Source organism: Mauremys mutica, chromosome 3, assembly GCF_020497125.1.
Source record: "Mauremys mutica isolate MM-2020 ecotype Southern chromosome 3, ASM2049712v1, whole genome shotgun sequence".
NCBI classification, from domain to species: domain Eukaryota; kingdom Metazoa; phylum Chordata; order Testudines; family Geoemydidae; genus Mauremys; species Mauremys mutica.
This window is the reverse complement of record NC_059074.1, coordinates 66,514,315-66,586,403: the sequence shown is the minus strand read 5'-3', so window position 1 is coordinate 66,586,403 and position 72,089 is coordinate 66,514,315.

The following is a 72,089-nucleotide window of genomic DNA, read 5'->3' as shown; positions in this document are numbered from 1 at the left end:
GCTCACCCTTTAGTGACAACTTTGACAGCTCAGAGGACTGGCTTTGTCACCTGTCAAGACAATCACCTACCAGCTGACTGCAGGCCTTAGAGCACCATATTAAAAGAATGTTAGTAATAGCACAATAGAAAATGCACCTGCGTTGGGTACCCTTTTGTTTATTTAGCTGTCAAATTCTGAGCCATGATCTGCATACTCTTGTTCCGCTATTAAATTGTGTGATCATACAGAGAGCAGCATGCCCACTACCTACTTGTTTTAATGAGGTTTTTTTTAAAATCACCAGTGAAAAACATAGATAAAACTACACTATGGCTTGAAAGTCAAGCACTCAAAAGTCATGAATGCCTGGGCAACCTTAATTCTAGCAAATTTAATTTAAGTCCTTTGTGCATTTGCCTTAGGATGCAAATTCTGTGGCAGAATTTCCATTTCCTCTATTAAAGAGCCCCTCAAACTCTCAGGTCATGTTTCTGCTGGGCATTTTACCCTAGCACTTGTGCAATCGGGAATGGGCTAAATTGGCATTTTTTCCAGGGGACTGTAACTACACCTAATGTTCTCTATTTTTATTCAAGATCTAGGTAATTCTGCCCTGATTTCTATCAGTCCACAGTATCTGATTGCCCCTCTTTATCAGCAGTTCCAACCCATAGCATGTAGAACCCCTATAATACCTTTCAAGGACCTGATGTTTCAGTGGGTACTGTATGTCATGCTTATTCTCTTGTCCATGCATGCAGATGAGATAGTCCATGATTTTATAGAGTATTTATAACACTGCAGATGATTCTAGTCTAATACCAGGGGAATAAATCATTGAGCACTTAAGAGGAACTATGTGAAAGATCATTACAGTATTTTTATGAATATCAACTTCCTTATTTCTTTCCAGCATATTTTTGTTTTGTATTGATTCAAAACTGAAGGGGGTTAATATCCAGAAAAGTGCACACTTCTGGGTTAGCTATGGTGCTACTGATTTTATTTTCTGTACTGTTGGTCTGTTTTATAGACCACTGATAAAGGGTCAGGAAAACCATAACTAAAATGCTAGTAAACAAGCAGATTTTGTCCATATGTTCTTAAGATCATGTTGTGCTCAGGTTAGCTGTTTCCATGCACCAGGTGTCAAAATCAAACTGTTAATTACAATTAACTAACTACAATTAGCAGTGTGGCTGCAGCAGAATGGGAGATGGCTCAGGCTAGCTGTCCAACTATGTTCTCAGTAGGTAAGGCAGGATTGTACTCAGGTGGCTAGCCATGCTGCTAACTTTCATGCACTCAAGCAGAGCTAGTACATCTGCTTACCTGCACTGGGAAGCAGCCTCCCAGCTGCTGTGTAGGCATAACCTTAGTGAGAGGAGTATCAGGCCCATATGTGTTTTTCCTGGTTTTGTTCCCACCAGTGCACAAAAGTCACTGTTTTGTTTTTTTAGGGTTTCTCTAAGGTAAAGCAAATATGGTATATACAAAAGGTAGCCATGAACATTTCTTCCAGTAAAATCTGTCAGTTCACTTTGGTGCTATTCCACCACTCTTATTGTGAGAGCACATTTGTGTTTGTGAGAATGATTGCAGAAAACGAAATATCTAGGGCTGTCAAGCAATTAAAAATGAATCATGATTAATTGTGTGTTTAATCGCACTGTTAAACAATAGAATACCATTTATTAAAATATTTTTGGATGTTTTCTACATTGTCAAATATATTGATTTCAATTATAACAGAATACAAAGTGTACAGTGCTCACTATTTTTTATTACAAATATTTGCACTGAAAAAAGACAAAAGAAATAATATTTTTCAATTCACTTAATACAACTACTGTAGTGCAATCTCCTTATGAAAGTTGAACTTACAAAAGTAGAATTATGTACAAAAAATGCATTCAAAAATAAAAATAAAATTTTAGAGCCTGCAGATCCACTCAGTCCTACTTCTTGTTCAGCCAATTATTCACACAAACATTTGCAGGAGGTAATGCTACCCACTTCTTGTTTACAATGTCACCTGAAAGTGAGAACAGGCATTCTCATGGCACTGTTGTAGCCTGCATCACAAGATATTTACATGCCAGATGTGCTAAAGCTTCGTATGTACCTTCATGCTTTAACCACAATTCCAGGGAACAGGCATCCATGCTGATGACAGGTTCTGCTCAATAACCATGCAAAGTAGTGCAGACTGACACATGTTCATTTTCATTATCTGAGTCAGATGCCATCAGCAAAAACTTGATTTTCTTTTTTGGTGGTTTGGGTTCTGTAGTTTCCACATTGGAGTGTTGCTCTTTTAAAACTTCTGAAAGCATGTTCCACACCTTGCCCCTCAGATTTTGGAAGGCACTTCAGATTCTTAAATCTTAGGTCAAGTGCTGTAGCTATCTTTAGAAATCTCACATGGTACCTTCTTTGCATTTTGTGAAATCTGCAGTGAAAGTGTTCTTAATGAACATGTGCTGGGTCATCATCCGAGACTGCTGTAACATGAAATATATGGTAGAATGTGAGCAAAAGAGAGCAGGGGACATACAATTCTCCCCCAAGGAGTTCAGTCACAAATTTAATTAACGCATGTTTTTTTTAACAAGCATCATCAGCATGGAAGCATGTCCTCTGGAATGGTAGCCGAAGCATGAAGGGACATACAAATGTTTAGCATATCTGGCACGTAAATACCTTGCAATGCTGGCTACAAAAGTGCCATACGAATGCCTGTTCTCACTTTCAGGTGACATTGTAAATAAGAAGAGGGCAGCATTATCTCCCGTAAATGTAAACAAACTTGTTTGTTGAGTGATTGGCTGAACAAGAAGTAGGACTGAGTTAGAGTGACCAGATGAGAGACATGAAATATTGGGACATGGGCGGGGGGAGGTCGCCGGTGCATAGGAAAAATTGATGGGGGCTGAGCACCCACTGGCAGCTCCCCACCCTGCCTCCACCGCACCAGCTCACCTCTGCCTCCCCTGAGCGAGCTGCCGCATCCTGCTTCTCCCCCGTCCCTCCCAGCGTTCGTGCCGCAATACAGCTGATTTGTGCAAGCCTGGGAGGGAAGGGGGAGGAGGAGGAATGCGGTGTGCTTGGGGAAGAGGTAGGTCCAGGGCGGGGATTTGGGGAGGGATCCAATGGGACAGGGAGGGGGCTGAGTCAGGGCGGGGCTAGGGCTGAGTTGGGGGCACGAGCCCCCTCCGCCTGTGCGCCAGAATGCAAAATATTGGGACAATTCGTGTCCCAACTGAACATTGGCCAGGACACAGGACAAACAAGTAAATATTGGGACAGTCTCGATAAAATCGGGACATCTGGTCACCCTAGACCAGGGGTCGGCAACTGGTGGCTCGTGGCTCGCCAGGGTAAGCACCCTGGCGGGCCGGCCCGGTTTGTTTATCTGCCGCGTCGGCAAGTTCGGCCGATCGCGGCTCCCACTGGCCGCGGTTCGCGGTCCCAGGCCAATGCGGGAGGCAGGAAGCCGCGGCCAGAACATCCCTCGGCTCGCGCCGCTTCCTGCCTCCCACATTGGCCTGGGACCGCGAACCGCGGCCAGTGGGAGCCGCGATCGGCCGAACTTGCCGACGCGGCAGATAAACAAACCGGGCCGGCCCGCCAGGGTGCTTACCCTGGCGAGCCGTGAGCCACCGGTTGCCGACCCCTGCCCTAGACTGAATGGACTTATAGGCTACGAAGTTTTACATTATTTTGTTTTGGAGTGCAATTATGTAACAAAAAAAAATCTACATTTCTAAGTTGAGCTTTCAGGACAAAGATTTCACTACAATACTTGTATGAGGTGAATTGAAAAATACTGTTTCTTTTATCATTCTTACAGTGCAAATATTTGTAATAAAAATAATATACACTTTGATTTCAATTACAACACAGAATACAATATATATGAAAATGTAGAAAAAACATCCAAAATATTTAATAAATTTCTATTGGTATTCTATTGTTTAACAGAATGATTAAAACTGTGATTAGGCGCAATTAATAAATTAATCACGTGAGTTAACTGTGATCAATCAACAGCCCTAGAAATATTGTAAATACGTCTTCACACCAGAAGTAGTTATGTTGCCATCTAAGGGTATGTCTACACTACAGGAGTAGTTCGATTTCACTTAGGTGGAATTTGTGGATTCGACCTGATGAATTCGAATTTGTGTATCCACACCAAGGAGACTAATTCGACTTTGTGAGTCCACACTAACGGGGCAAGCGTCGACATTGGAAGCGGTGCATTCTGGGCAGCTATCCCACAGTTCCCGCAGTCCCCGCTTCCCATTGGAATGCTGGGTAGAGCCCCCAATGCCTTCTGGGAGAAAAATGTGTCGAGAGTGGTTTTGGGTAACTGTCATCATTCAACCATCACTCCCGCCCTCTCTCCTTGAAAGCGCCGGCGGGAACTCTGTTCACGCACTTTTCTGGTCAGTGACAGCGCGGACGCCACAGCACTGCGAGCATGGAGCCCGCTGCGATCATCGCTGCACTTATGGCCGTTGTCAACTCCTCGCACCTTATTGAACACCTCTTCCACAGTCAGCTGCTGAGAAATCGGGCGAGGAGGCTCCGGCAGCGCGGTGAGGACGTGAAGTGTCAGAGTGGCACAGACCTCTCACAAAGCACGGTACGCCGCGCCGTGGAGATTATGGTGGCAATGGGTCACGTTCATGCTATGGGACGGCAATTCTGGGCCCGGGAAACAAGCATGGACTGGTGGGACCGCATAGTGCTGCAGGTCTGGGATGAATCACAGTGGCTGCGAAACTTCAGGATGCGTAAGGGCACTTTCCTTGAACTGTGTGACTTGCTGGCCCCTGCCCTGAAGCGCCAGGACACCCGTATGCGAGCAGCCCTGAGTGTGCAGAAGCGAGTGGCCATAGCCCTCTGGAAACTTGCAACGCCAGACAGCTACCGGTCAGTAGCGAACCACTTTGGCGTGGGCAAATCTACCGTGGGGGTTGCTGTGATGCAAGTAGCCCACGCAATCATTGACCTACTGCTCTCAAAGGTGGTGACCCTGGGAAACGTCCAGGTCGTCATAGATGGCTTCGCCGCGATGGGATTCCCAAACTGCGGTGGGGCTATAGATGGCACTCACATCCCTATCCTGGGACCGGCCCACCAGGCCAGCCAGTATATTAACCGAAAGGGCTACTTTTCAATGGTGCTGCAAGCACTGGTGGACCATAAGGGACCTTTTACCAACATCTACGTCGGGTGGCCGGGCAAGGTTCATGACGCGCGTGTGTTCAGGAACTCTGGTCTGTTTAGACGCCTGCAGGAAGGTAGTTTCTTCCCGGAACACAAAGTAAGTGTTGGGGATGTGGAGATGCCTACAGTGATCCTCGGGGACCCAGCCTACCCGCTAATGCCCTGGCTCATGAAGCCCTATACAGGTGCCCTGGACAGTGACAAGGAGCTCTTCAACTACCGGCTGAGCAAGTGCAGAATGGTGGTGGAGTGTGCTTTCGGACGTCTCAAGGGGAGATGGAGGAGCTTACTCACTCGCTCAGATCTCAGCGAAACCAATATCCCCATTGTTATTGCAGCTTGCTGTGGGCTCCACAATCTCTGTGAGAGCAAGGGGGAGACCTTTATGGCGGGATGGGAGGTTGAGGCAAATCGCCTGGCTGCTGATTACGCTCAGCCAGACACCCGTGCGATTAGAAGAGCCCAGCGGGAAGCGCTGTGCATCCGGGAGGCTTTGAAAGCTAGGTTCCTCAGAGAGCAGGGTAACCTATGACTGTCCAGTCTCTTTACAGAGAAGCTGAACCTGCCCCTGTTTCAGTTACTATTGACTTTTTTCAGCGGTTACATACCCCGTTCACCAGGTTTCCCCCCTTCCAACAGACGTTTAAAAATAAAGTTATTGGAACATTTTTAATTAACAAAGTTTTCTTTACTAACGAATTCTCGTTCAAGGGTTCCAACAGGGACGCAGACTGTGGTGGGTACGGTGTGCAGTGATGTACAGACCGCTTCTACACTCGAGGACTGACAGGCTCCTGCTCCTACAGCGGTCTCTGGGGGGAGGACGGTTACCGGAGGGTGTGCAGGAAGGGGTGGGTTTGCAGGAAGGGGTGAGGGGTGTGTGGGAAGGGTGAGTAGGTGTGGGTGGATGATGGCTTTGGCTGGGGCTCAGGACATCGGAGAGGTTCATGGCTAGGGTGGAAGGGCATGGTAAGGGCAGCCTGCCTTGCCATTTGTGGATGCCAGGCGCTCAGACCCTGGGGCAACATACACCTCCCAAACTGACCTGGGGCAGCAGACACCTCGCAGAGTGACCCGGGTGCCTAGTGACTGCACTCTGTGTGTGACCTGCTGTTGATCCTGCCCCCATGTCTGTACCCTGTTAATGGTGGCTGTCCTATGCAATTAACAAACCCCTCCCCCACCCTTCACACAAAGTCTTCTGCAAAGAAACATGACGGAAACAGTAATGAACAGCAAACTATTTTTAATACTCAACTACACAGTTGGGGGATGAAACTGGGATTTGGGATCGGGTGAGCCAGGAAGGCAAGCAATTCTCATACTTTAGGGAATGAGAGCTGTTTGGTACATGAGCGCTCTGCTGGGGTGGAGTGACAGTTTTCACGGCCCCTAGCGCCCCTCCTTCTTGTGATTTTGGGTGAGGGGGGGACAGGACTTTGTGGCGGGGGAGGGCGGTTGCAGATACAGTTCAGGGGGGCTCTCTGCTCCTGCCTGCGGTCCTGCAGAACATCCACAAGGCGCCGGAGCGTGTCCGTTTGCTCCCTCATTAGTCCAAGCAGCGTTTGAGTCGCCTGCTGGTCTTCCTGCCGCCACCTGTCCTCCCGTTCGCTGTGTGAGCGCTGCTGCTGAGAGAGGGTCTCCCTCCACTGGCTCTGCTGGGCCGCCTCGGCTCTGGAGCTGGCCATCAGTTCAGAGAACATCTCGTCCCGAGTCTTTTTCTTTCGCCGCCTAATCTGCGCTAGCCTCTGTGAGGGGGATGCTGGGGCAGTTCGGGAAAGAGCCGCAGCTGTGTGATGGGAAAAAGGAAGTGATTTCCTTCCAAAGATACATGTTTGCGAACACTGAACACAGTCTACTCAGTTTCTGTGAACAAGACCATACAGGGCACCTAATCTCATGTGCTCTCAGGACAAGTTCGAATTTTTGGCATTCGCTTTCATTGCCTGGGGTCTTGCACTGGAAATCGGACAAGCGGGGCAGGACAGCAGAATCCGTGTAGCAGCCAGGCCTGGTAAGCCGGAAACTTTAGGCTGCTTAACAGTTAATGGATAGCAGGGCCCTCCTGGTGCAGGCAATCTGGAAAGCATAAAGTCTGACCCTGTTCCAGCCCCTCGCGGCTGTCCCCGGGAAAGATCCCTGTATGCTTTTCCTCTGCAGCCTACAACACGTGGCTGTTAAACGACGGTCATTGTTATGCAAAGGAAAAGTCAAGCATTCACAATAGTAACATTAAAGTAATTCCCCTAATTAGATGCAGCAGTCGCCGAGCGAGATCACCCTGAGGCGGGTCTCCAGGACAAACAGAGAGCGAATGCTGCGTGAATCCCTGCACAGACCAGGGCCCTATGCTGCCATGCTGGTCGAGGCGATGCTACCATTATACCTCCTGATGGCCTGGCGCGGAAGAGTGTGCTTCCACGGAGCACCCAACAAGGCACCTCTCCCCAGGAACCTCCTAAGGAGGCTTTTCGAGTACCTCTCAGAGAGCTTCGTTGAACTGTCCCAAGAGGATTTCTGTTCTATACCTATATGCATTGACCTTCTTTTCATATAGTTTTTATTCCTGTTTTAAAAAAAATAAATGTTTACATGTTTATAGCACTTACCGACTGATCCTTCCCCTGATTCGGAGTCCGGGTTAACGGCCGGGGAGGGTTGGTAGGGGATCTCTGTGAGGGTGATGAAGAGATCCTGGCTGTCGGGGAAAGCAGTATTGTAACCGCTGTCGCCTGCCTCGTCCTCCACAAACCCTTCCTCATCTTCCCCATCGGCGAACATCGCCTAGAAACTGCCCCTTGACACTATCCCAGAAGAGTCCACGGTCACTGGTGGGGCAGTGGTGGCAGACCCACCGAGAATGGCATGCAGTGCCTCGTAGAAGCGGCATGTCTGGGTCTGGGCTCCGGAGTGTCCGTTTGCCGCTTTGATTTTTTGGTAGCCTTGTCTCAGGTCCTTGATTTTCACGCGGCACTGCGTTGCATCCCGGCTGTCTCCTCTGAGTGCCATGGCTTTGGAGACCTTCTCGTAGGTCTTTGCATTCCGTTTTTTGGAGCGCAGCTCCGAAAGCACAGACTCAGCGATCAGATCCAAGACTTCCCGGTCAGTCCATGCTGGGGCCCTCTTTCTACTCTGAGATTGCATGGACTCCTCTGCTGGAGAGCTCTGCATCGCTGCCAGTGCTGCTGAGCTCGCCACGACGTCCACACAGGAAATGAGATTCAAACTGGCCAGATAGGAAAAGGAATTCAAATTTTCCCGGGGCTTTTCCTGTATGGCTGATCAGAACATCCGAGCTTGGACTGCTGTCCAGAGCGTCAACACAGTGGTGCACTGTGGGATAGCTCCCGGAGCTAGTAGGTTCGATTTGCATCCACACCTAGCCTAATTCGACATAGCCATGTCGAATTTAGCGCTACTCCCCTCGTCGGGGTGGAGTACCGAATTCGAACTAAAGAGCCCTCTAGGTCGAATTAAATGGCTTCCTGGTGTGGACGGGTGCACGGTTAATTCGAATTAACGCTGCTAAATTCGAATTAAAGTCCTAGTGTGGACCAGGCCTTAGAAGGACTTTGTGGGGTTTAGGAGTGTAAACGAGCGGACTCACCCCTGCGGCGCCTCCTGTTGGTGACTCCTGGGAATTAGCTCATTCCAGCTCTGGAGCACCCTCTGCAGGCCAGTGATCTGCCTGTCCTCTGGCCCCATGACTGTCCCAGGACCCAGTGCCCTTTTACCTGGGGTGCTGCCCCCCTGGCAGTACTCCCTCAGTCTTAGGGTCTCCTCTCCCTGGGGAACCCCAATCCACTATTCCCACCTTGCCTCAGTGTATGGCCACTGCCAGTCATTGTCTAGCCCCACGCTCTGGGGCAGACTGCAGGATCAGCCTACTCATCACTGGCAAGGTTGGGTTTGGACCTGCTGCCTTGGCCTACCCCTGGGCTGCCCTCTGCAACCCCTAGTACCTCTTGGCCTCATGCTAGGCCACAGCCTGGGGCTTTCCAGACTGGAGCTCCCCAGCCTTTCCCCCAGCCCTGCTTCACTCAGGTACCCTGTGTCTAGCTCCTTGCAGCCAGGCCCTTCTCGCTCTACAAACAGAGAGAGATTTCTGTCTGCCCTTGGCTTCTCTGCCTTTATAGGGCCAGACGGAGTCTGTTTGGGGCATGGCCCCAGTTTCAGCCACTTCCCCCAATCAGCCAGGCTTTTACCTTGCCCTCTCCAGGGCTTTTCCAACCCCTTCCAGGCTGGAGCGGGTGGTCACCCTGCTACAAGAAGTCATCTGGTCAGGGAGCAGAAACAATGCCCTGTAATTTACCTAATCACACAGCACGAAGAGTGAATTATGAATAGCAAATACTTGTAGCAATAGTCATGGCAAATCGGCTGGGGGAACCCCAAGAATGAAATATTTTCACATAAACCATTTGCTGATGGATTAATTTTGAGTAACAACCCAGTTCATAAAATAAGTCTATTCCTGGATAATTTGCAAACAGAAATAGAGGCATCAAATAAATACTTCTCTGTTAATAGCTCCCCGCAGCTCTTCTCACCAGTGCTGTGCTAGTAGCGGTGATTTGTTTTTTAAAGAAAAGATGACACCTCTAGGCATTAAAATACATAAATACTGTGTACTTTGCAGACAGACATTTTAAGGAAGGGAAAGAGGGGAAGACTGGGTCAGCTTGTGGCCTTACTAACCTTGACAACGTCCCTGTAATGAAAAATTGCTTCAAAATAGTCACGACACTAGAATGAGATCCTAATGTCTCTGATGCTGTTAAACAGCCTGGGCAGAACTCTTTTTCTTCATAATAGTATTGTAAAAAATATGTATTGCAAAATTTGTCACCTGCAAAACTCCCTCATCTGTCTGTAAAGGAAATGTTGCTTTCCTGCAGAAACATTTTTGAATCCTTTTATAGAGGAAGGAGAGAGCTTAATAGTGTGTTAATATGTTTTTTTAATCTAAGTACTTGTTCAAACAAAGTTATAAGGCTGAAGCCCCAAAAACTGAAACTTGGGCCTGGAGGTGGCATGCTACACTGAGGGGAAACAAAGAACACCTAGAGAAGTTCTTTCCTTTGAGACTATTGATACATGATTCACAAGCCCCCTGAGTCTATTGCAGTTTTTCTGGCCAGTGGGGAAAAAAACAGATGACACTTAGGAAAAGCATGTTTTGATTGCCAAAACTGTCAGGCATACCAGTTTGGGCATCCCAGTAGAACTGCTGAAAATCCAAATATTTGTGAACTTTGCTTCAGATGCAAACATTTTGTACAGCTTTAATCCCAAACGGAGGTCTCAGTGGGATTTTGATTACCCTTCCTCCCAATATTCATAGTTCAGTGTTTCACTCAGTTCAAATAATATCATGTTACATCTCGTTAATAATTTTCTAAGTGGATTAAAAATATTCATAGCTTAGTTAAGGTTAGTAAAGTGCAATGTGTTTTAGAAAGCAGATTTCAGAGGATGTTACACGGAGTGTATTTTATGGCCAAAATAACAAGGAGAAATAATTACTATTTGCCAGGAGGCATCACTTACATATCCAAACCAGACACTTGCTGGCCTTGAGGCAATTTTGCCTGTTGATTGCCTTATACAACACTCCAGCCTAGAATGAAAAATTCCAGAGCCTAAAATGACAGACAAGTTCATGATACCACTAAAACCCATCCAGATAGCTGAAAGGATACTGTCAAGTATGATCTATGCCATTGTCTGCGGTAATGGAGAAACTTGTATTATGCTCTTTCCTACAGCTGTTTAAACTAAAACCAGGGCTGGTCATTGGATAGTGAACCAATCCTAATTTTCTTTGACTGTGTCAATTGTTCATAAATCTGCATATGAAGTCAAATGAAAACAAAAATGATAGATTATTCACTGTTCATGAGCTGTGTCAAGTGGTTGGTCACCTGGGTGACACGTTTTTGTTTGAGCCCTCTGACTGGTTGACTGAAACATTTCAAATAGGAAAACAGCAAATAATGAGTTAATGGATAATGCATTTCTGGTACAAGTGTCCAAATGAATAATTGTTCATGCTACAGATAGTGAAACTTTTGAGAGTCACAAGCATTCCTGAATGTTCAAGGGTTGTCTGAAGGCTCACGACTCAGTAATGAGTACTGTGAATCCCTCCCCTAATCATAGCAAATCTGACTTATGTATGTTCATGCAAATATACACCAAATTATTTGCTCCAATTCCCAGTGAAGTAATTGGGAATCTTTCCATCAGTTACAGTGAAAATTGGATCCAACCATTCATTACCGTTCAACTGGCTTTACTCAAATAAAATAGACCCATGGGTTTATAATACTGGCTTGGATCACACTGTTACATTACATCACACAGAGCTGCATTAAAAAATTAATTAGGCAATATTCCCAGTCCTCCTACCCAATTCTGCCCCAGATTGTAGGTGCCTGACCTGGTAATTGTGGAGCAAACAGGAATAGCTTACCACTGGAGAGCATACACCAAACAGGAATAGCATAAGAACATGAAAATGGCTATAATGGGTCAGACCAATGGTCCATCTAGCCCAGTATCCTGTCTTCCAACAGTGGCCAGTGCTAGATGAAATGCAGATGAATAGCAGCACTGCCATCAATCCTAACAGAAGTAAGAAATACAGAGTCGTTGAAATGACAGATAAGATCTGTATTCTAGTTAAAGAGATAACAATGCTACTGATTGGGTAGGAGAGCAGTAAAAAAAAAAAGAACAGCTGTTGTTAGACATAAAGGGATCTTTGACAGGAAATGATAAGGAGTTCTCAGCTGGCAGACAGATAGAAAACATTCACGTGGCACATCTCTAGTCAGTGGATTCCTGTGAAATGAAGAAACTGAAAAAAGAATGAGCATGAGGCTAAACAGAATTTGGAGACTGAATGCATGTGGAATAAAACATTTCCAGAGGAGGAAACTTTAAAAGGAGAGCCAGTGTGACCCCACTCTTTCAATATCTGCACCTTTCTTAAATAAAGTTGCTTGCTATTGAAAAATATACTATCAACATTCTGATGCTTCATTTTTGTATGGAAGTTAGCACTCACAACAAGAGAAACACTTTAAAAATATTTAGCAACTTATGGGGTGTGATTTTCCACTCCATGACACTGTTATGCTAGTATAGCTCCACTGGCATCAGTGGAAGCTGCAGGTGCTCTGGTCCACTGAAAATCAGGCCATTTTTTTGCTGAAACTGTTTTGTTGGAAAATACTGATTAGTCAAAACGGAAACTGTTCATGGGAAAGGATCAGTTTGGACAAAGCTCCTAATCTGAAATTTTTTTTTAAAAGAAAACATTTTGAAATTGTTGGTGTCCCATTTTGATATTTTCAAAACAAAAAGTTTCAATGTTTTGGTTCAAAATGACTTTTCGTTTAGAAATTTTAGTTAATTTTTATACTAAAAGTTTTTAAAAACTCAAACTTGTAACAAAGTTATTTGAAATTATCAAAATGAAATATTTCAGTGAACTGATCCAAAATTTGTTTCAGAACTCAGATGATCAGGTCATGAAACTTTCTGAGACTTTGACTTTTCATCCAGATTTGAGACAGGAAAAAAATTCAAAATCTCAATGCTCTTGTGGGACAGAAGAACCGTTTCCTACAATTTCTAATAAGAATGATTAAAGGACTGGAAAACATGCCTTATAGTAGGAGACTCGGAACTCCACCTATGTAGCTTATCAAAGAAAAGGTTAAGGGGTTATTTGATCATAATCTATAAGTACCTATCTTGGGAACAAAATTTGATAATAAAAGGCTCATCAGTCTAACAGACAAAGATATAACAAGATCCAATGGCTGGAATTTGAAACTAGATAAATTTAGATTAGAAATAATGTGCAATTTTTTAACAGTGCGAGTAACTAACCATTGGAACAATTTACTAATCATTGCAGAGGATTCTCTATCACTGGCAATTTTAAAATTGATATTGGCTGTTTTTTTAAAAGATATTCTCTGGTTCATCTACAGCTATTGGACTTGATGCAGGATATTAATTCAGGTAAATCCTATGTCCTTTGTTACGCAGATCAGACTAGATAATCACAATGATCCCTTCTGGCCTTAAACTCAATGAATTTATATCAGATGGATTCTGTCAAGGTTGCTCAAAATAGGGGCCATCATGGGCTAGCACAGGAACTGTGCAGAGGTGGCTTGTGCCTCTTCTATTCAAGAACCACTGAGAGCCAGTTCAGATCCTGCTGCAAAGTAGGGAAGCTCTGAGCCTTCCTGTTCAATTTACTATTTTGAAGAATCAGCCAAATCTGTTCTATGCTCAGGGGCAGTGGCAGCATCTTCTCGGTGTGTGGAGTGGAGCTGAGGTGGGCTAGACAGAAAATTGGGGCGAGGCTCTGCTACATATCTTGTGGGCACGTGCCACCCTTACTTCCGCAGTTCTTCGCTGCTTCTGGCAGCTGTGCTGCTGCTGGCGGTGGGGTTGCCATGAGAGTTGGGCACTGGGCCAGCAGCCACTGCTCTCTCTGTTCTGCCTTCAGAGCTGGGCAGCTAGAAAGCGGTGGCTGCTGGTCAGGCACCCAACTCTGAAGGCAGTGTTGCTGCCAGCAGCAGTTCAGAAGTAAGGGTGGCAATGCCATACCATGCCAACCTTACTTCTGCATAATATTTGACCTTTGGGCTAGGAGGGATGGCTATGGGGGGAAAGGCAATTTTTGGGGTGGCTATAGTCTCTGCAAACCCCCACCCCCAGCACCACCCCTGTCTATGCTGCCTTTTCCAGTAAGAAGGTGAACCTGTATCAGGGACCTGCTGTCTGCTCTGTCTAAGGGAAACAGAGAACCTTCTAATAATGGGAGAAAGGGAGCACTTCTCCACCTAACATAACATCCTGGACAACAAGATAAGCTTAACAAACATTGGCTTGTCCTTGAGATCTTTTCCTCCTCCCCACTGACAGCTTGTCCTATCGCAAACTAAAAGGTGTATTCTTCTTCCTCAAACTTTTTGATATTAGTAGTCAGCTCCTGGCCTACCACAGAAATGTATAAAGGACAGTCAGCAGGAGACCAGGAAAAAAACACACCTTTTCATTTTTTTGTCAGTTAGAATCTGACTTGTGATTTGCAGCCAGTTAATGTAGCTTTTGAAGAGACTTGCTGTGAAATGGGGTGATGCGTAATGGGTTGCAAGAAAAAACATCGCACAGATGAGGCCCACTGATGACTTTATTTCCTGTGTTAGTTGATGGCTATGTTATAACTGAAATGTTGTCATGAGGGTTTGGGTGACAGTGCAGAACCTTTGACCTCTATGTCACAAGTTCAAGCATAGCCCAGGATGGTAGTGATTCAAAGTTTTTCCCATATGTTGGCTGTTTTGCTGGGTGGTCTGTGTAGATGAGTTTGCTGGGCTCGGTCCATTTTGCAATGGAAAGGTGCTCACAAAGCACAAGATGGTACTTATAGGCACCCTAGTTGGCAGGCTCAGGAGAGAAGCCATGAAGGGAGATGAATTTATTTTGCTAAAATGGAGTGGATTTGTGTGAACCTCTTTCCTCCAAGAACAAACCAGACACAGAAAAAAATCAGACTGAAGAGGCTGTTGGTGGTACCAATAAGCTCTTGCAGTATAAGTATTCTGGTGTCATATTTGCAACACCATAGTTAAGCATTTGTCAGCATCTGACTCCTCTGTATTCTTCTGACACTTGAGCTCCAGTTCACATATATAAACTCTCCCTCTCACATTAAAAACTATGTTCAGAATGAGATTACGATCCAGTGTTCCAGCCCTGAATGTTATTTGATAGCTTCAGTAGGGCTGTAGGCTGCTGCACATGAAGTATTTTGACATTTGCTGATACCTCTATGAATAGCTGGCGTGATTTGTGACTTGCTCTTTAGCAAGGCGAATGGCAAGGAGTTCACTAGCTGGGAGGGGCTTGTCCCCACAGTTAGAATCCCTGACAGGCAGCCAATTTACTGCACTCTCTGCTTTCCTTCCCTCCCATATGATTCAGCAGTTATTTGTTTTTTTAATTAGGACTGGGGACAAAATGGCAACATGTTTTTCAAGATGCTTCGCACACAATTCGTCACAAGTTTGTTTCATGTGGTTTGAGTCCTCCTTTTCAGTTTTGAATTACCATGTTAAAACATTTTTTACTATATACACAAAAAATTGAAAGCTGAAGCAGTACTGTGAAAAATGTTTCACATATTAAATGGAAATACCAAATCTGACCTTTTAGATCCAGTGCCTGTTTCTCCACACATTTACACTGGTATAAATAGGAAGTAAGTCTATTGAGGTCAGTGGAGTTATGTTGGCAAAAAAAAATGGTTTTCAGCAGTGCCATTTTGCCTGCATTTGCCAAGCATGGCCAGACATTTTCATGGGGGTTGGGGAAGGGGAAAGAGAGAGAGAGTTGTGAACATTTATCTTTAAGGGCTGTGGTCTGTGCCCAGCAGTTTTAATGTAAGCTCTTACTGAGAGGAATAGAAGATCTGAGAGTTGAACAATGATAAGTCACATCCCCAAAATTTTCAAAATGCTGGTAAACTGACACTGTGTAAAACTTTTCAGTTGCAAAATGTATCAAGAAATATGTGAAATTCAAAAACTTTAGCTAAATTTCAGTTTTTCTAAGAGTGTCACAAAGTGAAATTTGGAAGTTGGCCTGTTCTGTTTAGAAATGAAAGCAAAAGGGGCAATGTGGCCTCTTCCTGAGAGCTCAAATAGTCATCAAAGCATACTCATGTGTTGAAGGTAAGTCATATCCACTACTGTCTCCTTTTCATTTATATGGAATGAGCTGATCTAGCATTAAGAGTATCCTTGATTATGCAATTTCTTTATTTCACACGTTTACTGTGATTTTTTAATAAGTATAAAAACTTTTCTTATTGAAATATTTTCTCTTAAACTAATTGTCTATGAGATTATTATGATATTGTAGTGAGAAGCATTTTTATATTTCTAAAGGTTAGTAAAGAAGGTTAGTAATGAGTTAAGCACATCAAATTTCTTATACTGTGCATGAGCACGTTAATCATGAGTTGTGCTTTATGAGTTGCATAATATTATTAAAATAAAATGTGATTGACTGTTGCTAAATTATTATTTTATAAAGATGTTTTCAATATAAAATTGTTTTGCATAAAGCAAGAATACAATACATAGAACTACTGTGTTTCACTCAATGGAAATTAAAACAAAAGTCCCAAACTAAATTGTTCTGAAATATACAACCACCTGTAAATAAAGTTGCATACTGGGAATTTAACATCTTTATGTCATCAGTTCTCATTCCAACATGAAACACGCAAGTAGTTTGCTAATATACTTTTCTGTGGGAAAGTCAATATTTCTCCACACTAATCTTTTCCAGAATCAGTTTATAACCAGCACAATAACTGCATAACACCTATAATTCTATCTACATGATAACATAATTATTTTGCATATACACAAAATCTGACACACATTGTGTGTGTATATAAAATATAAACAGTGGGATCATTTTCATGTGTAGTTGTTTGCTAGAGTTCTAAGTGTGGGTTTAGTTCATTTACCAGTGTTGCAACTTTGCAAAAGGAAATACAGGCAAGAATCGCTGTCATTGCTAGTGGTTCAGTTTGTCCTACCCCATAAAACCCTTTGATACACATAGATATGCTTTCACATGCATGCATAGAATTCTTTTCAAAGTACAGCATGTTTCGATAGAAAAGGAAAACTGTTTGAACACCGTGGACCAAATTCAGAGCTGATGAACTGATTGATACTCTAGTCAAGTCAATAAAGTTTTATCCACTTACACCAGGTCTGACTGTAGCCCTATATTTGATTAAACTGAACAAACCCCAACAAAAAGCCAGGTTTGAATTATGAAATTGTTTGTTTTTTAAAATGTTACACTATGGCAGGGTGGGCAAACTACGGCCTGCAGACCGTTTTAAGCCGGACTGCGAGCTCCCAGTGGAGAGCAGGGTCTGAGGCTTGCACGGCTCCAGCACTCCAGCCGGGGTGCAGGGTTGGGGGCTGCACCATGCAGCTCTTGGAAGCCGCAGCCTCGCCCCACGCCAGCTCCTACGCACTCCAATGGCCCCCGCTGGTGCTCCAGTGGGAGCTGCAAGGGTGGTGCCTGCAGATGGGGCAGCGTGCAGAGACGCCTTGCCGCGCCTCCACATAGGAGCTAGAGAAGGGACATGCCGCTGCTTCAGGGAGCCGCTTGAGGTAAGCACCGCTTGGAGCCTGCAGCCCGAGCCTCTCCCCATGCCCCAACCCCCTGCCCCAGCCATGATCCCCCTCCCAACCTCCAAACACCTTGATCCCAGCCTGGAGCACCCTCCTGCACCCCAAACTTCTCATCCCTAGCCCCACCCCAGAGCCCACCCCCACCCCCAGTGGGAGTCTGGACCCCTTCCCACACCTCAACTGCCTGCCCCAATCCAGAGCCCCCTCCCGCACCCTGAGCTCCTCATTTCTGGCCTCTCCCCGGAGCCCGCACCCCCAGCCAGAGCCCTCACCCCCTCCCACACCCCAACCCCAATTTTGTGAGCATTCATGGCCCACCATACAATTTCTGTTCCTAGATGTGGCCCTTGGGCCAATACATTTGCCCACCTCTGCCATGGGCTAGCTTTTGTGTCTGTTGAGAGTAGGGCCATCCCCACCCTATAATCAACAGGACTCTAAAAAGGGAAAAGGTGGGGGCATAGCCCTACCCCTTTATCCATGCCAGCCTGGGAAGCACATCATGCACCTTTGCGATGGAGCAGATTGTTCACCCCATGTGCACAAGGAGCAGCACTAGGACAGACTGTGCTACCCTGTCAGCCCTTCCCTGAAGACCCTTAAAATCAAAGTGGGCGGGAAGGCATTGGTAGTTATTGCCTGTTGGAAAGACCCTGATGCTGGAAGTGATAAGTGACTGAATCACTCCTTAAGGTCAAGAAGAGAGATTACCGAAGAAAAGGCAAAGCATGTGGGGGACCATGTGAAGTTACAAGGTTAGATGAGAAGCTTAAAGGTTCAGGTAATTCTCTGACACCCCTGTGCTTTTTACCCTGCTGCATCCTATGCAGCTTTCCTTACTTTTTTTTAAGTAATGGAAAACTAACTATCAGAAGTACAGGAAAGGCCTCCTCCTGCAAACACTTAAACTGGACTTTGTTGCGACACAATTCTACACAGGAGGCAGTGTGAATCCTCCCCATCCCAATAGAAGCTCCACAAGGCTTTCCTTTGGGTTCCGTTGATATTTCTCTCCTTCACCTCACACAGGGCTACATGACTGCCTGAGCTGATGATGAAAATGTATCGTCTAACTAGGACCAGGATAGTGCAAAGCTATTTGATCACATGACCTCATCTCAGCCATCTTGAATTATGTTTGGCAATGGAAGGACACACTTTAAAAATAAAATAAAATTATAGGTTAAATTGCGGCCCACACTCATACCTCCTTGGGGTCATGATGAACTGTCCATTCTGGTAGGCGGTCATATCCCCTAAAGCACTACCACATGTGCTCTGAAGTGATCCTGTACTGAGGTTTATGCATGAGGCACAGGCTCCTTATGTCCTCTTTGCCTCCATGCACACCCTCTGTTATAGCTATGTAAGTGTGTGTGTGTATTTGGCATTGCAACTAGACCTTGAAATGGTAAAGAAGGATTTTGGCCACCTACATTCTTGGATACAGAAGCAAAATTAGAATGCTATATTAGCAAATGAAGATAACTAGCTCTTTCTTAAAACTTGGCAACCTGTTTTTTAATATAAACAATGACAAGAAGAGTACAAATTCTTAGTGAGTGGTGCTTCAAATGTAAATGTGATTAAAGTGATGCCTCTTTAGGGATGTAGACTGTATTTATATATTTTGGATGGAATACTTATATTTTTTGGCAGGACCATACATAGAATTTGCATGTTAATGTGCTCTTAGGGAACATCTTTTTTTTTTTACATACCAGAGACTAGAGCATCAAGTTTTTCTTTTTAGTTCTTACCAAAACATAACAGAATATAGTAGTTAGATTACTTTTGATGATGGCACCTAAGAATGAAGCACTGTGGAGCTTCAAGTTTTCTTAAACTCACTAAACTCCAGACTGTGTGAAATTTCATGATATTTCTAGCATTTTACAATTGTACCCAGCAGAGAGAACTTGAGAAAGGATAAGGAGCAAAAACACACACAAGTGCATTAGTCAACTTAGTCTATAAATGATAAACATACAGTATATTTAATTTTTGCAGTGTTGTAGCCATGTTGGTCCCTGGATATTAGAGGTGGGTGGGCAAGGTAATATCTTTTATTGGACCAGCTTCTGTTGGTGAAAGAGACAAGCTTTCAGGCTTAAACTGAAGAAGAGCTCTGTGTAAGCTTGAAAGCTTGTCTCTTTTACCAACACAAGTTGGTGCAATAAAAGATATTACCTCACCTACCTTATTTCTCTAATACATTTAATTCTCATTCATGAGACTGGCCAAGAAAATGAAAAAGCATACAACAATTTTTTTTCCATGGCTTACTTATCAAGAATCACTTTTCCCTTTAACTTTGCCTTTTGGATTTCACAGTTCTGTGCTTAACATGTTTGTTCACTTTTCTGCTGTACAGAAAATACAAGAAATTGAAAGATACAACATGGAGATTTATTATAGCAGTCCCCAGTATCCCCCTCTTACTGTAAATCTCACTTCTGTTGTAAATCCTTTTCTTCATTTGCTTATATCTTTGTCAAATTAATTCTTTATGAGCTGAAATATTTGTGCATGGTTTCAGCCCGAAGAGCATTTTTACTGTCTCACTTATTAATTTTTGATTGTGCCATTTTTGGGTAACTATTCAAGCCTGGCAAATTTTGTCCCCATATGTTCCACACTGGAATTTTGTGGGCAGATAACTTTTAAAATGGCTGAACAAGTCACCTCACACTTGGATTGCTTTGTAGATCCCAGTAAGATTTAAATATCAAGACAAGTTTGAAGAAATTTAGCAAAGTATTTTTAAAGTTATAAAACATAATTCAGCAATGCTATGCATGTGAATTAGAACTTTTCTCTACAGTAAAAAAGCCCATGTTTTTGTGAGCAGCTGCTTATATCATTATAATATAGTTGTGTTACACAGAAATGCTGACAAGAGATTGATCTTCTTTTCCTAATTCCAGTTATCTAACATGAGTCAAGGTTACACACATCTGTCATGCAGCAGGGGTCAGTGGTCATTGTTACAGCTATATCAGTCTCTTCAATTATACCAGCTCACTGGGAGAATTGTCTGGATGACAATATGTTTAAACCATCAACAACATGGGTTCCTTAAAAAAAAAGATAGAGGAAGGAAAGGAAGTTCTGGATGTATCCTAAGGGATAAATAGGGACAGAGTCTGCTAGCCAAAATGTGTATGCAGTTTCCAGTGACTCCAGCCAGATTATTGTCTAAGTCCCCAATTCAGCAAGGTACTAAGCACATGTCTATCTTTAAGCACAGGAATATTCCCCTAATGGCAAGCACATAAGTAGCCTCCTTGGCTATTGGGGGAGGGTGGTGGTGGTGGTGGTCAGAATGGGGGTGTGTGGGGGGAGGCAAGGCTTGGAACAAAAGGTGAAGGTACTCTTCCTAGCTCCACTCACAAAATAAACTCCACCCATGTGAGAAGCCAGAATGAGTTACCACTCACGGTAGAGAATACAGCTGTTCAAAATATGATCATGCTGCTATCTGGGCACCTTGAGCTTGGCTGTCTTTCAGTGGGGCTTGATTGAATACGGGCTCCTTGCTTTGGAGGTGGAGGTGGAGGTGGAGGGGGGAAATAAGTGATGGAGCTTGCCCACATGTAGCATCAAAATGTGATGTCACTCTCAGTAAATTGTGCAGACCTGTGACTCTCCACAGGAGGAATGAATTAGTTAAAACAATATTGATATTTAAAGTATCATCACTGTGCTGCTGAGTTAATAGCTGGCTGAGATGAATGAGGCAGTTTACACTTCTCCCAGCAATTGTTCTAGATCTCTGCAGACTCATATAGACTTCCCAGCATTAATTACACTCAGTTCACAATTTTGGAGATTTTTGCCTCAACCATAACAGCCAGACACTTTCATTAACAAAAAAAGTAAGTTGAGATTCTGGAGAACTGAATAGTGACTTCAGAGAGGGGCAGTTATACTATATGAGCATATAATGACTGTTCCAAGCCCTGGGGACCACTCACATGCTTGAAGTTAGGCAAGTACTAAGTAGCTTGCTGAATCAAGGCTTAAAACTGGAGTTTCATGCACTCTGACCTATTCTGTTATTACCTCCTGCCTTTCTATCTCATGCAAGCAGAGGAGAAAAGGCCTCTGAACAAGAAATTCCCATAATGACTTAGATAACAGGCCAATGGGGATAATTAATACTATTTTTTTTATGTTTTGTCCCTCTTCCCTGCCCTGCCTCTGCTACTTATCTTAGACAGAGCTCTTTGGGTGAAGGCCTGCATCTCATTATGTTTAGAAAACACCTAGCACACTGTAGACCTACTGCAAGCCAATTTGCAGTATGTGTAAAGACTGTGAGAGTAACAGTAGAGGAAAAACTAGCCCCCTGAGCTGAGGAAAGTTATTGTTTTACTTCTATACCATACAACTATCCCAGAGCATTTGTCTGCCCCTATCTTCTTAAAGGTTTGAAAAAAAGCGATGTATAGATTACTGCGTAGGCTTCTTTGTTACCTCAGTGTCTTGGTACTGCAAATTATTCACCCATGTTCCCTTTAGTTGGTCTCAGCTGGGCCTGCCTCTAGTTAATCACACTGATCATTAGAAATTGGCTGTTCATTTTACAAATTCAGCTTCCTTCTGAATTTTCCTAACAGTAAGGAAACTCTTTTTCCCTCCTTAGGCAAACTAACTTTAGGCTGAGCCAATACCACTTCAAGCTAGCTAAATGGAGTGTTTCACTAAGTGATATTTAGGACATCTCCTGAGAAGCCTCTAAGATACAAATCTCTGAGCCTTCATGATACAGAAGAGTATCATTAGAGGCGATTCCTCCACTCACTCTCGTGCAGGGTATTTCCCAGTTAGGGTTGCCACCCTTCAGGGGTGTCCTGGAGTCTCTAGGAATTTAAGATTAATCTTTAATTACAGATTATGCCATGTGATGCAACTTCTAGGAATACATCCAGCCAAAACTGGCAGTCCTGTTCACATACTGGACTTGGATTAAGTGTAGAAAAAGATCCTGCAACTTTCTGAAGAGGAGAGAGACAGAAGAATGATTGGTAAGCTTCATACCTGTTCATATCTGTAAAGATTTCCATGGTAGGAGATCCACCAATTACAGGAAAATGTTCTCCTAGATGAGAAGAGAAAATGGAACTGCTATTCACTCCCATCAGGTACTTTGCCCAAGATTCACAAAGGTATTTAAACTTCTAACTTCCTACTGATTTCAAGGGAAGTTAGGAATCTAAATACCTTTGTGGATCTGGGTATCTACTCTCAGGGGTGCATAAAGATATACAAATGGGAAGATAAACCTCCACTCTTTTCCCTATCTGAGGCCTTCTTTTATTTTTTAAGGACCCATCAACCTCCCTCAAAAACACTCCTCCAGTTCCCGCCACCTGAAAGAGGCTGCCTGTGTCCCTATACCAACTAGGACAGGGTAGGTTACCTACTTTGTATCTCACATATCCTCAGAATAACATGGCTACAACAATACTTTATCAACACTCCATCGCTTTTCAAATCTCCTAGGAAAACATAAAAGGCTTGATGCGCTAACCCTTATTTACCTGAGTTTCTGTAGTGAGTAGTGGTTGTAGAACTGGTTCCACCATTACTTCTATCTCAAATCTCCCTCTTCCCATTATTATTTAACTCTGAACTGTACTTAATTCTGTATGCAATTGGTGGGGGAGGAGAATTAAATTTGTTTTGCATTTTATTATGTTTCATTTTTGACATGCTATTTTTATTTGGCGAATTGCTGTCGGCACATCTGACTTCCTTTTGCTGCAGACGTTTGGGAATGATTGCTTCTAATAGATTACTGCTAAAAGAGGAAAATCATTAGGACTAGTTGTACTTTCCTGCATATAACAATTTATTGAGTAAAGTTAGAAGCAAACACTTTTTTATAGTAGAGTGATGGATCTGGGATTAATTGTGAGTTTTCCTAGAGGTGTTCCCACAATGCAGTGGACTAATCTTGAACTAAAATTCCCCATTACATAAGGGGAAAAGTGGATAAAAATTGTTAACTTCCAAGAAATATAAAGCTGTCTGTAAAATCCTCCATGCTCATTAGACTTGCTATACACTTATATTGAATATTATGGGCACAAATACAAAAACAATTAGCATTTTCTCAAGAAATGGTGTAAGAACCTAGTTTGTTTCTGTAGTGTGTGATTTTATTTTCTTGAAACCTCTTATGTTAAAAAAAAGTAGACACTATCCAAAGGCAAATGTCAGAGTTGTACTGTGTTATACTGAAATAGATCACAATATAAATAGAGGAGTAATGAAAATAAAACTCCAGATGAAATATTTCTCCAGGAATAATTCATCTGGAGTAAATGGTGACAAAAAGCCAAACAAGCCTTTTCAATGCTAACATCTTATCTTGAAATTATTAATACCTTTCAAGGGATCGCATTGATGGTTGTAATAATAATTACCATCTCCCCTCATTCTCACGTGCCAGGAATCAAACACTTAGGAAGTTGATTTTTAGTTCAGTAAATAACACAGGGAAAGATCATATTTCCCCTCCCCTTGCACCAAGGGCTTCCACACATGGATCTGGGAGTCAGGTGTGTCCTTATCCCCTGGGATCACTCTGCAGAATCCATACTGTGGAGTGTGTGGTGGCTGTCTAATTCCACTGTCAGGGGGCCATTGATGCTTAAAGGAGGGAGGGAGTGGAGTTGGGGAAGATAAGGGTGGGGCCAATGGGAAATGCATGGAAGATAGCTTTTTTTTTTCCTTCTTAATACAGCCCTAGGTCAAACTAACTATTGTGTATATTTCCCTCCACCTCTCTTGGAGCTTCCACATCCATCAGGAAATCCCTGGTAGCATGGAACAACATTGCCAGGGAGCAGGCAGGGGAGGGGAATGGCAAGGGTTCCACAAGCCAGGTCCTGACCTTGCAAGGATCCCCGGAGATGGAGATCTGCCAGGTTTGTGAATGCTTTTCTGTGGATGGAATCAAGCTTTGTCTCTCCTGTAAGAAGGGGAAAATCCTCATGGAGATTTCCCAGTATAAGTTCCCTCCTGTGGATTTTGCAATAGAACTTAATTATACAGTCTGGACGCTGCCTGTACTTCCAATTCTAAAATCACTGAGCCATATAATTCATCCCTGGTGTAACTTCACTGACGCTAGTGGAGTTTCACTGGAGATGAATTTGGCTCATTGTGTTCTAGAGGATTGCTGCTACCTTGGGATAAAATAGAAAAGTATAAAATCTTGTGGGAAAGGACCAAAATGTAAATCAGAAGGAAGAAAGGACAAAGAAAACCTTGTGTTGAGCACTACATTGAGTAAGAACTTCTGATTGTAGTCTTTTCTTTCTAGGACAGTAATATTAGTGTATAAAAAGTGAACCATGACTAATATTACTATAAACTGTTTAAGAAATAAGTGATCTGACACTTGTTTAATGTTCATAATTTTAATAGCAAAAATTTGACAATCATCTTAAAGGACTAAATTCACTTCCTAAGGTTTGTCTTTTTTCATTCCTGCAAACAGAACAGAAGTTGGTTGCATTCTTTTGCTGTTTGTCCTCACAGAAAGAGGTGCTAGGCTGCTTTTTTTCTGCTCTGCTATTGTTTCTATTGAAAGGTACAGAAATAGGTTGCTCTTTGCCACCCAAGCAGACAGTTGCCACACTGGTCTGCCAATCAAACATAAAGGGCTGCCCTCAGAGCTGCAGAAATCCATCATAGTTTGGACACTTGTGCAGTGTCAACTAATTTTAGTTACTGAGGCTGGGGATGATGTGAAGAGTGATTAGCCAAGGCACTTGTCCAAGACACAGCAAGGGTTATGGCTGTCCTTATGGCCAACAACTGCACAAATATGAGACAGGCTGAGTTTGTGAGAGCTGTTTCCACAAATGTATTTGAAGTGTGAGGCTACCTCCTATCTGTATTTATTATTCTAGCTGTTGGTGTAACATTGAGGAAAAACTCTGTTTACTTTAAACTGTTCATGTTATAGGGAAAGTTTTGCTGCTTTCATTTTTTTGCCTTCACTGTGGATGTGAAGTGAACCCAAATGTAACATTATAAGAATATGGTTTTAAAAAATTGTTTAAGGTGAGACATTCTATTTGTTCTGTAAACATTTTCCTTTTTAAAAGAACTGTGTCTGTGTGTATATATGTATGAACATGTACATATACATTTTCTTCTGGCTCCAAATACACTCAGTATAGAACCTAAAACAGGTAAGGTTTGGTTATTTGTCTCAAATGCAGGACTAGAGCAGTGAAAAGTTATGAACCTCAAGCAATACTTACAGCTTTCTAAAGGTTGACAACCTTCGTTTGCATGTGTGTATAATTTAGGAAAACAGCCCATAGAACTTCAGACAGTGCAATTAGAGCTTCTGTCTGGGAATCCCTTTGTGAAAGGTTATGGATAGGTCTAACATGTTTAAGTCCTTGCTTTCATTTCAGGCTATACTGGCAACAGATGAAGACATACAAAGAGACCCATTTAGGCTTTATTGTTCCAGTTGTTTGGCATACTTCCACCTGATTACTATAGCCTTGGCAGGCAGAAAAAGGAGTCTGAGATTTTACTGGTTTGATGTCACTGTCACTAAGAAATAGCTCTGTTTTTAATACCCAGCATTCTGGTAGCAAAAGACTCCACCCCCAGTTTAGCAGACATCTGAGTAAGCACTTTTAGAATCTAGCAGATGGTGATGACTATTATGTAACCTATCACTGTGTGGTGTTTAGATGTGGCTTGTGATTATTAGAACTGGGAGCACCGGCTGTTGGGAGTCTGAAAGGACAGGAAACAGGAAGGAGGGGGGAGGAGTTGAGGAGGCAGAGTGAGAGTTACAGAGGGTGCAGCAGCAGCTTGGTAAAGAGGTTTCCACTTTAAAAATAAAGTCCTGTTGAAGTTTGTTAGTACCTTGCCTGGTTGATGCAACACACTGCCAAGTTTAGTCCAGTTCCACATGAAACATTTTAAGTAAATTTTCAGATAAGCTAATCAAATTTGCATACAGCCATAAACTTCACTTTAAGGGCAATACGGCCTGCCCTGAGCTGTGGAAGTAGTAAAACATAAGTGGATGTTGAAGAGTGTCTGGGGTGGGTGCTAAATTAGGGTTGGCTGGGGGGCGGAAACTGGAGTAACCGTGTTTGTGGAGCTGTCTGGGTGGAACATAAAGGTGGGTAGGGATTATCAGAGGGGTAGATGACAGATGAGTAGTAGGTAAAGGAACCCAGATTTGTAGGAGTGAGTGGGGATGGATGGATGTAACTGGAGAGAGTTTTGGGGTGGTGGAGTCAGAGGCAAGATATATGGGGGGCAAGTTCTATGGCTGGGAGAAACTAGATGTAGAGGGGATGGGAGGAGGAATCTAGGGAGGTTTGCAGGGGGCGTAAAGGATGACAGCTGGGTGGGAGTGCTCAGAGGCTATTGAGGGGCTGAAGGTAGCTAGGTTTGAGGTGGTTCCAGGCAGGTAGCTACTAGGAGAAGTTGAGTCTTGGAGAGGAGGGGAAGATAAGGGAGTTGGCTGGGGTGATGGAGGGTAGATAGGACTTTGGGGGTTGGTGGAGGTTGGGGATTAGGGCCAGCTCTAGGCCCCTTCAGCTTCTGTCATCACTGCTCGGTTGTTCTTCCCCTGCTCAGATATGCTGGGGTGGGGTGGGGAAAAGGATGGCAGGGATGTAGATAGAGGCTGGGACCCTCAGGCACTACAGTGGCTTCTGGCTGCTGTGTGTCACAACTGCAGTCCATTCATTGAAGGGTGTGTGTATATGTATGTGTGAAGATGTGTGACACTCAGTAAATCTGCATAATCTATTCTCAGCTACACCCCAAACTTACTTTTGGGATGTGTGTGTATGTATGTATGTATATATTAGGGCCCATGAAGTCAGTTGTGTAACAGGAATGAATTTTGAATCATATTTTATTTTAAAATAAAAACAAAATATGGTTCAAAGTTCATCCCTGTTATACAACTGACCTCATGGGCTCTAATACCCTGCAAGGTGGGAGGGTCCCAAAGCTCAGGTACAGCCTGAGCCCAAACATCTACACCGCAGTTAAACAGCCCCACAAGCCTGAGTCAGCTGATATGGGCCAACCGCGGGTGTCTAATTGCTGTGTAGACATGCCTCTCAAGTGCATGTTCAGTACTGCCTCCTAGAGTATGAGGTCTGGGTTCAAGCATTAGCTTCCCTTTTTCCCCCCCTAGACTTCAGAGCTGGGAATGCTGAAGAGGTAAAATGGATTACGTTGCTGTAATTGAGCATAAATCCTCTTTGGCATGTGCAGTCTCCTGCTACTCTTAAGGGCATGTAGCACCTTTTAAAAGCAGGAATGCTGTGAAATGCATTTCCCCATGTAGGAACGGGAGTCCTCAGGAGAAGCAGATGACCAAGAATCGGCCTATGACTGCCTTTGGGTACTATATAAAGCAGTTCTCTAGGCTCGGTGTTGGGGGGAAATAGGGATTTGGGAGGTTTCATACATGGCTGTCCTCAGCAATCTGCAGAATACAAGCTGTCTGTGTAGGACTGACGGACTTCCATCCCAGCTCTCCACATGGAACAAGATTGGTGTGAGTCCCTGTGGAAGGGCCAGAAGCCTGGCTGTATGAGGGAAGGGTTGAATATGTTTTGTTTAAAAGGGAAAACTTCCTAATTTCGAATGAGAGTGCCCCGGGTATGGAAGGAGGGGAATGGAGACAGCAGCAGTAGTGCCCATGATGAAGAGGTAGGTTGACCCCGTTACTGTTGTTTAATGGCAGATCCTCTAAATATAATGAATGACACTGATGGGTTCGAAAGGGATTTTTGACCAATTTTACTTGGCTATAGGTATGACTTCTTCAGTGGGAGGCCCTGAAGGTGTAAGCTGGTGGAAAAAGTTAAAGAAAGATGGCTGGAGGTGATTCCGTAGGCTACCGATAAGGGTTGTAGCAGATGTTTTTTGAGGGGATTTGTTTTTAAATTCTGCTTAATTCTTGGATGCAGTGATGATAGAAATGGTATAAGAATCTGAATAAAAAATGAATTCAACTAAAATATAGGAAGGAAGCTTATCTAATGACAAAATTGTATATGTAGATTGTATATGTATCTCCCACTATCTTAATGCAGATACAAACGAGGGATTCCTTTAAGTAAATCCTATTACTATTGTAAGTCACTACCTCACAAATATGGGCTAGTTCAGTTTCCAGCTAAGAAACGCTTCGTTCAGCAGTTAAGTGAATTATCTGGCAGGTGTATCTGTGATTTACAAGGAACATACTGATCTGCAGTACCAGTGTCAAAGACCACCAATATAAAAAAAACAGCAAATGGGATTTTTATCTTTCAGCACACTACAAAATGGATGCATAGGAGACACTTCTCAGTCTGTATGTAATCCAAGTAATGTAAGCCATTATCTCCAAAACAGAAGACTAAACTTAAAACTGTGCTTTGTGAATCCATATCTTAAATATGTTTGACAATCAGTTCCCTTTATCTTACAAGCTCTGTGACCGCTGGAAGGTGTTCATCGCCAGCATGAAATGGTTACTGCTGTGCAACAAGGCTATTACCTCAGAGGAGTTTGCTGACAGGCCAAGGAGTGAACACTTTAAAAATGGACTTGGATTTTTGGCTTTTGCGTTTAAATCCACTTCAAAAATATCCCAAGATGAGGAAAAATGTGCACAGAATAGAAGTCCAGGCAATGAATGAATGCCTGACCTGCCTTGGGACCTAACCAAGGAAACTGTAAAAATGTAAAGTAAAAAATGAGGCCTCTAACATTGATTGTATAACTTCCATATTCTGTGTAGGGTTTTCTAAAATTGCAGAGGGATCTGTGAGAGAGACTGAAAGAAAACAGAACCTTTTGTATTTTGCATACAGGGCAAAGGTCAGAATCCCTATATTTAACAACTTCTAAGCACGTAGTACAGAAAGTACAAAGCTTCTTAATTTTCTATGTTCAGGGAATTTCAGTTAATATAAACTTGGACCGGGATTATTCTGCCCCATCTCAGAACACCTGCACGTTTCAGAAGTGATGAGCATTTGCTGTTTCCACTGATGTGAATGGGAGCTCAGCATCTGTGACAGTCACTGTTCTTTCCTTCTCCCACTTAGGCCCTGATCCTGCAAGTACTTAAGTATGGGCTTAACTTTGTGCACACAAATAATTCCTTTGAAGTCACTGGAACTACTGATGAGGAAAATAGGTGTATAAATGTTTGCAGGACTGGGACCTTTATATGCAAGCTTATTTCAATGCAAACTGGCACTTTAAACTTAAATCCTATAAATAGCCATATCAGAATCTTTCATGCCTATGAATGAGCACTTCCAGCCATTCTTGGTGTCTCAATTGACAATAAATGATAAATTTGCTAGCAAATTGGGACAAGTTTATCCCTAACGTAGCACCAATAACATCAGTGGATTTACACCGGGAATGAATTTGGTTCATTTATATTTTCTCTCATACTTTTTGAACATTCATTGCTGGAGCAGGAAATTAATGTACCCTATTATCTCCATGTTGTGTATTTATCACCTAGGTGAAAGGTGACATCATAAACATTCAAAAAGTCCTTGTACAAAGAAAAACAATGAGTGGGAGAAGACTGCTGACCTTCCATTCACATCAAGTACACTCAACCATAGCCTCAAAGGTTGATGTTAGTAACTCAAATGATTGCATGAGTCAAATGTTTCCCTATATGGTGAATACCTGCAATTAGGGGTGCATTTAGGTCAGATTTAAAGATAAAGGTTTGACAACCCAACTGCCCATTTTAAATATCTAGATCTGGGGCTAGATGCCAGTGTAAATATTGGTCCTAATTGTCTCCTCGTGCAGGAAAACCCAGGTGAAGGTGCAAATGGAAAAGTGACATGTTTTGCTCCTGTATTGCTCCAGAGATAGAAGGTAAGCAGAACTTGCCTTCCCCCTCTTAGAGGGACAGATCAGTTGGGGCCCATCCCCACTCTATGGTACCAGGAGCCTGCATTATCTTTACATGGGGAACTCTGCAGGGTGGGCTGGTGTCAGGATTGTGTGTGCCTGTCCCCACTTCTGCCTCCTCTATCCCACACACATTCCCATCCCTCAAAAAATTACCCCGAAGTTAACAAGTCTGGAAATAGTTAATAGGAAACTGGCTGGCTCTCATGCCATACTGAATCCATTCATTGCACAGTGTGTGAAAATTCAAACTCAGGCCTGTGTTTCTCTTACAGCCAGCAGCCAGGATACCGGGAAGAAAAAAACATTCTCCATGCTGTCTAATTTGTGTCTGTCTTGTATCACTATGTCCATGTTTCTTACAGTACTTAACAAGCTACTACTTGGAACATTAAAAAAGCACAGAAGTAAACTGCAGTGCTTTCCATACCATCGATCCCCAGGGTTAAGAGCCATGGTGCTGTATCGATCTCATCTCATCAACTCCAACCAGAACAGCCAGACGCCTGAGTGTATTAGAAACAAGATAAGCATGACTGCAGTAGTTTTATATGAATTAGTCAGCAGTGCTGCCCCCTTAAAATCTTAGTAGTTCTAGGCTTCACACCATTAAAAAATGCCAGAAATTTCATAAGGACTATGACATAATAGTGAAAAAATGTTTGGCTTTTTAAAAACCAACATGCTACATTATCTACATTATTGTGAATCCACGATAAAACATGGAAGTGTGGGAGGAACATAAGCCTAATAAAAGTTATCAATGCATGGAGGAGGAGAGGCGGCTATTTAGAAATGTACTTATATTGGCATCTCCTTAGCTTTTATTACTTGGAACTTCTTTTTTTCCCCATTAAATAAGAACATAAGAATGGTCATACTGGATCAGACCAATGATTCATCTAGCTCAGTATCCTGTCTTCTGAGGGAATGAACAAAGCAACTTAGCTAATGATCCATCTCTTGTCATCCACCTTCTAGCAGGGGGTTCATCCCTGACCATCTTGCCTAATAGCCATTGATGGAAATATCCTCCATGAAGTTATCTAGTTCTTTTTTGAACCTTGTTATAGTTTTGGCCTTCACAACATCCCCTGGCAACAAGTTCCACCGATTGACATTGCATCGCATTCACAGTTCCACAGGTTGACTGTACAACACATTGACTGTACGACATGTTGACCACTACAGTGGTACCATCCTTCTCTATTCATGTTCTGTTCTGTTTTTGACTTTAGACTGTGCCCATCAATGTATTATACAAACAACTGAAGCTGTTCCTCTCTTACTTGTGCCTGCTGAAGAGTCTACTTTGGATGCAGGAGAAGTAAGGCAGGCAGACAATAAAGGAAAGACAATGGGAATAGCCACAGCTGAAAGCGGGTGGAGTATTGTTTTCTTACTTGGGATCCCCAGAGTTTATAGAACCGTTTGGAGTTTGACTTTCCAACTGTAGGCCACTTGGCATTTGTAGGTGACATGAAGTAATAATTCATAAGGCAAATATTTATTGGAAAAAATCCTTGTGATTTCTTAAAGTCACAGATACATTTTTAATGAAACTAAGTTTTACTAAAGAAAAATAGCTTTCCATTCCTTCCGCATGGCTATTTAAAATCCTTTAGGGAGTATATTATAAACTTAATATACACTTCTAATAAGATAAAAAGCTACTCTGCTACAGTTAACACATTTGTTCCAGCTGCATTAAGCAGTGCTGCTCTATCTCCAGAAATAAAGGAGGTTTTTTGGGATGATTTTTTACACTCTGGTTAAAACACAGGATTGAGAGTCATGTGGTCTGGATACTCTTCCCAGGCCTAGGTTCTGTTGGCTTTATTTTAAGCTCTTTGTTGGAGGGATTCCCCCTGTATGTTTGTACAGCACCTAGCACATGGAGGCCATGGCCTTTAGCCACCATCACAATACAAATACTATGCCTGCTCTGCTGAAGACTTTCTGTTCAACAATGGGACAATATACTTGCACCTCTGTGCCTCAGTTTCCCCTCAGTTTGTATATCAAGGGGTAAGCTTATCTGTCAAGGTTGTTGTGAGGCATAATTCATTGATATGTGTAAAGTGCTATGTGAGCCATGACTACAAAATGATATTTTCTGAAAGAAGTGGTGTATGCTATATGTAGTTACAAGCTATGTAGTTCTGGTCCATGCTGAGGAATACAGGAGATGTTTTCTGACAAAAGAAACATATTCATGCACTTCTTTCTTTTTGCTGTTCTCTCCAATATAAAGCTTTCAGAGTGTGATGAGAGAGTGACACGAACACCTCCAAACATCAAACTCGCCCTTCTATCATCACTGCAGTTCTTCTGAGGTGCTGAGTAATAACTAGCATTTTAGAAAGGGTAATTAATGGTGGGACCTAGTCTGTGTTTCAATCACCTGCCTATCAATCAAATTCGGGGAGGTCAGAGTTCAATTAATTGATGACACCCTTGAGGCAACCTAAGCAGTTAACAAGTCAGTGAAATTTGGTGGAAAAACAAGCAGTAAGTTTAAAAAAAAGAAAACCCTCCCATAAACTTTTGTTGCAATGTTACGTCCCTCTTGTTTGTCTGTTCATATTTACCCACTGTTCAGAACTGTTACATATAGTTTGTATGCAAAGAGCATGCACTTTAGACACTGAAAAATCAGACCTATTTCAAAGCCAAACATCCTGGCTGCCATCTGTAGAGCCATCATCTCAAATATGCCAAAGAGAGGCAATCAGATTCTCTGTCTAAACGTACAGTTTTAGCTTTTTAAAAGTTCAGTGACAAATCTATAGACATGCTAACAAAGTTTGTGTTCAGCTGCTTAAATCCCCATAAGTTTCTTATGTTCGGTGAATTCTCATTTAGTAGTTTAAATCACTTACTTATGGTACTCTTCCAAAAAACACTGAAGTATGTGACTGTACTTTGGGAGAAATCTTCACATCAATAATCTGTAATGAATCAGTCAAACTTGTTTTTCATTGAAACCAAATCTAAAACATTTGATTAAACCAAGTTGATTTAAGATAGTTTATTGTGCCTTCACTTAAGTGAAGATATAACCCAGAGATATGTGAAACTCAGCATGTCCACAGTGCAGATATTTGTGTGAATATTTTATCTGGCTTAAGTATGTGCAGGTTTGCACCACCATGTCAAAATGATGCAAACCCACTAGTTTTTCAAGGGTTTGACATCAGACGTTTTGTTCATGTCTGAAAACCATTCAGGCAAAATCTTTTGACAGACCTGCTCTGATCTGTGTGTGAGACAAAATATGAAATTGGCAGGTTTTGGGTTTCATCTCTCTCTTTTTTTTTAAATCTTATATTGAACATTATTCTAATGAAATGCACTGGTCTTGTACCTTATCTAAGACCAATCTTTTTGCCACTGATTTGTTTCTGGCTTTTTCGACTGTAGTCTGCCTTTCCTTTATTGTCAGATAAGCCAATGGGAAAGGAGAAAACAGACTAGCACCTCTTTACTAAGTTAGAATTGGTTTAAATCTGCTGCTGAAGGGAAACAGGATGCAGAAAGTCTGCACAGGTTAATTTTCATCATGGAGATGCTCTCTGAAGAGACTCCATTTGTAACAGTGCAAACCACTGTGCAAATTGGGGGGTGGAGAGCGATGATCTGGGAGGGACTAGCTGGTGGATGTACTGGCAACTCTTCAAGTGCCATGGAACAACCCTGAGCACAGCTTGCTTACTTGGGCTATGTTCAGGAACCAGATTGTGGTCTGAAACCCACAGTCAAAATAGATACTACAACTTTCATGTTGTGGTTATGTGATCCAATTTTTAAAAAAATAGCATTACTACTTTGTTTTTACCTTGGTGAATGTGCTGGTCTTCAATCTTACTCATTAGGGCCCTGATCCTGCACCATTAAAGGAGATGGGAGCTTTGTCATTTGCGTCAATGGGCACAGCAGGATCAAGACCTACAAAATCTTGCACCCAGGAACAGTGCTGCATACCATTTCTTCAATACACTGAATCGCAAGTCTGAGCATTGTTCCCATTATGACTTACAGCAATAGGATATGCACAAGCTGTTGTGAGTGGCTGAAATACTGGGGGTGAAAGTGGTTCTTTAGGTAACCAAAAATTCATCATATGTAGAGGTCTGCCTCCAGAATGAAGAATATTGCTACAGTCAAACTAGTTTATTTAGGGAAGTGGCATTTATACATTTGGGGGTTACAGAGTTAGGAGTCTGAAGTAAAATCTTAGTAAGTGTATTGAAGAAATAAAGCAGAAGCTTATGGAAAAAGTAGATTTAAGTACATTTCACAAACCACAGTACTTGGAACTATTCCAGACTGAACTACTTAACTTCGTATTTGGGGATGCTGTGCAACTTTAAATACAAAACAAAAAGTGGATCTGGTGGCCTAGGAAAATCACTGTGTTAAAACTAAACAAGGCAAATGAATTGTCAAGATCTGAATTACAGAAAAAGGGAAGGTGAAAATAGTTGTGACCAAACACCAGGCCCTACCAGCTTTAAAAAGGCATGGAGTTCCATAGATGGCTTGGGATTCTCAAAGGAACCCAAGAAAGTTAGGTGCCCAAATCCTGATGAAACTCCATAGGAGTTTCGTATCTTACTCCCTTGGGGTCTTCTGAAAATCCCAGTTAGGGCTGTGTAAGCTAAGGAGGCTTGTTTTTGATAGGATCTTCTTTGATCCCTAGGTGAAAAACAATCAGTCAGATGCATTACCTCACACGTTGACAAATTATCAAGGTTATAGCAGTGAAGATAAGACTCCAAGGGTGTTATCTCCTAATGGCCAGAAACTTTATTTTACGTAGCACAAGGAGCAAGATCTTGCCATGTCGAGGAAGATGGAGATGGAAGATAGGGTGGCCAAAGTAGCAGGTCACCACCATGTATTAGTATGCTGTGTACTGTGACTGTTGGAGCTACTTGAAAGACTGCAAGTTGCAGACTTCATGAGAGTTGTCACAGGCCATACATTTGAGATGATATGGGCCTGGTGCTTATGTCTACATAAAAAATGCCTGTGCATGCCATTGGGTGGAAGCAGTGAAGTGATTCAAATCATTGTGAAAACTTTGAGACAATAATGCTCTTTTTCCAGATATCCTTGGCAAACATCTGGTAACAGTAGATATGCTACATGGCTTGGAAATGATAAAGGTATTACATTTTCCCTCCCCCCAGCAATATATGGTAAAAATAACTCTTGTGTGTTCAACTAAATGAGAAAAATATATGGGATGTGTTACATGAGACCTGTAATACATGGAGAATTTTCCCTGGCTTTATTGGGGCCACACGTAATGAGGCAGAAGACCTCTCAAGCTTGCTAATGTGCCAGATGTGGGAGTTTGCTTCTGATTCAGAACAAAATATTTGGACAGAATCCAGATCTCAAGCTGGAAAAGAGCAGGGATTGCTTTGTCTGATTATTTTCAGTGTTTTCAGTATACTACTTTTACTTGTTTGGAGTCTTATGTACTGATGTCTCTCGAAGTGTAAAACGGGATTGTTTCTTTGTTTTCCTTCTTAGCTGTATTTTTCTTAATTATGAGCTCATCTGCTCTTATTACTGGCTTAATTTGCTTCACACCAGTTGAAACTAGCAAATAGATTAATTCTTGGCACTTAACTGTCCAAAGACTAACTTGATTTGACTGCCTGACATGGCAGGGGACTGAGCTCAATGAGGGGGTCCTTTCCAATCCTATGTTTTATGTCATAAATTTCATGCATCATGGCTTCAGCTGGTCATCTGTAGGGGTCAGGCAGGGCCACATATTGGTTGTATTATTATTATTTATTTTTGGACTCCTTCCTCTAAAGCATCAGAGATGGCCCCAGTTGGAGATATCACTGGCCACCCCTCCGGGTGTCCTCTGAGGTGGTACCAAGACTCTTCTCTCAGATGCTTGGCTGGTGTGTCTTGCTCACATGCTCAGGGTCAAACTGATTGCCATATTTGAGATTGGGAAGGAATTTTCACCCAGGTCAGACTGGCAGGGACCTTTTGGAATTTTTTACCTTCCTCTGCAGTGAGGGACATGGGTTGCTTGTTATGTTCATCTGGGCATAGTTCATCAAACCAATTCCCTACCTCAAGCATTAATGCACCTTACTCCCTGCTATCCTCTGTCTGTGACACACAATAGTTTAGTCTCTGGAGAACAATAAGATTTTGGTTTAATCCAGGTCAATGGGTTTGATACAGGGTAACTAGATGGGGCGTAGTAGCTTGTAATGTTCAGGAGGTCAGACTATATAATCAGAATATTCCTTCTGGCCATAATATCTATGAATAAATTACATCTAAAACTTATATACAGGTGGTTACCATGTTTACTTCAAACAAGTTATGCTATTACAGAGGTAAGTAAGAGTGAATTGGCTTTACTTTATATCCCCAGATTGGTGGTGACAATTCTTCAGATCTCACTTGTCTGGCACTATCTGGGTAGATTCCAAGCTATCATGCAACCTTAGAGATCTCTTGCCATAGCTAGTCTTCTCTGTTAGAAGTTGCATTATTCTGGCAGATGTTCACTAGACATTTCTTAGCGCTGTTTAATTTAAACTGGATGATCTTTCAGTTTCTCATTCATGCATGTGTCCCAGGACCCTTATTAGATATAGACCAATAGTAAAACACATCAGCTTTCTGAACATTGTTACTGACAGAGTAGCCACAGTTAATTTAAGAAATCCTACCCAAGTTAGGTGTCACAGGTGTTTACTAGATGAAGCTGAAAATGACTACCTGGTTACCTGTCTGTATTAACTTAGATGGAATATATGGGCCCAAAGAGTCAAAGGTGTTAACATAATCCAGTTAGTGTCCAACATTAAAAAATTTTAAACAAGGCTTGGTATACAGAGACCTCAGCCTGCTTAGTACCTTGGTAAACACAGCATTAAAAATCCTTTTAAAGATCTAGAAAAAGAGAAAAATAGTTAAAGCATTTGAAAGGTAAAGTATGAAGTAAGGGCTCTCATTTGAAAGGGAATAGGGATGTTGTTACTTTGGCTGTAGAGAATTTTGAGAAGGAAACCCTCACTTGTTTGGCAGTCTCCTAGATGGTGATAATGGTCCTTTTGAGGAAAAGAGAAAGGAAGTTAGTTGAGATGGACTGGAGTTGTTGCTGCTGCTGAAGTCTGATCCTGTTTCCAAGAAAACAAAATAAAATGGGGCTGGAGAAAAACAAAAGGGGGAGAGAAAAGAACAGCTAAGATATAAAAGCTGCGTTTTCTATCTGACATTGATTCTCACTTGCAACCTCATTGCTGGAGAAATGCAGACATGGCATATGGTGTTACCAGCCACTCTGGGATCTGGCACACTTGTACCGGCATCAGGCTGTTTAGGACATTACAAGCGTCTTTCTGGTCATGGGCTTACAGCAGCATTGCAAAAGATGCAGCTTTGGTTATCTAAGCCAGACTCTCTTATTAGACAGAAAGAAAAAGGTAGGAAAGGAAAAGAACACACAAGGGGGAGAGAAGACAATGTCATAGCCTAGGTGGTGTTTGGGAATTAGCTGGAGCTGGTGGAAGTGACAATACATGTGTCTCCCTCTCTGTGCCCTGTTCTGGTCAGGACATCTTTTAGGATTAAAATAAAGAAGGTCCAGAGACCCTGGAGACTGAGGTGGCAGCCATAATGGTAAAGCTCACTCCTTCCTCTCGTCTTTCAGTCAGTGTTGCGATTCATTAGCTTTTCCTCCAGAGTCCTTTTCTGAGCGCCCCAGAAGGGTGTGATGGGTGCAATAGTCCATCCCTTCACTATTTTGTCCACCAATTAGGCCTAATTTCCGATGTACCAATTTTGATTGATTAATTTCTGGTCTCCTGTTGTTTTTTACCAGGCATGATCTTAACAGTCTCTTGAGTTTGAATTAGTCCAACAAAAAGGCATACTGATATGTGTTTCTGCCTCATTTTTGTACCTTTTCCCATCAACATTTTATTACTAAAAGTATTGTGACATTTTATGAACTTTCACTCATTTTTCACAGTTGAGCTTACAATTAGAGTAACTGTATCAGCCCAGTTATCACAACATACCTTGAGGAATTAAAAAACAGAAGTAAGAGTGAGCAATATAAAATTGGAGTGGTGGGAAGAATTACATTTACTATTTTTTTTTCTTGTAGCTTGGAAGAATAGACCAATAACATGGTTGATGAGCCTTGCATCTGTAGACAGATGCAATGCTTTTTCAAGCATACTGACCAGCTTTGGCTGTGGACTGAGTCTTTTGTCCCCATGTGGCAAGCTTACATAGCTGCTTTCTTGAATTATAGATCACTTTTCTTTGTTTACTGGGACACTGAAGTTTTATTTACAGCTCCTTCCAGAGTACATTCCTACCTATGAACAGTGCTTAGTTGTTCTTCTCTGAATTGAGGTATTTTGACCTAAAAAAACAAAATACACTCTAAATTTTTCTTGTAGAAGTTTGGTACATAGTGCTTTTTAAGTACCTCTGCCGATGTTTCATACTCCATATCTTTTCCTGTGGAAAAGATATTTAAGCATTGTGTACTGCTTATCCAGTAGTGTTAAGAAAATTATTTTCTCTTTTCACTGTCTTGAAAAAGAAATACGTCACTGAACATCATCATGTTTCAAATTCTTCCACCCTTTAAATTAAAGTTTCAGAAGAGATTATTTGTAATGGTGGCTATTTTACCTTTTCGACATTTCATTTTCTTTAACCAGGGGACATATTCACGTCCCCTAAGCGTCTTGTAGTTTTTACAGCCTTATCCTTATTGCCAGAATTCTGTCTTTCCATACAAAATTAAAATCAGAAGTGTAAAGTAAAGACACCCTGAGAGAGCACTACATACCTCTTGAATCATAGAATCACAGGGTTAGAAGGGATTGCAAGGGTCATCTAGTCTAACTCCCTGCCAAGAGACAGGATTTGTTGTCTTAAACCACCCAAGACAGATGGCTATCCAGACTCCTTTTGAAAGCCTCCAGTGAAGAAGCTTCTACAACAGGGGTCGGCAACCTTTCAGAAGTGGGGTGCCGAGTCTTCATTTATTACATAAGAACGGCCGTACCGGGTCAGACCAAAGGTCCATCTAGCCCAGTATCCTGTCTTCTGACAGTGGCCAATTCCAGGTGCCCCAGAGGGAGTGAACCTAGCAGGCAATGATCAAGTGATCTCTCTCCAGCCATTCATCTCCATCCTCTGACAAACAGAGGCTAGGGACACCATTCTTTACCCATCCTGGCTAATAGCCATTTATGGACTTAACCACCATGAATTTATCCAGTTCCTTTTTAAACGCTGTTATAGTCCTAGCCTTCACAACCTCCTCAGGCAAGGAGTTCCACAAGTTGACTGAGCGCTGCATGAAGAACTTCCTTTTATTTGTTTTAAACCTGCTGCCTATTAATTTCATTTGGTGACCCCTAGTTCTTGTATTATGGGAATAAGTAAATAACTTTTCCTTATCCACTTTCTCCACATAACTCATGATTTTATATATCTCTATCGTATCCCCCCCTTAGTCTCCCCTTTTCCAAGCTGAAGAGTCCTAGCCTCTTTAATCTTTCCTCATATGGGACCCTCTCCAAACCCCTAATCATTTTAGTTGCCCTTTTCTGAACCTTTTCTAATGCCAGTATATCTTTTTTGAGATGAGGAGACCACATCTGTACGCAGTATTCGAGATGTGGGCGTACCATCGATTTATATAAGGCAATAATATATTCTTAGTCTTATTCTCTATCCCCTTGTCATAGGTCTCACCCCTACTTGGAGCTGTTGGGCTCCAATGTGGGGACCTGACTTGGTTTCCCTCTAAACTAAAATCCTAGTTTAGATCTAGTAAGCTGCCACCACTCAATCAGATATGTGGATTGAGACACAGTCCTTCCCCAAAATCCTAGGGGATTCCAAGAGCCCCAAATCCATGGAGTTCTTATACCCAGGAGAAATAAACCATTCCACCCTGCTTCCTCCCCCCTCCCTTTTCCTAGGAGAGATACCGGGATCTAACTACAGAGGGATACCTCCCCCTTCTCTTTCCCTGAGAATCCACCCAAGGAAAGACAAAACAAGTCCTTAATAGAAAAGAATTTATTAAAGAATAAAAAGAAAGTAACTTGTCTCTGTAATCCAAGATAGAACCATACAGGGTCTAAATTTATCAATCTCTGGAGAGAATCCCCCCTTCCCCTTTCTTTCTCAGTGAAAGCAAAGTAACAGCAAACAGGAATAAAATTTCCTTTAGCAAACACACAATTGCAAATTATAGAAATCAAATTATAAGACTAATTCGCCTTTCTAATTAATACTCACTATTAAATAGTAGAAACTACTCCAGGAGAACTTGGAGACATGACTGTCCTCTCTTAGATCCAAAGAGAGCCCTAACAAAGAACACAGACAAAGGCTTCCCTCCACAGAGATTTGAAATTATGTTGTCTCTGATTGGTTCTCTGGTCAGGTGGTCATCAGGTACTGCATGTTAACCCTTTACAGGTAAAAGAGACCTTAACCCTGATCTGTTTATTTATGACACCCCTTTTTAATGATTCCTAACATCCTGTTTGCTTTTTTGACCACCTCTGCACACTGTGTGGACATCTTCAGAGAACTATCCACGATGACTCCAAGATCTTTCCTGACTCGTTGTAGCTAAATTAGCCTCCATCATATTGTATGTATATTTGGGGTTATTTTTTCCAATGTGCATTACTTTACGTTTATCCACATTACATTTCATTTCCCATTTTGTTTACTAATCACTTAGTTTTGTGAGATCTTTTTGAAGTTCTTCACAGTCTGCTTTGGTCTTAACTATCTTGAGCAGTTTAGTATCATCTGCAAACTTTGCCACCTCACTGTTTACCCCTTTCTCCAGATCACTTATGAATAAGTTAAATAGGATTGGTCTGACGACTGACCCTTAGGAACACCACTAGTTACCCCTCTCCATTCTGAGAATTTACCATTAATTCCTACCCTTTGTTCCCTGTCTTTTAACCAGTTCTCAATCCAGGAAAGGACCTTCCCTTTTATCCCATGACTGCTTAATTTACATAACAGCCTTTGGTGAGGGACCTTGTCAAAGGCTTTTTGGAAATATAAGTACACTACGTCCACTGGATCTCCCTTGTCCACGTTTGTTGACCCCTTCAAAGAACTCTACTAGATTAGTAAGACACGATTTCCCTTTACAGAAACCATGTTGACTATTGCTCAACAGTTTGTTTTTCTATGTGTCTGACAATTTTATTCTTAACTATTGTTTCGACTAATTTGCCTGGTACCGACGTTAGACTTACCGGTCTGTAATTGCCGGGATCATCTCTAGAGCCTTTTTAAAATATTGGTGTTACATTAGCTAACTTCCAGTCATTGGGTACAGAAGCCGATTTAAAGGACAGGTTACAAACCTTAGTTAATAGTTCCACAACTTCACATTTGAGTTCTTTCAGAACTCTTGGGTGAATGCCATCTGGTCCCAGTGACTTGTTTATGTTGAGTTTATCAATTAATTCCAAAACCTCCTCTAGTGACACTTCAATCTGTGACAGTTCCTCAGATTTGTCACCTATAAAAGCCGGCTCAGGTTTGGGAATCTCCCTAACATCCTCAGCCATGAAGACTGAAGCAAATAATCCATTTAGTTTCTCCACTTTATCGTCTTTAAGCGCTCCTTTTGTATCTCGATCATCAAGGGGGCCCACTGGTTGTTTAGCAGGCTTCCTGCTTCTGATGTACTTAAACATTTTGTTATTACCTTTGGAGTTTTTGGCTAGCTGTTCTTCAAACTCCTCTTTGGCTTTTCTTATTACACTCTTGCACTTAATTTGGCAGTTTTTATGCTCCTTTCTATTTGCCTCACTAGGATTTTACTTCCACTTTTTAAAGGAAGTCTTTTTATCTCTCACTGCTTCTTTTACATGGTGGTTAAGCCACGGTGGCTCTTTTTTAGTTCTTTATTCACTCTAATTTAAGGTTTCGCGTGCCAGTAATACACTTTAATGTTTTTAGAAGGTCTCTTTCTATAAGACTATAATATATAACTAAACTATTGATGTATATAAAGTAAATAAGATTATTAAAATGTTTAAGAAGCTTCATTTAACATTAAATTAAAATGCATAGCCCCCCCATACCAGTGGTCAGGACCCGGGCAGTGAGTGTGCCACTGAAAATCAGCTCGCGTGCCACAGGTTGCCTACCCCTGTTCTACAAGCTCCTGATGCCATCTGTTCCATTGTCCTACTGTTCTTACAGATAGGTAGTTTTTCCTGAGATTTAATCTAAATCTGCTGTGCTGTAGTTTGAACCCCTTGCCTCTTGTGGAAAAAAGAATAATTTTTCTCCATTTTTTTTAAAGTCAGCCTTTCAAGTATCTGAAGACAGCTATCATATCCCCCCTTAATCTCCTCTTTTCCAAACAAAACATACCCAGTTCCTTCAGCCTTTGCTCATAGTTTTGAAGATCCCTCATTTCAAGGAACATATTTCACTTTCATCTCAAAACTGCCTAAGTTCCACACAGACTTTGTATCACTCATTTTCTTTTGGAAAACTAGCTACATTAGAAATAGAACCTCAGTGTCATTCTTTATGAAGCTCCTTACACTAAAAGAATTTGTCTTCTTGCATGAATAACAGTCTTGTGTCTTTGTCAGTGTAAAGCAGTATGTAGTGGCTCTTTGAGGCTGGCATGGATCTGGGCTCAGAACAGCCCCAAATAGAGGCTTTCTGGAGAGACTGATGGCAGGTGTAGTCCCTGATCATGTGATGGCCAGGCTATAAAAGAGAACTACCCCTCTCTTGGGGGTGAGAGAGACAAATTGACTAAGGAGATGTCTGATGCAATCCTGGTTGGAAAAATCCAAAAGTAGCTTTGTGAAAAACTATTCTTTTTTGTTTTGAAGTGTCTGGATTATTTTTATTTTTTTGGAGGAGGGGGGGAGGGAAGTGAGAGGGCACCATTTTATCTGGGGAAATTTTGACAATTTTTTTTTCAAAAGGCCACTTTTTATCAAACTTGTCATCTTAAACATTTGACCAGCTCCAGGTGAGAAGAAATCCCCTCCACCCTCCCATTTCTTCCTCTACATCGACAGGAGTGAAAACTGTGGCCCAAGGAGGGTCAAGGAATGAACTGTTTTGCCTACTCCTGGCTAACATGTGGTTTACCCTGCATCAACAGGGTAAGAGACTACTTAGCTTGGTGAAGGCAAAAAAATGATTTATCCCTTTGTAAATGGAGTAGGAAATTACTGAGCCCAGAGAGGTGCAAAGGACCTTTGTAACTGGACTCTTGAGTACCTCAGAAGAGGTGTACTTTTAGTTGGAGGGTGTAGACGGGCCGGACTCACCCCTGCGGCGCCTCCTGCTGGTGACTCTGGGAATTAGCTCAGTCCAATGTTCGGAGCACCCTTTGCAGGCTGGTGATCCACCTGTCTTCAGGCCCCCGTGTCCCTCCCTGGACCCGGTGCCCTTTTACATGGGGTGCTGCCCCCTAGCAGTAACCCCTTTCTCTTAGGGTCTCCCCTCCTCAGGGAACCCTCACCCTCTATCCCCACCTTGCCTCAGTATTGGCTACTGCCAGTCATTGTCTAGCCCCACACTCTGGGGCAGACTGCAGTATCAGCCTACTCATCACAGGCAAAGGGGTTTGGACCTGCTGCCTTGGCCTACCCCTGGGCTGCCCTCTGCAACCCCCAGTACCAGTTGGCCCACTGCTAGGCCGCAGCCTGGGGCTTTCTAGGCTGGAGCTCCCCAGCCTTTCCCCAGCCCTGCTTCACCCTAGGTACCTTATCTCAGTTCCCTGCAGCCAGGCCCTTCTCCCTCTGAATGCAGAGAGAGACTGCCCGGGCCTCTGGCTTCCCTGGCCTTTTTTATAAGGCCTGTGGCTCAGTTTGGGGCAGCTGCAGCCACTTCCTCAATCAGCCCAGCCTTGAGAGCAGCAGCTCTCAAGCCCTGCCAGGCTACTTTTAAACCCCTCAGGGCAGGAACAGAGGTTCACCCTGCTACAGAGGGCCAAAAGCAGTAAAACTAACACAGAGGGGAAACTACTAGTAGGAAAACTGAGGCACAAATTACCCTACCACCAGAAGGGAAGAAAAAGTGAGGCAATAATTCCATACAGGTAAGAACCTGCTTCAATCTGGCCCTTACTAGCTGAGAGTTGTAGAACAGAATGCATGTATCTCTGAAACAAGCTGCAGCAACTCTGAAAATAAAAAAGGCTTTTCTGCATGTAGGCAGAGATATTAGAAACTTAAAGACATAACACACCACAAACAAAAGTGCCTCCAGAATTCATGGCTACATACTATAGCTCTTTGAATTCTCTCCTTCGCTCCCCACCCACACATTTTTGTATAGAAAATAAGCAAATTTAATGTCATTCAAAACTTTTTTAAATGAAAATATTCAAATGACTTTTTAAATGAAATCTTTGACTTGTTTTTGGGTGTTTGTCTTGCTCCTTTTTTAAAAATAAATTTCCCCTCTTTTCTAATGGGTTGAAGGTCGTGTGGCCTTTTTTTTTTTTAAGTGGGTAAAAATCCACATTAATGTTACTACTTTCCACCGGAAATTTGTGAATGGAGTAAAAAGAAATTGTCTTAGGCTATGGCTATACTTGCACTTCAAAGCTCTACCGCGGCAGCGCTTTGAAGCGCTAAGTGTAGTCAAAGCGCCAGCGCTGGGAGAGAGCTCTCCCAGCGCTGTCCGTACTCCACCTCTCTGTGGGGAATAACGTACAGCGCTGGGAGCCGCGCTCCCAGCACTGGGGCTTTGACCACATTGGCGCTTTGCAGCGCCGCAATTTGCAGCGCTGGAGAGGGTGTGTTTTCACACCCTGCTGCAGCGCTGCAAATTTGCAAGTGTAGCCATGGCCTTAGGCCTGGTCTACACTAGGAGGGAGGTGTCAAACTAAGGTACGCAAGTTCAGCTACGCGAATAGCATAGCTGAACTCGAACTACCTCAGTTCGAACTACTCACCCGTCCAGACACCGCGGGATCGAAGTACACGGCTCCCCCGTCGACTCCACCACCGCCGTTCGCGGTGATTAGATGCGATAGTTCGAACTCCGAGAAGTCGAACTCTACGCGTCGACCCGGCAGGTAAGTATAGACCTACCCTTAAAAACAGTCTGAATGTTGCTTTCTCTTACTTTTTAACCTTACTTCTACCTTTTTCACACTTTACCACATAGAAAGGAGTAAGAAAGAGATGTATGCGGTGGCGTAGGGAGCATCAGCAAGAAAATCAATTTAAGACACTCTTCCTTTCAAATTGTTTCCTGAAGCTTCATCAAACCATATTTTCCTGAGGAAAACTTTATTTCCTAATAAACCCCATTTTTTGACCCCCCAAAAAACCTGTCAACATTTTTTGAAAGCTCTACTATGTTCATCACATCTATCTTGAAATAATCACAATGAACAGCTTAAAGTAGTGTGCAAAATAAGGGAAAAGTTCATTCTCTGCCAATTCTTTTATTCTCCTTTCAGCATTTTCTTATAAAATTATTTCTCTCTAAAGAATCATCCCTTCCCAAAGTTTAGATTTTATGGAACACTTGTAGGATGCTCCATGTATTAATCCTACCTATAATATCTGTATTCCATGGTATAAAGTCATAATGAGTGTTTACGTTGTAATCCTCTGTAATTGTGAAACTCATCAAACAGGAAAAGAAGCATTAATTAAAGTGCTGGTCCCACTGAAGGCAAATAAGGCATTTTATAGCATCAAAGGACAGAGACCTTGTTGATTGCATTTGTAACTCCCTCCAGGAAGGGAAATCCTGTGCATGAATTAATCCCCTTGACTTGGATTCTGGGCTGAGTGGGGGATAAAAATCCCTGACAAGGAGAAGCTGGGCCTCTTTATACTGTCTGGACTTTGCAGGGCAAAGATTCCTATATATAAGCAAGAGGTCATCATGCTGCTTGGGCTCGGTTAGCCCTAAAGGACATATAGAGCTGCTTATTATAGAAGCTTATATTACTCTTTTAAATCTAAAACGGTAGCTCGTGTGTGTTTTGTTTCCTGTTTGAACTTTGGAAATAACTCTCCTTTTTTATTAGTTAATAAATGTTTAGTTAGTTACAGAGTGGTTACAAGCATTGTCTTTGGTTTGAGATTGGAGTACAATTGACCTAAGGTAAGTGACTGGTACTTTTGGAACTGGGAGTAACCTAAATATTGTTGCGATTTTGGGTGGCAGGATAGACTGCAATGCCCAAGGGGATTGTCTGTGACTCCATGACAAGATTGTTATAGTGCTTTAGGAGTTCACATTTCCTTCTGGGTTAGTGAATTATAATTATAGAACTCCTCTCTTCACTGTGAGAGCAACCACTCTTGGTCAGCTCACATTTACAGCTCAAGCATGTAAATCACTCCCAGCTATATTTGATGAGTACTATAGCCAGCCACCCATGAATTACACTGCAGGGCAACACCAGCAAATTCCCAGTCCCAGACATCTCTCCCCCGCGCATGAAATGTGCATCCTGTACTGCCTAGCATCCTCCTGGACAATACAAGCTCATATAAAGTCCATTATTTCATTAATAGAAAATGATATAAATAAATCTTGTTATCCCACATGAAGTGCTCCAAATTATTCAGTCCAAACACGCTGGTTAAATAAACAATAAAACAAATTTATTAACTACAGAAAGATAGATTTTAAGTGATTACTGTCGCAATCCAATACGAAGTTATGGCTTTGAATGGCCAATTGTCGGTCCATGGCCATCTTGTCCTGTTAAAAGGACAGGACTGCCTCCATCTTGGACTAGGTTCTTGTATATAGGAGAGGGCAGAGACTCAATCCTGCCCAGCAACACTGGCTGTGTATGTTCTCCTGTTTTCTTCTTTTTTTTTTTTTCCTCTCTCCTGCTGGGCCATCTAAAGGTCAGGCTAGTTCTGTGTGTGAAGGCCTGATTCTGCCCGGCAACCTGTTTTTTGGGTCGGTCGTCTGGAGGTCAGGTTAATCCTGCCCAGCGACTCACTTTCCCGCTCTTTTTGGACCCAGTCATCTAAGGGTCAAGCTTGTTTACTTGTCAACTCCAGTGTGCCATGTGCAAATCCTGCTAACGTGGGGTGGCAACTGCTCGGAGCCTGGAGGGAGGAGGGACCAGGGAGCCAATCAGATACTGACACGAGGGAGTGAGACCTCTCAATAAAACTAGGTTTCCCCCCAAAATTTGCGTGGAGCATCCGCGTGTTAGCTGAAGGACCTGATCAACCTTTCGGCCAGGGTCTCCTCCCGGTAAAGCGCGCTCATGTCGTATCGTTTGGATTCGTTGTCATTTGGACCCGATCCCTGTCAGCTCGTCATGCTTCCGGTGTCTGTTCTGCTTCTGCTGGTCAGCTGCGCCTGGAGTGCGGTATTTGCTTTTTAATATCTGACAGTTAGCTTATCTAGCCTCTTATTTTTCCCCTCCCTAACTCGGTACCAAGTATCTACTCAGGATATCAGGATTGTATTAATGAGCTCAGAATTACACAATTGCTTAGCTAGCTTGTATAGTTGTTCTAGTTGTTAGTGAATTGTTAATTGCAAACTGTTTTATGTGTGTGAATCACTGCTTTGTCTTTGTCCGGAGTGCATGAATCTGGGAGCTGTCTCCACCTGGAGATTAGCAGACCAAGGGGTTCCCGTCCCCGCGGTCTGAGTGAGTGGAATCTGCCCAGCTGCAGCCGCACCACACTCTGGGTTACCCTTAGTGTGAAAGCAAGGGTGGCTGAGGCAGTGGCCCGTGGGTCTCTGTTCTGTGTTGCACCGGGTACCGCCCTGACGAACCCAATTCCTATCTTGTAAGATTGGTGTGTCTGTCTATTTGGTGTGGTGTGGTGAGCAGTATAAAGTGTATTATTACTGTGTTTTGGGGTGTGTTTGTAATTTTGATACCATCCCAGCCAAAGTTGCCTACTCCCCCGGCCCAAGTTGTAATTATCCCCCAAATAAACGCAGCCACTTGGCTTTTCACTGTTATTCTGGTCCTGCCTGTTTTTCCTCACTCAATACCAAGCTTAATGGACCGCAATTTATTTCGGACAATTACAAGTAATGAGGCATAAAAGTCAGAATTGGTTACAAGAAAATAAAAGATAAAATGTGATTAATATCTAACTTAACAAGCTAAATAAATTCAAAGCAAAGGTTTCTCTCACCAAATGCTTTAGCAGTCTTACTGACTGGAGTCCTTTCAGCCAGGATCCTTCCTCCAATTCAGTGTTAACTTCCTCATCCTTCAGGTGGTGGTGATGCCTTGGGCAGAGAGAAAAGGAGGAATAATTTGGGACATCTGTTCCCTTTTCTTATAGTCCCCTTTTTCTTTGAAAATCATCTCTCGCTGAGGTTCAGGAAACAGAAGGTCTGTGAGGATGAGAACCTCCAGCTGTTTCTTTGCCAAAATGTAGATTTCTCACTCTCACCATCTTTCCTGCTGAAAAATGGCTACTTAGCCAGGTAATAGTCCATTTGATTTTGTTGATACCTGGGTACAGCATGAGTTTGTCTTTTGTCTTTGAGGAACTGGTTTGTGACTGCTTTTCTAAACTTGGAACATGTCACAGTAATGTTATACAGGAGACTCTTATAACTTTACATATGATGTTGCCACACATTTTACCAGGACAATAATGATCAGCAAATTGCATTTTCGAATGATACCTTACAAGGCATACTTTGTACCAAATCCATTATAGTTCTGTAAAAAGGGTGAACATGGGGATACATAATGTCACAAGAATATGCAACCAATTTGGGGTTTCTGCCCTGTTTTTTAATGGTCTGCTGGCACTCTGAGGCTGGCACTCATGGAAGTGAGCCGTGCCAGACAATTTATCAGCCACCCTGGCTGAATAACAGAGTGAAAGAGGGGGTTAAAGGCAAAAAGGCATCTTTTAAAAATTGGAAGTAAAATCCTACTGAGGAAAATAGAAAGGAGCATAAACTCTGACAAGTTAAGAGTAATAGCTTAATCAGGGGGCAGGCCAAATAAGAATTTGAAGAGCACCTAGTAAAAGACTAACAGCAAAAAAATCTTTAAGTACATCAGAAGAAGGAAGCCTGCCAATCAATCAATGGAGCCATCGGACAATTGAGGTGCTAAAGGAGCACTCATGGAAGACAAGACTGTTGCAGAGAAGGTAAATGTGAGATGTGAGGGAGAGCCATTCTTTTCAGGTGACAAATCTGAGTAATTGTCTCAGATTGAGGTGTCATTAGAGGAGGTTTTGGAACAAATTGATAAAATAAATGAAGAAGTCACCAGTCCAGATGGTATTTACCCAGGATTTCTGAAGGAACTCAAATATGAGGTTGTAGAACTACTCACTGTGGTACAGTATGTAACCTATTACTTAAAACAGCCTCTGTACCAGATAACTGGAGGATAGCTAACATAATGCCTATTTTAAGAAAAGGCTTCAGAGGTTATCCTGGCAATTACAGGCCAGTAAGCCTAACATCCGTGCCAGGCAAATTGGTCAAAACTGTAGTAAAGAACAGAATTATCACAGATGAACACAATAGGTTGGGAAAAGTCAACATGGCTTTGTAAAGAGAAATCATGCTTCACCAATCTATTAGACTTTTTTGAGGGACTCAATAAGCATCTGGACAAGGGTGATCCAGTGGATATAGTGTACTTGGACTTTCAGAAAGCCTTTGGTGTGGGACCTTGTCAAAGGCTCTAAAGCAAACAGCTATTCATAAATGATCTGGAAAAGGGTGTAAACAGTGAGGTGGTAACGCTTTGCAGATTATTCAAAATTACTCAAGATAGTTACATCCAAAGTGGATTGTGAAGAGTTACAAAGGGACATCACAAAGCTGGGTGATGGACAACAAAATGGCAGATGAAATTCAATCTTGACAAATGCAAAGTAATGCACATTGGGAAACATGATCCCAACTATACGTTTAAAATGATGGGGTCTAAATTAACTGTTGCCACTGGGGGAAAAAAAGTCCTGGAGTTGTTACAGATAGTTCTCTGAAAACATCTGCTCAATGTGCAGTGGCAGTCAAAAAAGCAAACAATGTTAGGAACCACTGGAAAGGGATAGAAAACAAGACAGAAAATATCATAATGCCACTATATAAGTCCATGGTACACCCACAACTTGAATACTGAGTACAATTCCAATCCCCCCATCTCAAAAAAAAAAAAAGTACAGAGAAGGACAACAAAAATGATTAGGGGTATGGAGTAACTTCTATATCAGATAAGATTGAAAAGACTGCGATTGCTCATTTTAGAAAAGAGACAAACTATGAAGGGATATGATAGAGGTCTATAAAATCACAAATCATGAGAGAGAGAGAGAGAATAGTAAAGTGTTATTTATCCCTTCACATAACACACAAACCGGGTCTCACCCAATGAAATTAATAGGCAGCAGGTTTAAAAGAAATAATATGAGGTATTTCTTCCACAGATTGACTGTGAAATGTGTAAACTTGTTGCCAAGGGATAGTTGTGAAGGCCAAAAATATAATTGGGTTAAAAAAAGAATTAGATAAGTTCATAGAGGATAGGTCCATTAATGGCTATTAGTCAAGATGGTTGTGGCACAACCTCATGCTCTGGGTGTCCCTAAACCTCCAACTGCTTGAAGCTGGGACTGGATGACAGGGGATGGATGGCTCGATAATTGCCTTGTTTTGTTCATTCCCTATGAAGCGTCAGGCACTGGCCATGGTTGAAAGACCGGATACTGGTCTACCTAGACCACTGGTCTTGACCAAGTATAGCCATTCTTATGTACAACTGATGAAGGGGCTTTCTCAGTTAACGTCCCAGCCTGGTGAACTTGTTTCCCAGGCTTTGCTTACTACTAGAGCCTAAGTTGAACAAGTTCAGAGCTCAATGGGTTGTGTGTTTTTGTTGTTGTTGCTTCACACTTATTTATATATTGGGACTTTGTTTTTCTGTTGGTCCTCTTTCTTTATTGTTAAATTAAACAATAGCAACTAAACGCAATCATATGCATAGATATTCCTGGGACCACCAACCCCACCCCCACCGCCGCCTCAGAAAGAGACTCAAATCCTTTTATATCCTGAACTGAAGCTAATAGTATGTGCAAGGTCTAGCCTACAGCATCAGTCATGAAAACCAGCTCTGCTTCTCTGTGTGTCCCAAAACTTTACATCCTTTTACAGTGGGTTTATGCTATTTGCATTTCAACACTTGCAAATAAGCACCAACCTACAATGGCAATGGGCACTCTAAAAATAACTCCTAGTAATTACTAATAGTATTTTAATATATTATCCAGTTATATGGTTGAATTTCCAGCATGAAAACTCAGTTATGGCTCTCAGAACAATTCATTTAGGGCTGGTCTACACTACAATTGATCCAAGTTACGCTACTTCAGTTATGTGAATAACATAACTGAAGTCAATGTAGCTAGATCCACTTACTGCAGTGTCTATACTGTGCTGTGTTGACGGGAGACGCTCTCCCACTGACTTCCCTTATGCTTCTTGGAGAGGTGGAATACACAAATCGATGGGAGAGTGCTCTCCCACTGATTTAGCATGTCTTCATCAGACCCACTAAATTGACACCACAGCACTGATCGCAGCAGTGCCAATTTAGCCAGTAGTGTAGACGTGGCCCTAGATACAAACTGGTTTGCCTTGGAGTACGGCTGCTGTGTGTTGCACCTGACAGCCTATGTCCCCAAAGGACCATTTTATCAGGTAGAGATTGCAGGATGTAGAGAGACCCTACCCATGACCCCTTTCCAGCAAGAATGACCCCCCTACTCTGTAGGCCAAAAGTGGGGTTGCATATAGCCACTTTGTAGGTTCTACTCTTCCTAGGAATTTTCCTTATGCAATTGTCAGGTAGTCAGTTAAGCCAGGTCTCTAGCACCAAATCAGCTGCTAAATTATGGGGGAGGCTTCCAGCCCTACATTTTGGACATATACCCAAGGTGAGTTTAGATTGTTAAGGTTTAACACTCATTTGGCATTTCCTGTCTTTTGAGCTTGCTTTCCAACCTGAAAGCATGGTGACATTCTGAAAAGTTACTGTGTGAAAATGGCATCATGGAGTTCTGTGGCTATGATTCCTTAGAGGCCGAGCACAGTATGGGGGAAAAGAAGTTGGTGTAGTTTTCTTTTTTGGGGTGTGTATGTGTGTGTGTGTTCATTCATTTTCCACCCCCTGTCCATTGCTAGAGATGCATGTTTAGCCTGAGATCTGAAAGTCTAGCTGGGTTCTCTGCTTCTTACATACCATCCTCAGTAACTAAGGTTCTGCAGACTGAATGATGCCTTCAGTTACACTTGTGCAGTAATCTCATAAAGTTTGCAAAGGTATAGCTGATTATTTACTAAGTTCCAATTTTATGCACAAAGAGAAATAAAATACTCTTTTAGTTGTACAGTGGTACCATCCTGACAGGTAAAAAATCAGTATACAATTTTTGTCACTAACGTCAGTTGATGTGACTGAAAACACACTAGGGCAGAGCTGTGGAATAAGAGAGTTCCATTTTTACAATCTCTTTTCAAGATAAAAGCACACTTTAAAGTTGCTTTAAAACCAATTATTTTTTTCTCCAGGTGTTCAAAACAAAACAAAACAAAAAAAAACACTGACCGTATATCGTTAGATATTGTAAGATTGTGGAGGTTTCAGTTAATGAAATGGAAAAAAAGTTCATTTTTACATAGGTTGGGTGGTAGCCTTTATCAGAGTATCTCCTATCAGATATTAATTTTTTATTTATTTTAATGTCACTCATCTGTAGTTTTACAGACCTGCTCCATAAACCAGAGAGCTAAAGGTGCCTTATTATTGCTGGCAATTTTAGCATTTCCTTCCTTGTGCCATAACAGCAGAGGGTCTGTGAGATTTCTCATTAAGAGACAAGTGCCAGATATTGACAGACTGCAGAACTTTAGCCTCAGGCTTTCCACAGTTGTCCACTAATTATTTGAGCAAAATAGAAGTTATGATTTCTCGGAGGTCCATTTAAATAGCTCAGATGAGTTTAAAGAGGTATAAATTCCTAAGTGAAATGATTTTCATTAACAAACTAGAAAGTACAATGTTATTCAGTGTAAGAATCTCCAACTTTTCTCTTAGATGTGTAAGAGTAGTCCCGGTTGGATTATTTCCTTGTTGGGAACAGGAAAGAGTAGACTCCTTTTCTCATGCCACCTCACATATCACACTTGATGCAGTAAAACGCTTCCCCTTTTGCCTGTTGGGGCTTAGCTTTAAAAGGATTGATTTAATGCTGCATCAAGCTTAACGTAGACATCCACCTCCTCCATGGTGATGCCTCACCCCAGCTCTTCATTTTATAATGTTAAAGAGGGAGGGTGAGGCTGACTATAGATTCTTTATTACTCTACGTACTTAGATGTTTCAGCAGCAAAGAGTCCCGTGGCACCTTACAGACTAACAGATGTATTGGAGCATAAGCTTTTGTGGGTGAATATCCACTTTGTCGGTGCATCCGACGAAGTGGGTATTCTCCCATGAAAGCTCATGCTCCAATACATCTGTTAGTCTGTAAGGTGCCACGGGACTCTTTGCTGCTTTTACAGATCCAGACTAACACGGCTACCCCTCTGATACTTTAGATGTTTGTCACACCCAAAGCATGTTAATGTGACAGTGAGAATCGTTTGTTTATTTCATTATGAAATATGTGACCAAAGAGTTGGAATGTGCTTGACCAAGCTTGCTTCTAGTACATCATTTTAATTGCATCCTTTCATACAGGCATGTGAGATATGAACTGTAGTGCTGCTGCAGAGCAGACAGAGTTGTTTTGATTGCCACCATCCTAGCAAAAACCCACTGGAAAAAAATTATCCAAATATCTGTGAAATGCAAAACTCATAGTATGCTATTCATTTGGTAAGCATGTTTGTGTGTTTGGTTTTTATGCTTGATAAACAATTTCCCCTCCTTTTAGCATAAAGATAGCTCAGTTCCTTATTGATCTTTGCATCTGCAAAATTAAGGAGCAAGAGATGTAGCAGTTCTAGCTTTACAGGAAGTAATACATATAGAAGACTGGCTTGCTCAGTTGCGGGTTTTTTGTGCAGTATTATGCTGGCCTCTTGGTATTGCTACCAACCAACTGTAACTGAATATGACAAAGGTAAATATTACCACTTGTCCCATCTTGAAATGGATATTTATTTGAAATTGAAACTTTTGTAATGAGTAAAGAAAATCAAAATGACAGCTTCCACCAGTGTTTGATGTCTTTGTGTTAACAATAATTTATGTATAAGAATAAAATATATCTTAGAATAGATGTGCACAATAGATGACATAAAATTAACTATTTCTGTTGGTGTCTAGCACCATCTTTAAGATATTTCTTTTCTTTATTTTGTATGTTCACACCAATAATTTCCCATTTCCCCTATCATGTATTTGATAGACCCTTTCAGGTTTGGCAGAATGATTAGTAAAATTCTGTAAGCCAGAATTGGAGACCCAGAAGATTTTTGCAAGGGGCAGCACTATTCCTTTAATAGCCGCAATTAAGTAGCTGGGGGGTGGGGTGGTGTTATATATAGGATTGTTGTGAGCTGAGGACATTGAGATTTTCAGTGGTTGCTTGCACTGGGAATACTAAGAGTAAGTGTAGGATTTGTTTGTAAAGGCATGGATTTTTTTTAAGGTCCTGTGGTGATGAGTATAGAGACTAGGTATCAGAATTTTCAGGCATAAATCAGTGGTTTGATGACTGTTACCTGTCCGCCTGGCTTCACTGCGGGCTTCAGGGTGCAAAGTATGGTAATGAAGATGTACTGCTCTAAATGACTGGATGTAAAGCAGGTCTACTTCCTAAAATTCTGGACAAACTATGAAGGGAGAAAACAGCCTTTGTTCCTTGTCCACTTCAAGAAGCCTATACCTTGCTAATTAAATCTCAGAGTGATTTACAAAGGAGGTCAGTATCATTAACCTCATTTTTACAGATGGGGTAAACCACCAAGTGGGTTTTTAGTGGGGTGAGGGATTTCTTCTGACAGGAGGAGATTGCCGTCATGTGTCACAAACAGCTTGTACATCCCATCACAGGCTGTAACTAGAAATAGAAAACATGTTGAATCCATCCTACTGGATCACTAACAGTGTTTTTACTAGAATTGTTTTATCTACACAGAATTAAAAAATTCTGACCCTTCAGGGAAATATTTGATCCTTTCCCTTGGGCAACTCCTCTCTCACATGTAAAAGCAGGGCAGTTCAAGGAGCCCCAGCTTCTGAGAACAGATTGGGAATGGCTTATCATAGACTAGAAAAAATACTGTCATGTGACCTATATTAGTTTCAGGTTTGTAATCCCAGCTTTAAAAGGGATGTAGATTGATGGTGAGAAGATCTGGATAAGCATCTTCACAACACCTAGATAGTTCAGTGAAGCCTGACTGTGTGACTACTGACTAGTTTCTTCTAGTCAGTTTTTCTACAGATATTCCACATACATAATCACCACCTGCTCAAATATATCTGAGAAAAAGGAATTAATCTAAATCAAGGATGTTACTCCATTTAAAACATTGTAGACAGAATAATCCATTGCATGTTTTAAAGTCATTAGAATTTGTTAAAAGAATTATCCACTTGTTGGACTGAGTCGATCTGTTTTCTTTATGGAGCATATGTTTATATATGCTTGTTAGGGATTTTTTTAGAAAGCACTGGACAGTGGAATTTGAATGAGACTCAAGCTGCCACAGTGCTTCATCTGTGTCCTCATTCACACCAGCAAGGACCATCACACTCGCATTGCATTAAATCAGCAGTTCTCAAACTGTGTGTCGTGACCACAAAGTGGGTTGTGAGTTCATTTTTAATGGAGTTGCCAGGGCCAGCAGAAAGCCCAAGACTGAGACCTGCCATGGCAGGGCTGAAGCACAAGCTGAGAAACTTAACTTTGAGAGGACTCTGTGGCATGGGGCTCTGGGCAATTGCCCTGCTTCCCACCCCTTAATGCCGGCCCTGTGCTTCACTTCCTCTACTCAGGCAGGCGCCTGTCGGAACTGTCTGAAATGGTTACCTAGCAACTGACTCAGTGTGTGTTGTGCTTGAAGCCATTTTGAAAAGTTGCTGTAGAAATAATTTTAGCAGTGGACCGTTTTCAGAGGAAAAGGGGGTAATGAAGAGGCATTGCCTGCCACTTGCAGCAAAAGAAGGGCTGACAACAAGAATCCAAACAGCAGTAAAATACCAAGAAACCGCAATGCGGGGCATGGATTTGCATGGACTGATTTTGAGGAGAACCCATGGCCACAGCGTGTGGCGTGTGTTGAAGTCTTGGCAAAGGAGAGCTTAAAATTGTCTAAAATGTTGTGGCACTTGCAGACATGGCACAGTTCTCTTCAAACAAAACTTTTCGATTTCCCGCTCCACCCCCCAGCGAAAGCTAAGAGAACTACAGGGCCAGAAAACTGTACTGAAAACAGCAGCTACAGCAAATGAGAGAGCCCTTGAGGCATCTTTTGCTGTGTCATACTGGATAGCTAAAACGGGGAAACTGCACACTATTGGAGAAATTTTTTTCTGCCATGTGCCAAGGAAATGGTTTCAATTATGTCGGGGCAAGGTGCAGCAATTCAATTTGATTCAATTCCTGGGCCTAATGACACTATTGCCAGGCGTATTCACAGTATAGCAAATGACATGACTGAACAAGTGATCGCCAAACTCAGGCAAAGTCCTTCCGTGCCCTCCCTCCCCATTCAACTTGATGACATGACAGATATGTTGGGTGCTCCTCAGATGCTGCCATAATGTAAAATTTGAGAACGATGAAAAATTCCAAGAGGACTTTATGTTCTGCTGGCCATTACCACCGCATGCTACAGGGGAATACTTTTGTCTCTGATTCTGGCTTGGAATGGCAGTGCTGTGTACAAATTGGTGATGGTGATGCAATGACTGGAAAAAACAACAAGCTAGACACCTAAGTGCAGGCTGTTGCACCACAAGCAGTTTGAACTCACTTTATTATACACAGGCAAGCGCTTGTTGCAAAAAAAAAAATGCCGCTTGTTATAAAACAAGTTCTTGATGAAGCTGTTCACGCAGTCAACTTCATCAAAAGCAGCTCAAAAAAGTGTACATCTGTTTGAAGTTTTGTGTGATGATATGGGAACTGAGCACCATCAGTTACTTTACCACACAGGAGTTTGGTGGCTGTCTTGGGGAAAGGTTCTCAATTGTTTGGGCTCAGAGAGGAAGTGAGAATTTTTCTTTCATACAAAGATTCCCTTCTGGCTGAAAAGTTTACAGATACCAAGGGTTTGTTTTGCTAGGTTACCTAGTGGACATTTTTGAATGTCTAAATGTATTAGGCACATCTTTTCTCTTACTGGCAAAATTGCAAGTTGGGTCAAGAAACTTTCCTTGTGGTATGGTCGTGTGAACAGTGGCAGTTATGAAGTGTTGTTTTTTATTATTATTTATTATTTTTTACTGGATGACTTTTTGGATGAAAATGCCTTGCCCAAAGCATATCTTGCAACCCATTAGCATCAGCTACCTGGAAAGCCTTGAACTACAGTTTCAGGAATACTTCCCTGAAAAGGATCAGAAAACAGGTGTGGATTAGAAATCCCTTTAATGCAGAAGTGACTGCAAGTGCTGTTATGTCACTTACAGTGAAAGAAACATTAATGGACCTTTCCTGTGATGTGACATTGATGCTGAAATTTTTCTGAACAACCTCTTGCTAACTTCTGGATTTCTGTGCAAGAAGAATATCCAGAGCTGTCATCTACATAATTAAAAGCACTCATGCCGGTTTCATTCACCTACCTGTGTGAAGCTGGCGTTTCAGCACTGACTTTACTGAAAAACAACTACAGGGCTTGTCTTGCTGTTTAAGATGATCTCCATCTTTACCTCAGCCACACAGAGCCCCACTCCAAGGATTTGTGTTCCTCAATTTGTGACCCCTTCCATTAGGTACATATTTATTTTGTACTGCTAGATATAAAGATTGTTTTGCAATTGTATTTTGAATTTAAATATCTACTTTTTGTAGATACAGCCTTGTAATGCATTTTTATTTAAAATATTAATTATTCTAGAGTAGCAGAGGGCACCGGGGTCATGCAGTAATTTCTGTTGTCAAGGGGGGTGCAATGAAGCTGGAGAACCGCTGCATTAAGTAAAAGGGAAGCATATAGATTCATGCATCCTGTTACACAGAAGTCAGAGGTGTGACTAGCACTTGAAATTGGAGTCTTGCCAGAAGAATTCTCTCGGGTGACCTAAAGGGACAGCTCTATGATCCACTTATCTCTCACTTCACAAATAAAGGGCTGTGTTTCATGGTGACATAGTGGTGATGTAAGTCATCAGACAGTGAAAGTAGCACTGTAGTGTAACTTGTGCTAACTTGGCATTTAGCGGCTGTGCAAATCAAATGTCACTTACATCTCTCTGGTATTTTGTAGTGACCAAAATTGACCCTGGTATAAACAAGTGCAACTCTCATCTCTCATCTCATTGATGGTACCTGCTTACACCAGAGCTGAATTTAGTCCTGATAGAGTTACTTAAATTAGGATAGGACTACTTTAATATCTATCTTCCTGGTCTTTCTCCTATTACAAAACCCTCCTTTTCATCTCTGTAATATTACCCACATTTCTATTACATTCTGTGAATATTACCTATAATTCCTTATAGCCATTCCTGTCTGAGTAACTCCCTTGAAGATCAAGGGATATTGAGGACTAGATTGTGATACCCTTCCTCATGTTGGATTGTACCTTATTCCACAGGTTGTCCAGCTGAATACATGTCTGTTGGTATGAATAAGGCTGTCAGAATCTGGCCCAGAAAGGGTAACCCTAAGGTTACCAAAAGGAAAGGATAGACATTATGTAAAGACAAAAATCCCCATGCTTAGTGGAACTGCATTCTCTTTCAGTATGTTACTTAAGTCCATCAAGAGAGGGCAATTGTAACTTGATTCTATTTATCTTAATTTCATTTTAATATGTTGTTTTAAACTTCCATTAAATCCAGAGGTGATAAATGTGCTTAGTTCCTAAAACTATAAATTATCATAAATGAGAGCCCTTATCGTTTGAAGTTTATAGTTTACGTTTTAACTAATTGAAAAGTATTTCAGATGTAAATAGGGATTTATAATCCAAGCACGGTGTGAGATGCCATTCCCAGCCAAAATCTGCAGCAGCAGTACAGCTGAGTGGACAGAGTGGTGTAAAATATCTTTGCTCTGTTTTACTAATTACTACATGGCTGCCAAAGATATAGGCAGAGAGATAGGACTTCAAGGGATGTGCTGGTGTTAGACTGCAGAGACTCTTTCTGAAATTAGTGAACATGAAAGGAATGTGTTGTGAGCTCCTATCTACTGTTTATCTATGAGGGCCCAGCAGATAGTGAGCTTGACAGTGAAATTCTAGCCCTGAAACTGATGAAATGCCAAAGTTTCCTTAGTCCCTTGGACTGCACGGTGTATCTTTTCTTGCTTCATAAGGGAGTGACTGGTATTTGAGCACTGATAACAGCAATCTTTATAGTGGTGCTGAGTTAGAAAAGACATTCCACCAAAACAAACAGCAGAATAACTTACAAAACTTTCTTTTAAAATGGCAACTCCTATGCAGTCTCACAATATATCAGTCTCTTAAGGAGGACACAGAATCCAATGGCCATCTTAAAGTCTATTGTAGGAAAAAGCAAGAATCCTTCATCTTAATTTGTTTGAAGCTTGAGGCAGACATGGTAGAGAGTGGAGGAAAAGTGTTTTTAAACTTACTAAAATTTGCCGAGGGCAGTCTTACACATATAGTTTTAAAATGGTCACTCAGCATATGGGAACAGTACTAAAAAACTAAAATAAGGGTTTTTTGGGTATTTTTAAAGTAAGTCTCTACTAACAAGGCAAAAAATTGTCAGCACCTACATTTAATGTACTGTTTACATTCTTTACTGTCCCTCCTTTTTAGGTTCTTTACTCATGTATTTCACATTAGGGCATCTGGTGGGGTTTTTTGTTTGGTTTTGGGGTTTTTTAACTGGTAACGGAAAGATACTCAAAGATACTATTAACTGATTGTTGTTCAACCAGTATTATATATTATATTGATATTTATGACAACATTTAAAAACCACATAGGTGCATACACTTTAAACTATACATTCCTTGCCTTGAATATTACAGTCTTTCTACTCTGGTCAACGGGAGAGCATGTCCATCCACATATATCTCAATAGTCCATTGTTGATTGTTGGAGCCCAATTTTCTTCAAGTGTTTCCATTACCTTTCTCTGATAAAATGTAACTTGCTCCATGAGTAAATAGGATTTTAAACAATCTGTTGTCTACTATATGCATGATCTTTTTTGATCTTATTGGCATAAACAGACATGATAACTTATGAACTTTACTCAAATGAGTTCCTGTAAATACACCTGAATGGTTAAGCATATGCATAATAGAAAACACTGAATATCTGTCATGTAATATATGTCCTGAACAAGGGATGCATTTCACATTTCACCCAGCTGTTCTGCGTCTAATTTTTATGTAATGTAACTTTGGAGGTGGTGAGCAGGGGAGAGATGACTTGTGTAAAGGAAAATTTGTATTTCTCTCGGTTCATTTGCATTGATCATTTTTATAACTATCCCTCACAGCATGAAACCATTCCATTTTAGATACTATTATATTTACATCTTTAGATAACTCCAGTAAATTTGGCTGCTCTTCCTTTGTTGCCCTAAAAAATCTACTAGTCAGTTGGTCCCTGAACCAGACAGCAGATCATATGGAAACTCCTGGATCAGGTACACTAGAAGTTATTTAAACACTCAATTTTATCACCATTCATCTACCCCATAAGGATAATGGGAAATTCCTCTCTCTACACACACCCCTCTACCCCAATATAACGCGACCCAATACAACATGGTAAAGCAGTGCTCCGGGGGGGCAGGGCTGCGCACTCTGGTAGATCAAAGCAAGTTTGATATAACGTGGTTTCACCTATAACGCAGTAAGATTTTCTTTTTTTGGTTCCCAAGGACAGCGAAATATCGGGGTAGAGGGGCGTGTGTGTGTGTGTGTGTGTGTAGTACTACCATATACAGTAAAGTTTTATATTTAATTCAAACATTTTGCGGTTGGTTAAACATCTCATGGTTCCCTGGCAATCAAAATGGGGAATCAGTTCCTACAGGAGAAATAGAATTTCCACATGAGAAAGCTTCTGGTTTAGTGATGCTAATTTTAAACCCCAAATACAGATGAACTTTTGTAAGGTGTAGCAGAGTAAATACTGATTTTTACTAGAGTGGTAACAGACTAGAAGATCATCCGCATAAAGCTAAACTTTGTGATGTATCCATGTTGATAGAACTAAGTGAAATAAGGGATTTTTACCTTTGCTGGCAATTCCAAAAAAAACCCCAAAATTTCATTTTGGGCCAAATGAAACATTTTGTTTAAATTGAAACAAAATTTCTCATTTACACAGAGCTTTTTTGTAATATTTTTATATGTTTTAATAAAATACAAGGCTATTTTTAAACTAAATGTTTCAAATTGAAATGTTTGTTTTGTTTGAAATGTTGAAACAAAACTTTTTGGATTTTTTCCCCCCAACTTTGACAAAATTGACATCAATTTGTGAATATTTGTCACTGAATCTGGAAGTTCTGCTGGAGGGTGAAGGAGTGTGGGAAGCTTCAGTTGAAAAGTTTTGCCCAGCTCTACTTCTGAACCTTGATGCCGCCAATGTCATTCTCTTGTTTTACTAAAACTGCCAGTGGTTCTATATTCAGACTCTCTTTAGCACTTGCATGGAGCACCATTGATCCATGCTGAGCTCATTGCAGGATTCAGTCTTATTATTAGAATGCACTAGTCTACGGTATTCTAATGAGTCAACTGTTCTATATTATAATAGTTGAAATGATAAAGTCAAAATAAAACACTTCAACTGTATCAAAAAGAAATGTTTTGATAATTTCCCATCAAAGTCTGATATACTCCTGTGAAACATTTCAGTTTTGTCAGATCAGCCTTTTCCAACAGAAAACTGTTCTAACAGAAAATTTCCAACCAGCTTTATTTTGAATAATGACAATGTGTTCTAAGGAAAAGTAACACTCTGTGCTGAGTGAAGTTAGTCAAATGTGGCATGTGTGTATTAGTCTGGAGAATCAGACCATTTTTATATAATAAAATACACTGATTCTCTACTTTTATACTAGTTTTACACCAGTATGAAAAGCATTGATTTCAGTGGAGTTACACTGGTGTAAAAGCAGAGTGAAGAATCAAGTCCATTATGTGTAGTTTGTATATAAGGAGCTGTTATAGTTGAAAATGAAAAGATTCAGGGAGCCAGATGTGGCCAAACAGAATTCCTACCGATCATCTGCAAAATCTCTCAAGGTTTGTGAAAATGTTTCAGCTGTCTCAAAAAATTTACTATAACATAGTTATAAAAACCTTAATGACAGAAAAGCAGCTTCAGAAATGTTTATACCATCCACCACTGAGCATTTATCATTTACTGAGTAATACTGAAGCTTATCCTCTGGCAGATACCACAGTGTTTTCAGACAAAATGCACAACGTTTGAGCACTTTGCTGAAAGTTTCCCTTCTCCCCAACCCATCTCTTAACTGGCATGTAAGTGAGGATAATACTAGTTTGTGGTAGCTATCCTTTCTGTTCCTTTTAATAGTAAATGTTAGTAACGATTTTAGCTTTTTAGAAGCTCACTAGTACATTTCTGATTATACATCCACCTAAACAAAAACTGAAGTAAGATCACCAGGCTGTTTTTGTAAACTTTGTGCAAACTCATGCATTTCTAGTCTACATCGTAATTGAGACTGTCCAAGTTTTGCTAAACAGTGTTGACTTTAAACATACAACACAAAAGGACTATATAGAAATGAATATTTTTGTGGAAAACACTGAGGTACTTAACAGGTGATTTTATAAAAACATATGCAAATTAGAACACCAACCTCTTCTCTATCACTCAGTAATGCATCATATTTGAACACTGAGCAAAATAAAGATTTCTTCCTTAATTAAACGTATATCTGTGGTATAATGTGTGAGGAATAATCTGTAAATTTGGAATGGGGACAGGTTAATCTTTTAATATCTGATGCCCAATCTAACCACTTCTGTAAGTGAAGAGATGAAGTATAAGTGGGCTAAATGACACTACCATTCTTCTATCAAATAAAGTGCCATTGGCTTTGGTAACAAGTCTTCTATGTACAAAAAGCTGTGCCTAATGTGCACTGTTCTTGGAGCATTTGTACAAATGGGGTCAATTTAAACAACAACAACAAAAAAAACCCTGGGAAAGACAGAATTCCAGATAGAAATTAGTCAATTTCACAGAAGAATTGAATCCCATATCATGCCAAGTTAAACTACTTTACCACTTACACCCAAGGTGTTAGTTACATATATCACTGCTGAATTTGGCCCATTGCCTTTACTCCCCCGTCCCCATACACCACACACATGCACACACCCATTCCCACAATAAGCGATCTGCTCTTTTCTGATAGCCTGTAAGGATCAGAGACTGGTAATTGGTGTATTTTAAAACAATAATTAGAATTGTAAATTAGACCGCTAACTACTGTTGACCATAACAGAGGTAAGCAGAGTCCATAGTCTTTGCATAATTTTTCTACAATTATTATTTAATTAAATTTGATATGGGCTTATTTGGTTACATTTTAAAAGTGTATGTGTAGAGTAGGGAATAATCATTCTGTTATTCCCAGAAATTCCTGTATATTTTTCCTCCCATTCTGAGATTTATATTTTGTGATAGCACATTAAAATCTGCTAATTAGGGAGTGGAGAGAAGCAAGTGCCCCTCTGAGTCACTCCTTCCAAAGACTGTAAAGCTCAAGTCTTGCTGAAGAAAAATATTTTTTTGAAATGTTCACAACTAGTCACTCTGTTTTAAAACACAATTGACATAACCTCTCTCCCTTTCAGACCTCTCCAGCAACAACAACAGTTAAATACATGAGTCAGACATGAGGGCTTATTTTTCCCCAGTTTATTCAGCATAATAGGGTAATTGTCCAGGCTGTTGTTAAACTGTTGCCATCAAGAGCCCAATCCTCCAACCGCTTAAGCATATGAGTAGCTCAACATAGAAGAGCAATCCCATTGATTTAAGTGTGACTGCTTTTTTTGAGCCTATTACTCGTGTGGGTATGTGTTTGCAGGCTTGGATCCATTCTGCTTCAAATTCTGACTATCCCAGGTGTATAGTGGTTGAATATTAAAAGTTCCAGCAATGTAAAAAATGTAGAGAACTCAAAACACAAATGACAATATGTCCTGATAGAACTTTGAAAGTAAACACTTAAATTTCATTAACACTTAAAAACCCTCAAGATACTAAGGACTGGTCTATGCTACAACGTTAAATCGGCTTAAATACATGGTTCAGGGCTGTGAAAAGACCCCACTATGTCAACTGAAGAATTCTTCCATCAACCTAGCTACCATCTGTGGGGAGGTGGATTTACTACAGTGATGACCCTTCTGTCGCTGTAGGTTGGTCTTTTTGTGCACGAGATGAGACCTTTTAAGGAGCCTTGCTGCTCCTCCTATTGTGCCTCTGTATGAAGGCACAGGTCACAGTTGCAGTCTTCGCACTCTCCTGAGCAGTGCCAATGGGCAAGAGGCAAAGTGGAGCCAGGGATCTGTCCTCACTGCTCCTCAGAGCTACCTATCAAGGCAAAAGGGAGAAAAAGAGTGTTCTGAGTCTTGATTGGATAGGGAGACAGAGGAAATCTTTAAAATTCAAAATAAAAAAATGTATATAATGCCCCTGATTTGCCACTCTGAGGTACTTAATTGTATGCTGTATTGTCTTGAAAAGAAAACACAAATGTATTTATTTCAAAAAATGAAGTAGGCTAATGTTGTAAAATAGCAATTAGTTACTGTTGAATCATGATGGGTTTTTCAATACCGTCTCACTGGCGTAAGTTCAGATATAAATAAATAAGAGTATATCCTTTACCTTCAGATTGTCATGGCAAAATGTGAGGACCCATTTTAGCCTTATTTATTGCTTATTGATCCAAATACAGTGGAAAAGAATGATTCAAGATTATTGCTTCCACTAGCAGTTGCAACAGGCATACAAATGATAAAATATCCCTGTTAGTTGAGGAGAAGCAAAAGCTGTGGACAGCCAGCTATTCAAAATATTTCCAAAGAGTAATTCTTGAAATGACCTTAATTATCATTTGGAGATTAGGATTTAAGAAAGCTGCATCATTTTTTACAGTACCTGGCATACCAACACCGTCTTCCAGTCTAGTTTTGCTCTACTTACGGGAGGGAGGGGGAGAGAGGGAGAGGGGAAAAAAAAACATGAAGCAGGGCAGAGTTGCAAGGAACAGCGAAAATAAGCAGACTTCTTTGGAGAAAATGTCTGTTTGGTTCTGAGAAGAAAGCTGGTTTGGGGATAAAAGCACAACCTGGATTCTATTCCCAGCTCTGCCCACAGACATCCTTTGTGATGTTAGGCAAGTTGCTCGTGCAGTGTTGCCAGCCCTCACAATATTTGGCGTTTTACTTAAAACCCCAGCTCTTGGAAACAGAGTGATGATGTGAGAATCTCAGCTTTCATTTAAACAAATAAATTAATAGTTTTTATGGTTCCAGAGAAAATCTAGAAAAGTGACCTGAGCGCACCCTAAAGGCTCAAAGTAGAAGGCAAATTTGGAGCCCAGTTTTGGCTTTATAATCACAAGTTGTTTTGTTTTTAATCTCGAGGTTTGCAGAGGCACAACTCATTATTTAACATTGGGGTTGGCAATACTGCTTATGTGCTTTGCTTCAGTTTTCTTCCCTCCAAAATACCTCACAGGGGCTTAAGGCCATAATTTACAAATGCTTGAACATGTAAATGCCTTTGAAGTCAATGGGGCTTCTTTTTTTGTGTGTAAAGTTAAGCATGTGCACAGGCTTGTCAGATTGATGCCTTAATCAGCCATGTTTGTTAAGCCCTTTGCAGTAGAAGGAAGATGCTATAGTGTGTGGTGATATCAATGAATTTAAGATTCATTTTCAGCAGATCATCAACCAATGAAACAAAATGGGAAAGCAGAGAGTTGCATGTTTAAAGGCAGGTTACTTGCCCTTTAAACTAGTAGCAAACAGAACTTCTCACTGTTTGGCTTTGTTCATTTCAGCTGAGAATAACATCTCCTTCAGTATCTAATATCAACTAAAGAAAACTATTGCTACCAAAAAAAAAAATCTGACTGCTTTCAGTCAGGCTATGATAAGTCACATTCCACTGGTCCAGACTAAATGATGGGAGTCTCCAAAGTTTGGCTGCACTAACATTCTCAGAATTATGTGATCTTGTTGACATTTTTAATTGTATTGAAATAATTCTTCTTCCATATGTCCCGTTGCACCTTGAATTGCTTCCTTGGCCTGTTCTGCCATGCCTCCATCCTCCTTGTAAAGAATCTCTTTACAACACACATTTCATAACATAAGGGCTATAACCGCAGGCTCTAACTCTGCTAGCATACGCAAAAGAGCAAAAAATGGTACAGTACACTAAAATGCATGCTAAAGGTCGCCACTTGCTTATCCACCATATGTTGCACTTGCTCCTTGTCTGTTAAGGTGCAAAATTCTCAGGGCAGGGACTTTGCCTCCTGTAAATTGCCTTGGGTGCTTCTGATTCATTAATCATAAGTAGTACTATTGCATTTTTAAAGCAAAGGAACATAGACTGACTTCTGGGGATTTTTAAAAGCAGAAATGGCTTACCTTAAAATGATCTCCTGACACTCACCACACTAAATATTTTACAAAGGCTAAGGAACATGTGTTTTGTTTGTACTAACTATACTGTTAGAATGGTTAGGAGTGAAATTAGCATGGAAGAGGCATTGCATTTGTACATGTTGGGGGAGGGGGAAGATGAGTTGTCAGCAGGCATTAAGTCTCCAAAGCAGAAGAATATAGTTGCCAGACCTAGCAGTTATTGAACGAACAAGACATTTTGATCTCCACTTAGGATGGTCATCCTCATTCAGGACCAGAGCTATTACTGAGCTATGTATATAAAATCTGTAGCCTTGACTACTAATATGTTTTCAAAGCTATATCGTCAAGAAGACAGCAGAGCTCATTGTGCGGTTTTCTATCATCTATAATAGTCTCCCATCACCTCCTGGCAACAATGCTAGCCTTGACTGGCCATTTGTCTGCTTTTCCCACAACAGTCTTCACTCCTTCCTCCACAACACTCTTGGTCTCCCTCCTTGAATTGGTTCCTAAGGCCACAACTCTCTTGTCCCTGAAGCCCCTCCTTAAGACCTACATCTTCCACAAGCCTACAAGGAATTGGCCAGGTAATAATGGCTAGGTTGAAAGGAAGTCAGATAGAACTGATATTTACTAAAAAAAAAAAATGTAAATATTGGGTGAAATCCTGGCCTTACAAAGTCAATGGAAAAAACTCCGAGTGACCTCAGTAGGGACAGAATTTCACCTAATATGTACAAAATATATAGAGAAATTGGATATAGTTTTGATTCTCATTCTCCCCCACATTTTATATATATGTTGTCTGAGACTGAGTGCTCGTCAAGACAAGGGCTGTGTCTGCAAACAATGCCAAGTATTTAGTGGATGCGAATTGCTAATATTAAGTACATTATACAGCAGGAAAGAACTGTTATCAATTTGTTCTTCTGCTATGTATTATACAGAAGAACTGTAAGATAAGAAATATTCCAGTTATACCTTCAACCATGAAAACCTCTTGGTAGTTAAAGTTACAGCCAGGAAAATATACCGAAAGGATCTTGATATTTTAAAAAAAAAATTGTTTTTCTCTTAATCTATTTAAAAACAAATCCTTCTCCTCTCTTCCCTAAAGATCAAAAAAACAAAAAACAAACAAAAAATTATAAAGCTTCTCTATAGACCTTGACACCGATGTGAAAATAGTGTCTTTCTACTTAACTCCTATGGTTTGAATTTATGCCATACTTCATCACTGTATTCAGCTGTCTGAAATTAACCAGCAGTTATTGTTTGCATTATTTCAGGGAGCCTACAGCTAGGGAGTCAGTATGTGGTAGACAAAGTACGCACTTTGCCACCAATCACAGGTGGTGACAATACAGTGTACACTTCACTGCCGGCTGTCATCACTCTCAACAAGACATTTCAGTGGTGTTGAGCCTTGAAATCTGATTTCAAGGCGACAAGAACCCCCAGGATTGTGGAATTTAAAGTTGGTCTGTATCTTCAAAGCAGTCTGTGCAACTAATGGGCCATATTTTTGTTAAGCTACATGTGTAACTCTTAAGATTCACTAAACTGATCACAAGGGTAGGGAGAAGAAAAGAGAACAGAGATTTGATCAAGGATGAATTTCAGATATGTTGAGTATGTAAAAACATATTTGCCTTTTCTTACATGAGGAGCTGAGCATGGTAGAACTCTGGCTAGAGCTCCTGTGACACTGGTACATTAAAAGGGCGCATCACAGACATGTCAATTCTCCCTCACCACAGGGGAGAAGTTTCTTCTTTCAAGTAACCCCTCTGGCTTTGTTTGTTCACTCCTCCATTCCCATTTTCAAAGAGCAGGAGGAAAGATAGGGTTACAAGAGATCATAGGCCATTGTTATGGACCAGTCACTCCAGAAAGTTCACCAAGATATAGGCAAGCAAGACTGGGGAAAGATAGAGAATATGGGGGAAAACCCAAGTCTTTGGAGGAACTCTTTATCCACACTCATATGAAGTATTGACAGGAATGCAAAATGAATCACTTATTAAACTGTAAAGCTGATAAGTTTGATGAGCACCTTAAAAAGGAAATAACTCTCTTAAAGTGATGGAATATATTCTTGGTAAGTATTCTTTTAAGGGGAAAGCCATCTTTTTTTAATTAGTATAGTGAATTATATCCTCTTCTCCTGGATGGGGAAAAAGTAGTCTGGTATTGCTGGAAGCCTGCAGTTGGTTTGGTGTTCCTATGTACTGCATTGTAATGATATACTGTCTATTTTTGTTTCAAGAGTTCTTTGTAATTGGGATGCCTTTGTCATATAACTGTGTGTCTAAGGAAAAGTGGTAGGATCTGATATGGCAGGACCTAGGAAATAAATACTTTCAAAGTATTTGTGTCTCACTTGGATAACATCAATCTATCAGAATTCTTTGAGAGAGTCAGCATATGGGCAAGGGTGATCCAGTTGATATAGTGTACGTGGACTTCTTGAAAGTGTTTGACAAGGTCCTACACCAAAAGTTCTTAAGCAAAGTAATCAGTTATGGGATAAGAGGCAAGGTCCTCTTGTGGATTAGCAACTGGTGAAAAAATAGGAGACAAAGAGTAGGAATAAATGGTCAGTCAGTTGGAGAGAGGTAAATAGCAGGGTCCCCCAAGGATCTGTACTGGGACCTGTGCTGTTCAACATATTCATAAACTATCTGGGAAAGGGGTGAACACTCAAGTGGCAAAATTTGCAGACTATACAAAATTATTTGAGATAATTAAGTCCAAAGCTGACCGGAGAGCTACAAAGAGATCTCAATAAACTGAGTGACTGGGTGAAAAAATGGCAAATGAAACTGTGTTGACAAATGCAAAATAATGCATATTGGAAAACATAATCCCAACTACACATATAAAATGATGAGGTCTAAATTAGCTGTTACCACTCAAGAGAAAAATGTTGGAATCCATCATGGACAGTCTCTGAAAACGTCTGCTCAATGTACAGCAGCTGTCAAAAGAGCTAACAATGCTAGGAAAGGGCTAGATAATAAAACAGAAAACATCATAATGTTGCTATATAAATCTATGGTACACCCACACTTTCTATACACTATGCATTTCTGGTGACCCCATCTCAAAAAAGATACATTAGAATTGGAAAACGTATAGAGAAGGACAACAAAAATGGTTAGGGGGTGGAACAGCTTCCATATGAGGAGAGATTTAAAAGATCGAGACTGTTCAGTTTAGAAAAGTGATGACTAAAGAGGGGATATGATAGAGGTTTATAAAATTATGAAAGGTGTTGAGAAAATGAATAGGAAAGTGTTCTTTACCCCTTCACATAACCATAACTAGGGATTACCTGATGAAATGAAGGCCTGGTCTACACTAAAAATTAGGTCAACCCAGTTTGGTTGCTTAGGCGTGTGAAAAATCCACACCCCTGAGCGACGTGGTTAAGCTGGTCTAACCCCCAGTGTAGACAGTGCTAGGTTGATGGAAGAATTCTTCCTTTGACCTATGTAAACTGACTTCTCAGAATAGGGTTATTGTGCTATAATTTGAAACACATCTGAGGGTCACCCTGTCCCAAGACCACTGACCAAGATTTAGTAATGGTCCATCCCAGTGGTGGTGTAATTTACTCAGCAGGTGAGAGCTGGAGGTATTAAAAGATTATTTGATAAAAGATTATTTAATGGTAGTCAAGATAATACAACTGGTTGTCAAAAAAAATAACATGGATTTTATTAAAACCAGAACATATGGAACTTGATTCTATCTACCTACAATAATATTAAATATATGAAGAATATATATATAAAGTTGAATACACACACACACAATAACATAGTGCTAAATATAACCTTCTAAACCTCCAACTGCCAAAACTTGGGACTGGACAAATGGACTGGATCACTTAAAATTACCCTGCACTGGTCATTACCTCTGAAGCATCTGACACTGGCCACTATCAGCAACAGGGTACTGGACTAGATGGGCCATTGTTCAGACCCAGTATTGCTGTTCTTATGCTCTTATGTAACGTAATAGCACTCCTTTGTGCAGGAAGGCCTTGGGCTTGCTTGCAGCCCATGCATGAAGGGTGTGCATGTGCTTACTGGGGTGTGAGGGAGTAATAAGCAAAGGATGGGGTCAAGTGGCAAAGGAGAGGAAAAATGAGATTTTGGGACTTGGGGGAATCTGGGATAGGGGACAGAGAGAGATAAGCGCAAAGGAGAGTTCTTTTGGGGGACATGTGTGTGTGGGGAGGGGGGAGAGGAACACTTTCTGGACATAAGAAAGCTGTTGCTGGAAAGGACACTTGGAAGTGGAAGGGGTTTAGCAATAAGAGGATTTGCATGTGAAACTGGGGTGGACTTCCGTGGTAGGCGAAGCAGCATACAGACCTTCTGAAACCTTTTCAGGCCATGCTAGTGCTTGTTTGCAAAATGTTAGAAAAGAATGAAGAGCGGATGAGAGAGCAGAAGAGAAAGCAGACTATCCTCAGTCCAGAACTCTACTCAGTGATCTGGTGGGATAGAATGAAGGTGGGTGGCTTTTTGCCCCCTTTCTGTTCTTTTTTTCCTCCTCCTTTCCTGCCCCCCCCCCCCGCCCTTACCAAATCTGAGACTGTCTGGAGACAAGCTGAAGTTATAGCAGTGTCTCTAGCTCTAACTCCCTTTGGCATCACCAGAGTCTGACCTAGCATGATTGTGGATATATGGGGGAAAAAAGTTGAGAGATGGAAAATCTATGAAGAGGAGGGACGATATAAAAGATTTCAGAGCAAGAAATAAGGTAGGATTTGTAG